This window comes from Quercus robur, chromosome 6, assembly GCF_932294415.1.
Source record: "Quercus robur chromosome 6, dhQueRobu3.1, whole genome shotgun sequence".
Taxonomy (NCBI): domain Eukaryota; kingdom Viridiplantae; phylum Streptophyta; class Magnoliopsida; order Fagales; family Fagaceae; genus Quercus; species Quercus robur.
This window is the reverse complement of record NC_065539.1, coordinates 31788971-31861059: the sequence shown is the minus strand read 5'-3', so window position 1 is coordinate 31861059 and position 72089 is coordinate 31788971. Positions and strand designations below refer to the sequence as shown.

The following is a 72089-nucleotide window of genomic DNA, read 5'->3' as shown; positions in this document are numbered from 1 at the left end:
TGAGAAATTTTGTAGTTGCTAACTTAATGGGAAAATCTAGTAACAAGTTATTTATTTATATGGGTCATATTGGGTTAAATGGGTGGGTTACTAATTAAATAGGTTGGACGGGTAACGGATAATTAATTTATATATAAATGGGTCATAAATGGATAAATGGGTAATTACACACCCAATCCATTTATGACCCAATTTGCCCATTTGCCACCCTGATTATCGGTAATCAAAACAACATTGTCTTTAAGAGCATTTCTATTCTATTCTTAAAAAAAAAAAAAGTATTTTACATCACAAAAAACCACTTCATGTATTTTACATAATAATTTTTTAAAACACTAAATACTATTCTTCATTTTTCGATAAGTTATTTTAAAATAATCTAAAATAATTTTTTTAATTGAACTAAAAAAATTAAAAAATAATTAGCACTCACTCCAACTTTACCAACGCTACCACAAAAAACACAACCACAACAATAGGAAAACAAAAATCATGAAGAAGAAGAAGAAGAAGAATTGCTTTGGCTAGTCTCCTCCGCCACTTCGTTGCAAATGGCATCTTCGCTGCAACCAAGGGCCGAATCGGCCTCCTAAACTCTACCCAGTACCCATTGCCAAATCAACCTTCTTAACACCATCACCAGAGCATCCAACCCAAATACTACATACAAACCACTACTAGAGACTCCAAACTCAATCACCATTTTACAACGATGATGACACCATGATCGATGGTAGCAGTCCTACAATGACAACAGCAACATCCAATGGCAAGGACAAAGATGAGAGAGCAGAGGAGAGAGAGAACGGGTCTAACCAGGCCAAAGGAGAGAGACTGGGAGTGAATAAAAAGAGGGAATAAAAGAAATGCATGTTGGCTACAGTATCATCTAAAAATAGATGATACTCTGTAGCAATATGTAAAGCTTTCTATAGTGATAGATGACCGGTTGGAGGTGTGGTTTTGGTTTTTTTTTTTTTTTTTTTTAGTTTGTTTATTTGCACCATGTCATCTATAATGCATTTTGCATCACCGTGCGGGAATTCTCTAACTGTTAGTGTATATTATGAGAAAAGAAAAGCAAAAAAAAAAAAAAACTATTCAATTTCTTTTTTAAGTCTTGACGTTGTGATTGAAAAATTATTGTTAATTGAGAACTATAATGTGTGTAATTGAAGCAAATTTCATAGATTGTAGGAATTTTATTATATTTGAATGTGTATATGAGTTAAAGGTTTTAAAGAGATAAGAATGAACTCTAATTCAAATGGCACATCCCCTTTTAAGAGTAATGTAGAAGGTAAGATAATAAATTCAACGCTCATTTAAAATATGTGCAAATTATTAACATGTCTCACTATTAGGCTTCGCCACTTAGTTTTATTGATATTATTATTAAAAAAAAAAAAAAAATTTGATGTGCTATGTTCTCTTCCCCACCCCAATAAAGCACCCAAAACTATAGAACGATAGAAATCTAACTCAATTGAAATCCTAAATTATTTTTAAAAATGGTTATAAGTGTTAGGAGTAGTGCCTTAAAACCCAATTGTATGACATTGTCTTTTAATAAAAAAGCTGCTTTATTTTTTTAGATTGTTTTTGCTTGAATACGGACATTATATATTATAGTCTATGAAATATATTGTATATGATTAAGCTATGATAATGAGATTCTCATACAGAATATCAAAATCACAAATTTCTTGTAAACTCATAAATCTTAGTTCGTAGTTGGTAATGAAATTGTGTATTTCATTTGCGAAGACTATAACATATCAATTTTGATGATCTATCTTGATCATGGAAGCAGAGACTTCATATTGATATATTGATGTGTCTCAAGTGTGTGAGATATACTAAACTGGATTACTATGAGATTTATTGTTCTACCAACTATTTTCAATTGAACAAATAAATCCCATGCATGTTATTTTGCATAAACTCTTAATTTTGAGGGGATGGTGAACTAAAACATTAAATTTTGGTTGCTTTGATCTATACCAGAGTGAGATCTTGTATGGTTAAAGGCTAATATGCTGGACAATCGAATGTAGTGTTGTGGGAACACATTCTCAAGATGAAATTCATAATCTCTTTTAGAGACACAAAACATCCCTTTAAGATAGATTTATGGAAATTGGTTATATGAAGTTTTAGGCCCAATCATTTGGTAATGAATTACTAAAGTTTATATTTTATGAAATTACATTTACAAAGTACTACCATAATTAATATAATAGAGCCTTGTGGTAAATCTTTAAATTAATAAAAATCCATAGTGCAACCATAATTTTTTAGTTGAATAAATTAAAAAATGGTAACTTTGAGCTTGTCAATAGTTAACAAGAGGCTCAAGGCCCATTGGAGCTATAACTTTTATTTTCCCTTTGGTCCCACTTCAAGCCACATAACTAAAGCCTAGTTGGACTGACCTAATAGCTAATCCACATATAAAAGGGATGAATTTAGTAGAGAAAACCCTAGACTACTTTGCACTATACATTTAAGTGAAGAGAGAAAATTTTCTTCCTCTCACAAGTGACATACATGACCGCAAAGAGAGGGAAAATTCAGTTTTTACCAAATCCTCTAGGAAGCATATGGCTAGGGTTTCATTCTCAAGGAAGAAAGCCTAATCTCTCGGGATTCTTGTAGTCATTGAGATGAAAATTAAGGAGTTCTCAAGATGAAGAGTTTCTGCAATTTTTTTTTTCAAGATTAGTTTTCTTAGAACCCTAATCTAAAATTCATATCGAGAATGTGTTCTTGTAGCATAGAAGCATACCTTGATTTTTTCTACTGCACATGATTGTATGAGATACATATTGATTTCCAAAATAAGTACTGTGGTGAATTATCATTGATGATCAATGTCCATAACAACTTGAGACTTCAATTTTTATAAGTCTCCCACACGATAGTTTCTAGATTGTTAATTTTGATAACCCAATCTACCATATGGCCACACACCAAACAATCTCTCTGTAATTAGGTTTGACTTGTTTATAAATAAACAAAGATTAATGAGGATTTTATCACACCAAACTTGAGTTGTTCATGAATAGATAGGTTCATTTATGATACTAGAGAGAGAGAGAGAGAGAGAGAGAGAGATAAGGGCTGATCCATGTGGTAGATAAGAATGGGTTTTCAACCAATTATAACCAGCCACCTCGTCATAAAAGGCACGTATAGCCTTAATGGTGTGAGCCTAAGAAACATTTTCCTTCCCCTGTGCAATAAATAAACCAAACATTGAAAGAGAACATTATTTCTCCCCTCTTCCCTCCATTTTGTCATACATTGTAACCAAAATCATATAGCCCAAAGACATGGCAAACAGTCAAGTCGAGTCGGGTCAATCGGGTTGCGGGTCAAATAAGATGGGTTCAAAAACGGATCATTTTAAACTGGTTGCAGGCGAGTCAAGTTGGGTTGGGTCGACTCGTATTTTCACATAAAAAAAAATAAGTGCAAAATTTGAGGGAGAATGAATAAAATCAATCAATGAAATGAATTGCACATAATACCCTTTTTTTTTGTTAAGTGGGCATCTACTATTATTAAACTATTTGTGTTACTATTATACATGTGAAGGGAAAAAAACAAACAAACCAAAAAACATAAAACTTTCTATATCCTTTCAATTCTAATATTTTTGAGCATGACTAAAATTCTTTACAATCATGATAACAAAATCTTCCATGTTAATAACTCACAATCCAAATGCTTATAATTACAAATTTACAACTTGAGAGTTGAGAGAAAGATATTGAAAACTGAAAAAATTTGTATTTTTAATCAATAGTAGGGAACAATAATCTCTACGAGTTTAGAACATAATGATATTATAAATTGATAAAATTTTAATGTATGAATCAATACTAAGGAAAAATAGTTTTTTTTTTTTTTAAAAAGAAGAGATTTTGCCCAGTTCTCAAATTAAGCTATGTAAATAGATAAGTAATCACTTTCTACAATTTTCCTCATTTGCTTTCACATACATACAAAAATGCATCAATGAATGTGTTGTAAATTGAAAAGTTGTTTTATATGAATCAATAGGAGGGGAAAATATCTCTATTTTTTTTTTTTTAAAGAACCTTTGCCCAGTTCTCAAATTTAAACTATATAAATAGAAAATCAATCATTTTCTACAATTTTCATCATTTGTTTATGTGGGACCAAAGAACTTGTGACCCCAGCCCACTTTACATTAGGGCCCAAGGCCCGAGCCGAGGCGGGATATTGTCGAGGACATACAACGAAAGTCCAAATGGCCTAGAGATATAGCCGAGGACGATTCTGTCCTCGGCATCCCAAAGCGCTCCTGGAAGAAAGGGCAAGTACGGTATAGGAACAGTTCATGGAAAAGCTAAACACCTCTACATTGATGGGGAAAGGACCCCTGAACAGTATGGCGACAAAGGACAAGGGAAGAGCTACCATTACTGCGATTAAGTACTCTGCACCTGACAGAGCAATGCTTTTCAGCTTTTACAACGACCCCCAACCACTTTGGGTATGGGCTGATAGGACAAGTATCAACCCTAGAAAGCTAAACCTACACGTGAAAGTTGGAGGGAGGCTAAAGGCTAGTATAAAAGGAGAGGCTGGGAAAAAAGGCCAAGGACCAGAGCCTCCCAGTCCGTGTCGAGGAGAAAGACTTCATGGGCAAGCACGGTTCACCCTTGTGCGATTATCATGAACACCATGACCAACCACTGTCTAGCGACCAAGGCCTAGCCTTTCAGCCCACTCTCTACAAATTTATTGTTTGAGCCTTAAACGTTCGAACCTAATAAACCAATTTGGGGTCGTTACAATTTGAGTCCTTGCAATTGGCGCCGTCTGTGGGAAGGCTTGCGCGTTGGCACAGGAGGCGGTTAGTCATGGAAGGGCCAAGCCCTTGTCAACAAGGGTCCCTTGAGAGAAATAACTGTGGAGAGGGTGCAAGTTATGCGAAAGCCCATCCATCATTTCCAGCAGCCCGCCGTTGTTGCCCTAATATAAAGTTCCACTAGGGGCTCCGCTTTGAAGCGTCAGTGGCACGGGCAGTTCTAGGGGCTTCCAACATCAAGTCAACGCCCTACACCTTGGTCGAGGGGCTAATCCTCGAAACTACTTTGAGAAAAACTATAAGTTTTGGACAGAACCAAGGTCTTGCATGGTCCTTGGACTCAAACCTATGGGGAAACCAACTACTTTGAGAGAAACTAGAAGTTTTGGACAGAACCAAGGTCTTGCATGGTCCTCGGACTCAAACCTATGGGGAAACCAACTACTTTAAGCAAAAACTATAAGTTTTGGACAGAACCAAAGTATTGCATGGTCCTCAGACTCAAACCTATGGGGAAACCAACTACTTTAAGCAAAAACTATAAGTTCTGGACAAAACCAAGGTATTGCATGGTCCTCAGACTCAAACCTATGGGGAAACCAACTACTTTAAGAAAATCTAAGTTTTGGATAGAACCAAGGTATTGCATGGTCCTCGGACTCAAACCTATGGGGAAACCAACTACTTTAAGCAAAAACTATAAGTTCTGGACAGAACCAAGGTATTGCATGGTCCTCGGACTCAAACCTATAGGGGTTATGAATATTGTCAGGAACGTGGCAAAGCATCCTAGTGCTCGGCGACCCTCTCGGATGGTTCATTTTAGGTTACCCATCCTCGAGTGATCACCCCATATGCAATACAGAGCATTCAGCGGTTATTTCAGTCAGTCTCATATGGCTAACCTACTTCAAGTCGGCATTATTGTGCCTGTCAGTTTTAATAAGTTCAAAACGATAGCTCTTTGTTAACAAGGGTTTCGGCCCTAAGTATTGTTCAAAAGAAAAGGATACCAACACATCCATTCACAAAATAATTATGGAAGAAATGAAAGAACACGCAAAATGAGATAAAGTCATCTTTTATTAGACAAAGAAGTGGTACACCGTACAATAAGGGGCTTAAACAAGCTTATACCAGAAGCTAAATACAGAAGCAAAAAGAAAAGCAAAAAGAAAAAGAATACAGGGAAATGATAAATCCTTCAAAATTTCGCCCTAGCAGCAACTAAGAGCGTCAGGATGGCACCAGTGATGGAAGAGAAGAAGAAGCAGAGGCACCTGGGTGGCACCGGTGATGGAAGAGAAGAAGAAGCGGAGGCACCTAAGTGGCCCCAGTGATGGAAGAGAGGAAGAAGCAGTTGAGCCTAACCCCCGTACCAGCTCTGACTGCAATCAAGCAGGTATCATATTAGCAACGCTCGAGAGAGAGCGGATGGTACCGACGATGAGAAACTTCAGTGCTGTCGCACCAAAAATCTGATGCAACCTCCACCTGCTTCGGATTTTGGCTGAAGGTAGAAGATGCTCCTTTCTTGCCTTGTCAAGAGGAAGAAGTGTCTTGAGTCTTTGTCTCCCTTGCCCTGATCGGGCCATCTTGAGTCTCAGGGAAACCCAATGCTTTTGGAGAGGGTGTGGTCCCTTTGCCCTCATCCCAGACTTGACCATATCACTCCCTAGGGCTCAGTCACACTGGTAACAGGGGCTATGGGCACAACTGGAAAGTTAGGGATTTGGAAGGCTTAAAGGGTCTGCGAATAAAGAAGATGACCTCCCACCGCACTTCTTATATGGGGGGTAAGCCTGGTGGCATTTACTCTGTACTAATCTCTAAGAAAAGCTACAAACGAGATAAGTCCCACCCAACTCCCAACGCTGTCTTCAACCATTGGATTTGCGTCGCCTCGTAAAGGGAATTTATTAAAGATGCGCCTCGTGCACCGAAACGACAAGAACGCGGCGTGAGTAAAGCTAAGGGAATGTCTCATAATCAGGAGCATGTCCCAAGCAAATGAAGAGGCACCGGCATTGATGAAGGACGAGACTTGGCAAGCCGTGACATAGGCCCGACGTCACCAAAACCCTCCTCTCCGTCTGAGGGGCCGGACAGCAGGATTTTAAGGGGCTATTGTGGGGCCAGAGAACTTGTGACCCTGGCCCACTTTATGTTAGGGTCCAAGGCCCGAGCCGAGGAGGGATATTGTCGAGGACATACAACGAAAGTCCAAATGGCCTAGAGATATAGCTGAGGACAATTCTGTCCTCAGCATCCCAAAGCGCTCCTGGAAGAAAGGGAAAGTATGGTATAGGAACAGTTCATGGAAAAACTAAACACCTCTGCATTGATGGGGAAAGGACCTCTGAACAGTGTGGCGACAAAGGACAAGGGAAGGGCTACCATTACTGCGATTAAGTACTCTGCGCCTGACAGAGCAATACTTTTCAGCTTTTACAACCACTCCCAACCACTTTGGGTATGGGCTGATAGGACAAGTATCAGCCTTAGAAAGCTGAACCTACACGTGGACGTTGGAGGGAGGCTAAAGGCTAGTATAAAAGGAGAGGCTGGGAAAAAAGGCCAAGGACCAGAGCCTCCCAGTCCATGTTGAGGAGAAAGACTTTATGGGTAAGCACGGTTCACCCTTGTGCGATTATCATGAACACCATGACCAACCACTATCCGGCGACCAAGGCCTAGGCTTTCAACCCACTCTCTACAAATTTATTGTTTGGGCCTTAAACGTTCGAACCCAATAAACCAATTTGAGGTCGTTACAATTTGAGTCCTTACAGTTTACACATGCAAGTGTGTATGTGAAACATTAATCTCTATGAATTGTAAGTGTGTGGGAAACATTAATCTCTATGAATTGTGCTAATTAGAATTAGTGTCAGTAACTTAGTTTTAGTATTTAATTCAACTACTTGGTATTTAATTTAATGTTAGATGTTTAGTAGTGTAAACGTTGTAGATGCTTTTGTCTTTTGTATTTTCTTCCTTTTAATTATTATTTTTTTAATAAATGGGGCATGGCCACTGCCACGGTGGCTACTAATAAATGGCTAGGTAGTGTTAGTGTAGTACTTTTGTGCCTTTATGTCTATGTACCTAGCACATTGACATATAGTCTAAATATTTTTTTAGGGGAAAAAAAATAAAAAAAGGGGTTGGGTAACTATTGAACTCTTTTCTATTTGTTTTCTTTACTGTTTTGTCACTTTGTGGCCGGGTTTGTACTAGTTAGATAGATATTACAATATTAGTTAGACAGACTTAGGCTGCGTTTGAATCGACTTCAAAGTGATTCCGGAAATGATTTTCCGGAAAATAGGTGTGTTTGGTTGGTCCGGAAAATTCTATTTTCCGGAAATTAAATCCGTTGACTGAAAAAAAAAGGCTTTGACCATGGAAATGAATTTCCGTTCCTATATTCACTTCAAATGAATTCCGGAAAAAGGGAGAGAGCGAGCGCGCGTGAGGAAGGCGAGTTCCAGTCCAGTCTGATGATTGCCGGCGAACCCAGTCGAGCTCCAGTCCGCGCCGCCGATTGCTAAGCGTCGATCGCGATCGTGCCGTGCTTCACGAGATCGCGAGATCGCCGCGTCGATCGCGATCTCGCCGCGTCAATCGCGATCTCGCCGCGTCGATCGCGATCAGCGCAGTGCTTCGCGAGATCGCGATCTCGCCGCGTCGATCGCGATCAGCGCAGTGCTTCGCGAGATCGCGATCGCGATCTCGAATCGCGATCGCGTCGTGGATCGCGATCACGCCGTGGATCGCGATCTCGCGAAGAAGGCGAGATCGCGATCGACGACGCGATCGACGGCGCGGTCGTCGGACTGAATTTGTCGTCGTGGATGATTTTTTCCTGGGTTGTGGCTTGTGTTTTTCTGAATTTGTGTTTTCCTTCTTCTTTTCCAAACACCAGAAAATATTTTCCAGAAAATTTTTTGAAGTGCAACCAAACACCATGGAAACATTTTCCTTTTCCGGAAATTAGCATTTCCGAAAAATATGTATTTTCCGGAAAACGTTTTACAGCAACCAAACACAGCCTTAGGAGCAATCTAATACACCTTGCCATGTAGTTTTTAAATATTTTTGGAGGAAAAAAAAAGGTTTAAAAATGGGTGGGTTACGGGTCGGGTCGAGTTGGCCTGCAAAAAATGGGTAGGCCGTAGGTTGGCCCATATTTAATTCAAGCAAAAAATTTTAGATTTGGACCGAACCAAAAGGAGCAAGTTCGGATCAAGTTAGCGAATTTCAGCCCATTTTGTCATGTTGAAGCTGATTTGAGTTAGAACATAGAAGGAGATAAATTAAAACTTCTGATAGAGTGGATTCCCTACCTTGGCAGACTATGGACATCTGATAGAGGAGGTCAAGATGTTGGCAGAAAGTTTTGTAGCAATTGAGTTCGGTTTTGTTCCAAGACAGTGTAATATTTTAGCCTATAAAATTGTTAGACATGTGAGATATGTTAGCGAGTATACGGTATGGATGAAGGATGTTCCTCCACGTGTAATTCATGCCATGTTGGCTTCTTAAATAAAATCACAGTATTCTTTCTCAAAAAAAAGAAAAAGAAAAAAAAGTATTTAACAGGTATGTATGTATATTGTATAGCGTCTTGGGTTGTCCTTTGGTCGATGGCTCAGTGCGCAATGTATGAACTACTTTTCTAATTCTTTCTCCATGGTTGTCCAGTCGATCGGTAGCTTATTGGGGTCCAAAGTGGATGGCCGTGGAATAGCACTGAGGCACTAAGCGACGTGCTTATTAAAAAGTCTATCTAATAGCAGGGTTCAGCTTCAGCACACACGTGTACAATCATGAATTATTTCGTACGTCCAAGCCTCAAACCCACGTCCACTCACATTTAAATAATTATCCCCATCTTTTTATTTTTTTATTATTTGAATTATCCTCATCTTTGTCATCAAGCTCTTGTTTTTGGATCCCACATGCACGGTTAGATTAGGTGTTTTCTAGGCTATTCCTGAATCTGATGGGAAAGCAAATCGACCTTCTTACTCGACTTTGTAAGAAGCAACAAAAATGGAAATATCTCTGAAAAATGGAAATATCTCTGAGGTATTGATATGGAGAACACAACGTTATAACTATAATATGGTTTTCATATATGTACCATTCTTAATTTCTTATTATAGCATCCTCTTTTTACCTTTTTTCCCAGCAAAAGTAAAGTACGGTGAGAGTTTACTTTATCTTAATTAAAAAAATAACATTTGCTTTACTGTCACAAATTCACAATAAGTTCCCCGGTTTCTCAAAAAAAGAAAAAAAAGTTCACCGTGTTTCTCGAATACAAAAAATAAAAAGTTTCACCCTATTTACCATAAGCTAAAAAAAAAAAAACCTTTCATGCTTTCGTACAAAAACAGGTGTAATATCCACATCATATAGCAATATATCACTCAACTTTTGTGTAATCTTGTGGCACAACTCAGCCTTAAACCAAATAAATTAGACGATCTTATTTCTCAATTTTGAACTTCTTGAATCTAATTAAAAGCAAAATCAAGTTAATCAACTACTCAAAAAAAAAAAAAAAAGCAAAATCACATTTTAAGAACAAAATATTAGTTGACCTTTTTTTGAAGAAATACTTGGGTATGTTTGGTATGCCAAATCAAAATAAAGTAAGAATAGGAATTGATATTAGCGGGAATAAGGATATATCAACAAATTAAGGATATATCAACAAAACTTTCACACAGATATACTTAATATCCTATAAAATCCAAGCAACTTCTAAAGAGAAAATTCTATCAGACTTTAGGAAATCAACAAGTTCAACAACATTAGATTATGCAATAATGTTAAGGAAACTTGTATTTTGACAGAATTGGAGAGCTTCATGCATAATTGTTGTTAGGAATATAAACAAATTTCCAGATCTGTGAAAGGTGAAAAACATACAAAATAATAATAATAATAATACACACAAGACAATCACACAACACAATAAATTACGTGGTTCGGCAATTTGCCTATGTCAATGAAATTGTAGTGATTTACTATTTTTAGGGAAAAATATAAGATGTGGTAGATAGTGTCTCTCTCTCTCTCTCTCTCTCAAAGCACAAACTAAACCCTAATATGAAACAATGGTATTTATATCCCGCACAATTGCTTATCCATGAGAGCTTCGACATGGACCATGAAGGCATGAACTACGTCTCAGAAAATCTCTTACGAAAATCATAATTGCACTTTTACATCGAGTTGGATCATAATTCAAATCAAACACAAAACTAGACTCCACATAACCCAATAACTGTAATATTTATCCAAAGTGCATTCAATTCTTGCTTTACCCTCTCACACGAAGTTGCCATAATTTCACTTCACCTGTGGCATTTCGGATAATCAGTCCCAAACCCACTAATTAGTTGGCAGATATTGAATGGGAAATATTAATGTTAACTCTTTAAACTGAGTCAAAAGGAGGTGGAGTCCATTTTGCTGCTACAGGTTCAAGTTTGTTCTCGTTCTTTTTATTTACTTTAGCGAACTCCAGTGCATAAGTGGAAGCCCATGACCATAATCTTGATGAAGAAGGGATTTTACTTAATTTAACGAATAATATGTAATTTAAAGATAACACTATGAGCTATAAATTATTTTTGTAATTAAATATAAATGTATGATATATTACACGGGAATAAATAATATAACAGTGTAGGGATAATAGGCCCAATAAAACATATCTATGTACGTATTGGGCCAGGGGCTCAATCCGAAAACATTAAGTAGTTCATGGACGAGTAAAGACTTTCATGAGAATCTGTGTTAGTAAGTAAAGAGGTGAAGTATGATCATGATCATCCAAAAAGGTGATCCGAGGCTGAGGTCGGAAGGTACGATCTGACATCAAAAGCAATGTTTCGGACAATTCCACTGATGAGGATAAGTATCAAGAAGGAACAGGATATAGGGAGGCTACGAAATATCTAAAGGAAAAGCTGCTACCATCGCATTAAATGCTCTGCAGCTAACTTTCTGGCCGCATTAATTAGGAAGTGATACCTGAACAGTAACTTTTAGCCTTACAACTACTACCCAAAGACTTCAGGAAGGTGTTGATGGGACAAGGATCAACACTAACAATTTGATCTGCACGTGGAAGGTGGAGATGAAATGGGAAGATAGTATAAAATGGTAGGGAGACCCTGAGAGAAGGGGATCTAGAAATTAAGAAAAAAAAACTGTAGCAATCAAGAATTGAACTTGTAATCAAACTTGAGAAAAATATATAAGGACTGATCTCCTTGGACTGTAATGATGATGATTTTTTTTAGATTAAATCAGTTTATCTTCATTTTCTTGTCATCTGAATCCACTTTACTTATTGTCTGATTCATTAAAGCCTACTTTTCCAACTCACTCTCTACAAATTCATTGTACTTGGCTTTTGGGGCTTAAGTTCATTTATCTTTTGGGCTAGAGACTCAAATTGCGTCCTTACAAACAGCATACTAAATAAATTTATATTATATATTTATGGTTGTATTTATTTTCATATATTTATTCATAATTAATTTATATTAGTTATATAGACTAATTTTTAATATTACAAATATAATCCAGAGATAAGGAAGACATTTTTTTTTTTTTTTTTTGTAAAAGATAAAAATTATATTCTAACATAATTTAGGTGTATATGTGTGTGAGTCTCCTTTTTGGAGACTTGAACTTTGGCCATTACTTTCCACCCTCCACAAGTACTTATACTTGTAAAGTAACCATCACACTAAGAGTACGCAGTGATAAAAGACATATTTTCTAAATACCAAAAGTAGTTATCCTGCATACATAAATGCAAAAAAATAAATTCAATAAATATTTTACAAGAATAATCATTTTTAGGGTCCCTTAAAAATAAGATGGGAAAAATATAGTTGTATGAGTTTTAAATAACTGTATCTAAGCTAGTAATAAAAATAAGTTAGAATTTTAATTTTCTTTATACAAGTTAAATTTTAAATTTTATGTAAGTTTGGGTTGACTTATTTATTTATTTATTTTCTCTTATTTGTTATGTACTATTTTTAAAAGTATTTTAAATAAAATAATACATTTTATAACTTTATAATATGCAAATAAATTTTAACAAATAGAATAGAAAATTTAACAAAAACATAATCTAAATCCACTGCAATGGTGAAATTATAAAATTTGCCCAACATGAAAATCTTAACCAGAATTTTAGTGAAAAAAAAGAAAAGAAAGGAAAAGCAAAGCAAAGTGCAAAAAAGTCAAACAGAGTAGTCCTACCACCAGACCAGTGGAAGATTTTAAATAAGTTTTTATTTTTTAATAAAGAGATTTTCAACGTAGAAACTGCTTTAAAAACTTCAATAAATTGGTCAAAGAAAATGGCTAAATCTAGAAGTAGAAAGGATTACACAAAAAAGAAAAAAAAGGTTCTGACACATTGCAGAGAAGAGGTTGCCATTTATATGTCGGTGGTCCTACCTCCGTCGGATCATCCACCACCCACGGAAAGCACACGGCAGTGGTGGCACGCTATTTCTCAGCCATAATTAGTCACAGTCAGTTCACTTCTTACAACAAACAAAAATCACCCCAAACTAAAACCCCACCACCCTCGTCGGTAAAGAAAATAATAAAATATAAAATAATGGGCAAATAAATATATAGAGCTTAAGTAATTAATTTTGCTATTCTTGATTTTTAAGAAATGAGATTTTGTTCCTCTAATCAAAATAATTGATACCCTTAGTCTCACTTTTCACACTTAATTACCCAATTATCAAAAAGAAAAAATTGACACTAAATTCCTAAAATAATTTTAAAAAGGGGACGAAGTTGTTTGATCATTCATGAAAAGAGTATTGTTTCTTGAAAAATTATTAAATATATTACAAACAAAGAAGTGTTTGTAGATAATTTTCTATAAATATAATTCGAGTAGATTTGAATTTGGGCCTCTCAATGTTAGGAGGTGCTATTTTATTTATTTATTAGAGAGGATAGATTTTAATTTATGACATTTTTTTTTATGATGGTTATCTTTTATCATCAAATTAAAATATTAATTTGTTTTTAGTAAGTTGAATTCTTAAATCCTTTCATTTAACTACAAAATACTTTACTAATTAAAGTAACTATAACTCATAAGAGTTGTTACTTGAGCTAAAAAAAAGTTATTCTACTACAACTACAACAAAATTTCATACTAATGGTTTTGCATCAATTAGGTGTGTTAGTCATCATAAATTAAAATATAATAAATTAGTAAGTTTTAGTTAATTCAATTTGAAATTCTTTTATTTCAATTTATAAAAAAATACATTATTTTAAAATTCATTACCAATAAATATAAGAATATTGTGATATTTTGTTGCTTGCTTTGAACAATCTTAAAAAAAAAAAAAAAAAAAAAAAAATCTGTTGACAATTGTTTGAAGAATCAAATCAGGCACAGAACGCCACTCGTTCATTTTAAAATGAAAAACGAAAAATAAAAAATGAAAAATGAGACCTCAGAGACAGGGAAGGAAAAGTGACCCCTCATTTTGATATAGACCGCCAGCTTTAATACAATACCTACCTTTTTGCAAACAATCTCTCACTCTCTTCTCTTCTCTTCTCTTTGGAAAAACACAAACAAACACAGGAGCGGAGCTAAATATTTTAGACAGAGAGAGAGAAAGAAAGAAAGAGCTATAGTTTTCTTTATCTTTAGAAAAAAGGATACAAAGAGAGAGAGAGAGAGAGAGTAATTGCCACCTGGCGATCTCAGAGTCGGAGTAGCAGGAGCTGAAGTAACAGACGGCGGATCCACTAGTTGCCACGCTACGCCAAGCGCTTTTCAAATACTCTCTCTACCATTTACCAACCAATATCAATATCAATATCTAAACCAAACTTTATTATTATTATTTATATATATATATATATATATATATATTATTATTATTACTATTACTGTAGAGAAGGAGAAGTAGGAATCCCGATAAATCGGGTCCTATTTTTATTAAAGCTTTCGGTGGGACTCGAATTCGGGATCGTAATTATTGGATCAAATCCAATTCCATTTCCAAATCAAAACCCTAGCTTAGCTTAGCTTAGATAAACTTTAAGGATTGCTTTGAAGCTTGTTGGATTGAAGTTTAAGATCTTTGCAGCTTTTACGCTTTGGTTGTTGTTTGGAGCTCAAGGAAGTTTCGCTTATTTAATTTTGTTTTCTTTTTTTTTGGAGAAGAAAATTTGGGGAACTCCATTGATTTTTTTTTGGATTCGGATTTGTGTGTATTATAGAGAGAATTAGTCGACATGGTTAGCGGGAATTTGTTTCACTGTAGAAAAAATTCATGGCCGCCCGAGGAATATATCAGCAGAACCACTTTGCAATTGGTAAGCTTCTTTGCCATTACAAAAAAAAAAAACCTTGATCTTATGTATGTTTTGAATTTTATGATCTTATATTCTCTCTTTGTTTGGTTGCTGAGAAAATGTAAGGATTGGAAGGTTTCAAATTTTTTTGGAAACGCAATATAAGAAAAATAAAAGAAATAAGTTCGCTTTTATTACTAAACAAGTTTGCTTAAACAAAATTGTTGGTTTTATCAAAGCGATTTTGTGATTTATTATTTATGTGGTTTTATCAAAATTAAGAGTTTGGTTTTAATATTCTACACTAACTAAATTTTGTTTTGTCTGCGATGCTTTTTCGCAGTTTGATTTTGATAGTGCTGCCCCTCCAGAACAAGCCTGGAGAAGGAGATTAAACAGCCATGCTAATATTCTTAAAGAATTTAGTGTCACATTTACAGAAGCAATAAAGATGGTAACAGATTGTTCTCTTTTACATTTGTTCATTGATTGAGAAGAACAGATGGAGTGCATTATGTCATCTTGTTCTTTTTTCTTTTTTTTTTTCCAAGTTGTCTCCTGCTGACTGCTTTTTGAATTTTGAATCTCAAGGTTCGGCTGGGTATACGTTTGTGGTCATATATTAGGGAAGAGGCTTCTCATGGAAGGGTAATTTTCTTGTTTTCTGTAATATAGAGGCCATTCGTTTTGTGTTCTTCCACAAGTGGTATTTATTTCACTCTCCTTATATTCAAAGTTGGATGAACTAATTAAGACATGCTTTTACATTAATTTAGAACATTAAAACATACCTCCGAGACCTGATTTTCTGCTGAAATTATGTGTGCAGAAAGCACCTATTGATCCTTTCACCCGAGAAAGTTGTAAGCCATCAGCAACTCAAGGGGTTCCGCTCGGGGGGATGGGGTATGTAGTGTATCAAGTATGATATTTCATTTCCTTGTTCTGTAATGCCTTTGATTAATCTGACAGGATCTACTGCTATAAATATCACAGAAGTGGCAGCATATCTAGAGGTTTTAGAGGCGAGTTTAGGCAATGGCAAATTATTCCTGGTATATGTGAAGCTTCTCCTGTCATGGCCAATCAATTCTCTGTAAAGCTCTGCCTCATATACTTGCTATGTGATTTCTAATTTTCAAGACAGACATGTGCCTTTTGTGTTTTGTTTATGAGCTTCTTAAATCACCTTACCATGGTTTACGGGTGTGTTTAGAATGCAATCTTAGAGAAAAATTGCATGCTGTGAACTATCAACTTGAGTATATAACCAAAATAGTTTGGAAGTTCATAGATGGTATGAATATATAATATATTGTAATATCATGGAAATTGTTAGTCGAAGTGCTTCTGTAAAAATATGGGTACTAGCGGCTTTTGTTTGGAGTTACTGGGGTAAGTTTAATGGTTGAATGAAAAGCCTTTTGTTCCGATGTCAAAAAAAGTTTTAAGTATTTCTCTGATTCCTTAAATATGGAATTCTGAATTTGTTTTATAAAAAGTTGCAGTGATGGTTATTAGAAGTTTTTGGACCTTCCCCAAAGATTTTCCCCAAAAAATTAAATATTTCAGACTAATTGAAAATTTTATACAACTATACAACTCAATGTGAAATGTATTAGAATTCGACAACTAATGCAAGAAGAATTACTGGAGGGTTTGGGGCTTGATTCTCACTTGAAAAACCAAGAATAAAAATACTAGCCATATACTTAATTAAATGAGAAAAAAAGATTTTTTACATAAATTTTTTAATATTTTAAGGGCTAACATATATGTAGAGGCTATGATGAATTTGCAGAAGGTTATGGAGTTTACAATTGACAAAAAGATGCTAAGCATGCATTCATAGAAACCCATGGGCCTCATAACTTCTCTATCATTCTGAGAGGCCTCAATATTTTCTTTTAAGTCATGACATTTTAAGAATTCTGGGGATGCCATCTTATTCTATGATTCGGAAAGAAATTTGGAAATAGAAGATCAAGGTAGTTGCTAAAGACCAAAATATAAATGGAAATAACAATAGAACAAGAGAGAAAAGAAAGAAAGAAAATACTTCAAACTGATGAGAAACCCCAATGTATTTATATTACTTGTAAAAAATTAAAAAAAAAAAAAATCCCAACTTAGCCCTCTTGTAGTGTTGAATATTCCGAAGATGGCCCTCTGAAAAAGGAAAACGAAATGGTTCTAAACTCACTTGATATTTGTAAGGCATCCGCTGAATATTGACATTAAAATAATAGGCTGATTTCTGGCTTCATCTTCCCATCTATTTTGTATCTTCTGCTTGTGCTTAATAACTCTATATATTAGTTTTGTTAATTGTTGCACCATGTTACATCTATGACAAATTGACAATGCACTTAGCCAGCCATGTAATGAGGAGAAGCTCTTTTGCTCTCTCATATTGTGGTGCTGCATAATTTATAGAGAATATGTGGATATTAATTTCTATGTCCATGTGATCTGAGAAGCTAAAGGTTGCTTTCCAATTGTTTATAGTGGACACACATGGAATTGGAACCACGAATTTACTTTTGTTTTTTACTTTGTTGTTGTGGTATTGCAGATTTTTATATCAAGAGATGGTGGAAACAAAAATTTTGCTTCTGTTTTGGCTCCAGGCCAACATGAGGGGCTGGGGTAAGAAAGCATCTTATGAATTTTAAATACTTATATGGAAGAAATAATGGATTCTTATCATCTTTATGTGTAACAAGGTATTTACTTGTTATTGCGACTTTCGGTCATAGTTTATGTAAGGGCAAACCACAATTTTGGTCCCTGTACATTTGTCACATATTCAATTTCGTCACTATACTTTTAGTTGTAATAATTTCGTCTCTATACATTTAGTTGTATCAATTTCATCCTTTGACTTCAAAATAAGGCCCCTTAACTATTAATTGCATCATCCCTTGACTTACAAAATCAATTCAATTTTATTTGTAAAAGTTGAATTGATTTTGGAAGTTGAGGGACATAACTGACACAATTAATGGTTGAAGGACAAATTGTGATGCAAGAAGCCCGGTCAATTTTATTTCCAAATTTATTATATTTTTTCCAAATTTAATTTTTGAATTTTGAACTTTCTTTTTAAATTTGAAATTTAAATTTGAATTTGATCTTAATGTTGTTAGGATTTAAAAGGATTTAATGGGATGTAATTGTGGGTTAATGTAATCCCTGAATCCTAATAAAAAGAGGCCTAGGAATAGTTTGGGACATGGCAATGGGAATTAAAAATTTAATGATTAGAGAATGTTTTTCAGTCACTGGGCGGTGATTCCAAGCATCCTTAGGTGATGAAGCCTAAGGTTTTTAGGCAAATTCTAGGCGGTGAAGCTTTGAGTTTATCCTGTTTTATCTTCTTTTCTTTTATATCTATTTTTTTTTTGCCCCTGTACTGCATCAAATTGTCACAATTAAATGTATAGGGACAAAATTGAAACTACCACCCTCTGTTAGAGGATGAAAAGTGTAGTTTGGCATTTATGTAAATTTACATGCTTCTGTTACACCTGCAACAACAAATTAAAATCACACTTGCACATCTAATGTCTTTGATTCAATTCTCCTAAGTTGAACCCATGCACAGGGTTTGTGGGTGATTTTGTGCATCCCTAGGGAATATTGGTTTTTGAGTCAAATGGGTCAGCAATAACCTAACATAATTCTTACCAAAAAAAATAATTTAGACTCATGAGTTCAGATATTATGTCAAATAGGGGGTCTATGTGCTCCTATTGGCATGAAAGGGCAGTCTTGGAACCCTCTCCTAAGCCGGAGAGTGAAATATTGTAGATGGATGTTCTGTGGTAATCTAAGTTGCCCGTGCATTGGCAGATTTCAATAACGAGTATTAATGATCGTTGACTTCTAATGGAGATGTTATTAAAAGTTATGCCTCTGCTACAAGAATTCTGGATGATTCTTTCTTGGAGTTCAAGTCTAAGAGTGACTTTTGTGGTTATTTATTTTGTGACTCAATGTGGGAAGACTAGATGATTTCATTCAGTAGTTCTTTGTCTAAGTTTGAGGTTTAAAAGTCAAAGTTAGATAGGTAGAGATTGTTCCCTTAATTTTGCATTCATGCTGTGACAGGAAAGCTGGTGATCAGGGTATATCATCATGGGGCTGGAATCTGAGTGGCCAGCATTCTACATACCATGCTCTGTTTCCTAGGGCATGGACAATATATGATGGTAACATTCCACACTGTTATTTCTGTTTACCGTTTGTACATCGATTTCATCTTGGATTCATGTTTTAGTTAACATACCCCTACTCTTTTAGGTGAACCGGACCCAGAGCTGAAAATATCTTGTCGACAAATATCACCCTTCATACCACATAATTATAGAGAGAGCAGTCTTCCTACTGCTGTTTTTGTTTACACGGTATGTTCAAATAACTTCTCTTGTCAGATACTGTTCAATGATATAGATCCTAGATCCCTAACCTCATATATAGGCAAGAGTTAACTTCTAGCATCTAATATTGCAGGTGCTTGAAGTTTTAGTAATTCAATTGATGTATGTTCAGTCATTAGAAAGCATGGGCATATCGTTATCTCTCAAGACATATATCTCATATAACTTTTGTCACATCAAAACAATATGTAGCTTTATCAACTAAGAAGCTCTGTTGATAAAAAGTTTTTACTACCAACTTTAGTTTTTTGTCATTTAATAATTTGATATAGCTGGTCCTTTTCCATGTATACCTTTTGGATGGACCAATTCAATTACTGGTTTTCATTTCTTGACTTGGAAACGGTATCCATGCTATTAGTGTGGTTACTGATGTTGAGTAGCTGAATTTGCTTTAATCAGATGAGTTTTTCAAGGAGTGAAACTCATTGGAATTGATTCATGTATGCCTCAACCATAGACACCATTAATTCAAGGCTGGTTCTTATTTCTTAAGTATGCAAATATGCCCCGTTTCAAAAATTCAAACTCAAATTTGCTTTGTGGAGTTCAGCATGTTGCATCTGTCTGAATGTTGTGGGCGTTAAACCTTTAAGAATTAAATTTGACTGTGTTACTCTTCTCAGCAAACTGTATAGAAACCCATCCATACATTCTGTGGTCTGATGACATTTTCTAATTATTTAAGGAATATTTCAATTTTATGCATTTTCTGATATCTAATTTTGAGATGATTTTTTATTATCTAGCTTTTGAGACTGTTACTTCTTTCTGTTGTAGTTAGTTAACACTGGCCGGGAAAGGGCTAAAGTCAGCCTTCTCTTTTCATGGGCGGTAAGATTTGTTTCTTGCTATCAAAGTTATATTACCCTTATTACAAGCAATTGAAAGATATAGCATGGGTCCTTGGTTATTCAGTCCTTGTTTCCTCTTGTGCAGAATTCAATTGGTGGAGTCTCACAATTGTCAGGAGATCATGTGAATGAACCATTTATGTAAGTGCATATGCTACATTTTCTTTGTTTCCTTTATGTGACCCTTTATATTTGTATATAAATTAACTCTCTTTTTCCTTTTTGATAGTGGCGAAGATGGAGTCTCTGGTGTACTTCTTCATCACAAGCAAGTCATCAAACCTTAATAGCTATATATGATGGTTGGTTTGCATATTTTCTCTTGATGATTTCCTTGCACTTTTAGGAAAAGTGATGAAGAAGTATTTGAAAGAACACCCCCCCCTCCCCTTCTGAAAAATAAAAAAGGACATCGCTCCCACCCAAAGGAAAAATAAAAACAAGCACAAGGGAAGTCCTTAACCTTCTGTTTTAGTTTTTCAATGACAAACCATCCAAAGAGATTGAAAAACTGAAGGTAAGGAAGACAAACAATTTTTAAGCATTTAGACTCGAGACTTAAAAGCATTTTGAAGTCACTGAAACATTTATATAACTCGTTCAGAAGAAGCTTGAAAAGGTTTTGTTTAGGTAATAAATAAATTTAAGATTAGGTAAATTATAAATGGGATGTTTGTGTCTTTGGGATTCTATAACACACTGACCTTTTGTTATCAAAACTTAGGTATAGTCAATATTTTCTGTGCTATCATTGTTTCAGTTCATGCCAGAAAAAAAAAAGGATGGTGGCCAAGGAATTTTGTTTATTTATTTATTCATTAAGTGGGGTCAGGGGTGAGTTTAAGAGGAGGAAATGGGAACTTCCTCTGATTTCTTGGAATGAAGACCAGAGTGTTAAATACTGGGGTATATATGCTGGATCTTGTTGAAAAATTCACTTGCGAGTTTGTAAGAACTGAAGTTCATACATGCCTGTTCTCTACAATACCTAATCAAGAGGGGGAAAAAAATGTATTTATGATGGTGGGAAAACATGCACAGCCAATCTGAACCCAGGGAACCTGCAAAAATAAAGGTCAAGGAGTCCATCGGGGGGGGGGGTGGGTTGGTGAGCCTCCGATGATTAAGTCAATAATCAATCACAGGGAAGGAGGAAGTAAAGTATCTCAAAGTTATTATGTTTTTTGTACCTATTGTGTGATGTAGAGCCCTTTCTTATAATACTTGAAGGAGGCCCCTCATTGGCTGCCTCATTAGGTGTCTTCCTTTAATTTATCCACTAATTAAGCATAACCCTCATAGGATGGAATTTTACTTTCAGCAGGATCCTACTAGATCCGTTATTTCCTAACCATGGTGATTTTTGGTATATCAATTGCCCCCTATTCCCAACCCAGACTGGTTCAGCTCTGGTCTGGCATTGGGAATTTAATCAGCTCAAAGAGCTAGGCCAAGTTAAGGTGTTGAAAGGTACCTCAGTGCTGAAGAGTACTAAGGCCTTGAAGAGCAGGCTGAGCTAAGGTGCTGAAGCAGTAATTTGGCATCCCAGTAGATCTGTTATTCCCTAACTTGGGTGATTTTTGGTATATCAATATATATATGGATAAAGAACATGAGGTCTGCAGCCATGGTCTCTATAATTGAAATATGAAGGGAAAATAACATAAACAGTGTGTTAGAATATAGGACAAGTAAATAAATTCTTCATTTTCTAATAACTTAAGTTTTTGGGATAATGGTAATTTTTCAGGGTGAAAAATAGATATTATATTAACAACCTAATTCAGATTCATGCAAGCATTTTAAGACATCAGAGATGAATCAGCATAATTAGAAAATATGTGTTTATTAAATTATGATACCTAGCGTGAGCCTTACTGAATGAAAAGGCATTTTACCATAAAACAAAGCAGGGGATTGAGGTCTGTGAATTAGGCAAATGTGTACTAGCATGAGCCTTACTGAATGAAAAGGCATTTTACCATAAAACAAAGCAGGGGATTGAAGTCTGTGAATTAGGCAGATTTGTATTTTACTGTGCCTTTCTCATGGAACAAACCCGATGGAATTGTGGCTTAATATATTTTGCCACTTTGGTGTCCTAGACACTCTTTTCTCTGAAGCAAATCACAAAGTGATTGTTACCTAAAATTTTGTTAACACCTCTCTAAAAGCGATCACAAATTCAAGGCATATGCTAATACTTCATTCTTGGTTCAATCGCCTTTAACACTGTTTTCCGTATCAAACATGATTTCTTGAACAGGGTATGGCATTTCAGACATGTATTTTTTGTGATATTGGATGTGTGGAATAAATGTGGATCCGTATGTAAAGTATTTTGATATGTGTAATGCTACAGACACAAATTATTTTATAACTTTTTTACAAACTGCTGATGTGGCTTTAGTATTTTCCAAATGGTTATTACAAGTAAAAATGTGATGTTAGTGATGGGCCCATATTAGAACTAGTAAGAATTTGCCACATTAGGAGTTTGTAAAAATGTTGTAAAATAGTTTGTGTCTGTAGCATTATTTTTTTGATATATTTAGCGATTTTGGCAGACATTCGTTGGAGTAAACAATTAAAATTAAAATTTCGAAATGTAGGAAATGTGAATTAGTTGATCATATATGGTGATATCAACCATACTAACCTAGTCTCATGGAAGTAGTTTGTTTTGAATGTAAAAAATATCGACCTTAAATATCTTTAGAGTGGAAAGGGTTAAAGAGTGAGCATGAGTGAGATAGTTTCTTGGAAAGTTACACATATATAGTGGGTTTGAACCCATGTTTTCACCCTCCACCTACACTTGTGAGAGTTGGAAGTGCCATTTGAGCCAGGGCTAATTAGCTTCTGCCCTCCTATTGTTCTTATTATTTTCTTTTTGCTAATGTTAGAAGCTTGCATCAAGGATCAATACTAAATCCATATCTCTTTGCACTAGTGATGGATGAGCTCACTAAATCGATCCAAGAGGAAGTGCTTTGGTGTATGCTATTTGTAGATGATATTGTTTTAGCAGATGAAACTAGAAGTAGAGTTAATGGCAGTTTAGAAATTTGGTGAGACACTTTAGAATCTAAAGGTTTTCGATTAAGTAGGGTTAAGACAAAGTACATGGGATGTATATTTAGTAAAAGTAGAAACATAATTAAAGGAGTAGTAAGACTTGATGGTCAAGAGATGCTAAAGAGCGACAATTTTCAATATCTTTGGTCAATATAATTCATAAAGATGGAGATATTGAAGAGAATGTGAATCATAGGATACGAGCAAAGTGGATGAAGTGGAGAAGTGTATCAAGAGTGTTGTGCTATCGTAGGATACCTCATAAGTTAAAGGAAAAATTTTGTAAGATATGACCAGCTCTATGGTACCAAATATTAGGCTGTTACGGAGCATCATATTATTAAAATGGGTGTAGTTGAAATGAGAGTGCTAAGATGGATAAGTGGAAATATAAGGAAAGATAAGATTTGAAATGAGGAAATTTGCTTAAAGATAGTGGTAGCCCCTATTGATGAAAAGATAAGGGAGAGTCACTTAAGATGGTGAGGTCATGTTCAAAGGATAACAACTAATGCACTAGCAAAAAAGAGTAAGTTGATCCAAGTTGAGAGAACTAAAAAGGTAGAAAAAGAACAAAACTCACATTAGTAGAAATAATAAAAAAGAGCATGTCAATTAAGGGAGTAACAGAGAGTATGACTTTAGATAGAGTAGAATGGAGAAAAAAAATACCTGACTCTAACTAATTTGTCGAGGATCCATAACTGACCCCAAAATTTTGGCACTAAGGCTTTGTTGTTGTGATGTTGGAAACTCAAAGCCTCCTGCACTGTTTATGCAATACAATATAAATCCATATTTATTTGTATTACTTCTACTTAACTACTCCATTATGTAAAATAGTCTTTCAAAATTCACAATTTTTAAGATAAAGTAACTAGCATATTGCCTGTGAGTTTTAATTAGAAGAGGGTAAAAAAGAAAAGAGAATAGAAAACTGAAGGAAAAAACTAAAACATGCCTTAAACTTGGCTGTTAGTAGTGTTGACTGTAATGTGCATTTAAAAAGGATTCATGGTGCCATCTAGGAAATGGGCATATTGGATGGTTGGAAATGGATCAAGGAGGTTGTTTTATTCCTTATTCAAAAAAATATATTTTTAATGTTTTTCATTTCTGTTTTTTAGTTCTTACTCAAAAAATGTTTCATTTTGCATGTCTGTAGACGTATTTTCACTTGTGTCTATTTTTCAAAATTTTCTTTCTGCTCATTCAGTACACCTGAGGAAAAACTTTATTCAGGTGGAAGATTTGGAAGTTAGTTTCTTTCCAGTCATTCATAACTGAGTAGTCTTTTCGCTTTTTCTAATGAAATTTTGAAGAAACTGACTGGATCTTAGTTGTTTCTAAGGATTATGTAAATTTTGCAGGACTGCAAAAGGGAACCCTCCTGTTACTTTTGCAATAGCTGCATGTGAAACTCAGAACGTAAGTGTGACTGTTCTTCCATGTTTTGGGCTGTCTGAAGGAAGTCGCGTTACGGCAAAGGACATGTGGGGTAGAATGGTTAAGGTAATTATTTCTCCTTTTTTAGGTTGCTCTCTTCTTTTTGCCTTCTATGGCAAGCAGTCACCTATAGTCTGGAGAAATTTTGCTGTTTAAAGCTTCAAACTGGATATTTAGTGGCCACACTTCACTAATTTTGAATTTTGTATGTGTAGAGCTTCTGAGTTTATAAATTTGTGTAAATTACAGTGTCATTGCAATTTTGCAAGTTTGCAATCAAGTATTGACAATAAGACTTTGTTCCTGACCATAATTAGCTCTAATTCTTGACTGTATCTCTAGGATGGGCAATTTGATCGAGAGAACTTCAATTCTGGACCAAGCATTCCCTCTTCGCCTGGAGAGACAGCCTGCGCTGCAGTTTCTGCCTCTGCATGGGTGGAACCTCATGGGAAGTGCACTGTTGCCTTTGCTCTTGCATGGTCATCTCCAAAAGTAAAATTTTTGAAGGGCAGCTCATACCATAGGTAGATTTATGCTCTCCTTTTTCTTGTCCATATGTGCATGATTGAGCATTTAATAAGTTACAAAAACCAATCATGTTCGAAATCCTTGATAGCTTAAAATCAAGAATTTTGGACTTTGTTCTCTGTTACACTCGGTATCATGATTGAAAATTGTGCCATTGCTTGTTTATTTGACAATGTGTGTCATGGTAGTTGTTTCCTAAGCTTATTTTTTCTTTTATTGTGTTGTTTTTTATTTTCTTTTTTTGGTTGCAGGAGGTACACAAAATTTTATGGCACATCTGAAAGGGCTGCCCAGGACTTGGTGCATGATGCTCTAACTAGTATGTATTTTTTGGTTGCATCTTTTCTTTCTTTCTTCTTTCTTATTTTATTTTTATGTCAAGGTCAGTGTTCCAAATACTTGGACATGAAGTGCTGTGTAGTTTATTTCTATATACTAAGCTTCTGGAATGTTGTAGTTTGTAATTATTGTTTTTTGTTTTCCTTTTTATAAGCTTCAAAATGGCTGTGTTTTAGCAGTTCCAAGTTATGTATTGCATGTCATAACAGTATATATATTTTTGAAATCTTGAACAGATTATAAGCGGTGGGAAGAGGATATAGAGATTTGGCAAAATCCTATCCTGAATGATCCAAGGCTACCAGAGTGGTAATACACTAATACTTAGTTAAACTATTATCATTTCCTACAAAATGGTTCGCTTCGTCTAATTAAATTTGTGAAAGGCTTAACAAGGCCTTTCCGGAGAAGCTCTTTTAATGTCTTAGATGTTGGACTTTCAAATCTTTAAAAGTTTTGCAGAATTCATGACTTCATTGCTGACATCATACTGAAAGGCTTGCCTTATGTATGCGTTTCGTTCCTCACATTTATATGCACATTGAAAAACTTGTGTGGCTTGGCTATGACTCTATGGGGAAACCCTTCATGGTGCATCCTAATCACCCTTGGCATCAAGCCTGTTCTAAATGTCCCAGTTGTTCACATTCATCAGTACCATTGGGTTGAGCTTTTATGGCTAGCAAAATCTTATATTCCAGTGATTAGCTAAAGTGACTGATTTGGCACCTATGCTATTTTTTTTTGCTATATATATATATATTATAAATATTTTGTCTTTCATGTTAGGTATATAATGCTACGTCCAATATTTGCAGGTATAAGTTCACATTATTTAATGAGCTGTACTTCCTTGTTGCCGGCGGAACAGTTTGGATTGGTACTCATCTATGCTATTATTTTACATCTTGATATTTTACGAGTAAAAACTGGTTTCCAAGGAAGGATTATATTGCCAATATCATTTTCTTCTGGTTTCACTTGTCATAAAGGTGAGAAATAACATTAAGACTGATTTGATATTTTTGTGCAGATTCTGAATCATCAACTTCAAACATGAGAAATGATCAGCATCAATTGGTAGAAGTGGAAAACACAGATGTCAAAGTGACTGATGCCAAGGGGGATGGCAGACAAGATGCAGTTATTGAGCATGCTACAGATAGTTCTGGAGTGAAAGACAAAGATGAAGCAGTGATTGCAAATTGTTCCAGCAAAAATGAGTCTGTGGTTGCTCTGAAAAAGAGATACACCAACTGCTCTTTGCATCCCTTCAAAATGCTGGACCCGCAAAATGAAAATGATGACGTTGGAAGGTTTTTGTACTTGGAAGGAGTGGAATACATCATGTGGTGCACATATGATGTGCACTTCTATGCTTCATTTGCACTTCTTGAGCTGTTTCCCAAGATTGAACTCAATATACAGCGTGATTTTGCGAAAGCTGTCTTATCTGAGGATGGAAGAAAAGTAAAGTTTCTGGCAGAGGGAAATTGTGGAATTCGTAAGGTTAGAGGAGCTGTTCCACATGATCTGGGAACACATGATCCATGGAATGAGATGAATGCATATAATATTCATGATACAAGCAAATGGAAGGATCTGAATCCGAAGTTTGTGCTTCAGGTGTATAGAGACTTTGCTGCAACAGGGGATATGTCATTTGGAGTTGATGTTTGGCCTGCTGTTCGTACTGCCATGGAATACATGGAACAGTTTGATAAGGACAATGATGGTCTCATTGAGAATGATGGGTTCCCTGATCAAACATATGATGCTTGGACAGTTCATGGTGTGAGTGCTTACTGTGGATGCTTGTGGCTTTCTGCACTCCAAGCTGCAGCTGCAATGGCCTTTGAACTCGGGGACCGAAGTTTTGCTGAAAAGTGCAAGAGAAACTTTTTGAGGGCCAAACAATCATTTGAGGAAAAATTATGGAATGGTTCTTATTTTAACTATGATAGTGGGTCAAGTAGCAATAGTAAATCTATACAAGCTGATCAACTGGCAGGGCAATGGTATACAGCATCCTCAGGCTTGCCTTCACTCTTTGATGATTTCAAAATCAAAAGTGCTCTCATGAAAATCTATGATTACAATGTAATGAAAGTTAAAGGAGGCAGAATGGGTGCTGTAAATGGGATGCATCCCAATGGAAAGGTGGACGAGTCTTGCATGCAGTCACGTGAAATATGGTCCGGTGTCACCTATGGCGTGGCAGCTACAATGATCCTAGCTGGAATGGAGGAGGAGGCCTTTACAACTGCTGAAGGTATTTTTATTGCGGGATGGTCAGAAGAAGGATACGGGTAAGTTCCATGCATATGCATTAATCATTTATAATGTTGATTTGACACCCAGTTTAAAACCCTAATCAAATATATTAATATTTTCATTGGTCACTATAGGAATGATACAAGTCACAATAACTGATCAATTTAATGGGATCCAAAATATTTAAAACTGTGGTGTGTTACCGACTTACCATAGCTAGAGATGGATATTTTTTTGGTAGCTGTGTATATCTTACAATGCAGTGCAGCAATCAGTTCTTTAATGCCAACTTTAGGACTGTTTTGGAACTTTTTTGAATTAGGTCAGCCTTGGTCCTCAAATAATGACTAGCCCATTGTATGTGAAAACCCAGTGTTATGTTTGCTTAGAAATTGATCATCCAATGTTTGACATGAGAAACTGAAACAAATTTTTGTGACGTAGTCAAAGCCCAACCTGGTTAAACTATACTTAGCTGAATGTCTTGTGTCCTTTTCCAAACAGCCGTTTGAAATTCTCACATAATTAAATGCTACCTGTCTACATTACCATTTAGAGCAGTTATCAATGACAATAGTGGGCGGGGTAAGGAGGCAGTGTAAGATTTGGTTTGATGGTAAAGAATGTGTTTGTCAGAGTTAATTATGGTACTACCTGGTAAAGACAAATTGGAATTACAAGGGAGTATCTTATCTTCTATCATATGTATATTTTTATTTAATTTGACATTCACTTTTTGCCAAATACAGATATTGGTTCCAGACTCCAGAGGGATGGACAATTGATGGGCACTTCCGATCTCTTATATACATGAGGCCACTCTCAATTTGGGGTATGCAATATGCGTTATCACTGCCCAAGGCAATTCTTGAGGCCCCTAAGATCAATGTAATGGACAGAATTGACATATCTCCTGGTAGTGGAAAATCCTCTCATAACGAAACTGGTGTTAGAAAGATAGCAAAGAAAGCAAGTTGCCTTGGAAATTCTGTGTTTCACTGTGCTTGCTAATTGTAGCATGTAAGTTCCATCATCAATGTAAAGAATTGTTTATTAAATCTTTGCTTTTTATTTATAATTTTAATTGCTTCCTCAAACCCGAGGGCAGTAGTAGAGGTACACTGGATGAGGTTTTGAGAAGGGAACCAGGCTGCCAATTCACATAGATGATATACATAGGTCTTTCCTTTTATTTATTTTTATTTTATAGTCAATAGGGAAGTCTTAGTCATTTAAACAAGCCTGTGCTACTAATCTTTTGAAGATCCGGTGTCTTGTAGCGGTATAGTCTGAATAGTGAATACTGAAATTTAGGTATTTATAATCAGAAGCTAAAGCAGAATGATCAATGAAGATAAAGCAGCCGTATTGTGAGGTATATCCAGTATGCAATCCATGTGTGCATGTGAAATTTTGGGATATTATCATTAGCAGGAGTCCCTTCCAGCCTTGTGGCTCAGCGGTTAGCCCTGTTCTGTCCATGGAACAACTTGGACTTGAATTCCTCTATCCCACCTGTAGTAAGCCAGAACATAAAGAAATAAAAAGAAAAATTACATTTTAAATTCTGTCATTTTAAGGTTTACAAATTAAATTCTAGTGTTTCAACAAGTAACAAATTAAACCCCCAATCCATTTATTTATTTATGGGTCCTGTTAATGGTTGTTTTTAGGGCATTTATTAATGAACAATGTTTAACAAGTTTTGATATTATTTTTATGGAAAATATAAAAAAAAAAAAAAAAACTATCAAAACATTTTTGTTGTTTTTTTAAGGAAAAAAAAATTTTCTAAAAAAATTCCCCATATTTATTTCTAAATAACTCTGGTCCATTTAAGCATAATAACATTGTGTTTGGGGTTTAAAATGGACCAAGAGTATAATTTTCTCCCACCATAGAGGAATTATAAATATTTTCGGCTGGTTTGCATTCTAGAGTATAAATAATTTTCAACTCAAATGCCATGTTTGTTCAACCCGAGGGTCAAGAAAAGTTGGCAACAAAAACTAATAAAATCAGGTTAGGTATGCTCTTTTCATCAACTGGTCATACGTAAATGTTCATAAAAATTGATTCATCAGAGAATATATAAGGGATGACATTCGTTGGTTAAATACAGAAAATATGCACACCAAAAAAGGAAAAAAAACGGGTTTCTTATATTTTTCTTATGCATGGTCGAAGCTCTACTAGATTTCCACTACAAAAATAACATGAAACCTTCTACTGAATTTCACACCGAGATCTCACAATCGAGAGTAAAAGCTTAAATATATTATGATCTATCACCACGAGATGATGGACTGCATTATTCTTGTTGAGTTTCAAGAATAATTAGATCTTGATATCGTTGCTCTCCCGTATTCTATTGTTAGCTCACCGGAATTTTTTTTTTTTTTTAGAGTTTCAACTTATGCGTCTGCTGTTAATAATAGTTCTTTATCAAACTAAGACACCAATAAGTTTTTAGTGTAGGCGGAAATTGAACTCCAAATCTCTTATTTAATTATCAGAGATTTTACTAGTTGAGCTAACTGGAACCTCATAGCTCTTAAAACTCTATAGGGGCGTTTTGTTCACTGTAATGTGACAAACATTACAACAACATTATCATAATGTTAATATTATGATGTTTGGTTCATTTAAGCATTCTTAAAAAATGAAAAAGAAGATATTAAACCAACTTGAAAATAATTGATGAAAATCACTAACTTATGACAAATCAAAATATATGAATTCTAAATTTTTTTAGGGTCATGTTAATGAGTGCCTTTATGGCAATTGTTAATAAACTATATTAGGAAAGTTTTGACAGCACTTTTATAGAAAATATAAAAAGCTGTCAACAAAATTAATTACTTTATCATTTTCCCATAAAATATTTTTAATAATAGCTCATAAACCAATGATCTTAGGGCATTCTCTAATATTTCCCATTTTTTATTATGAAATTTGTTAAACACTAACTGATGAGTCCAAAAAATTTATTAAGGTCGTCCATTAATATGGACGACCTTACATCATTAGTAGACCATCATGGAAAAAGATGTAACCGCTCAAGCGCATTCAACACATTAATGACGACCGTTACTCATCAACCTTAATCTTCCATTAAGATAGAGACAATTACACACATGGAAATAATTACCTGCAATTGTGTACATGAAGACATTTATGAGCACAACAACTACCCAAGCTACCTATAAAAGGGGATAATCTGTCCATTTGTTGAGGTACGTCAAAAAGACTACAAAATGCTATTTATATACAAAATATATGGGTGGATACTGACTCAAGTATCAGAGACTCCCCCATCGGGGCTCGTCTCAGTAGTCTCTTTGACCAGCTTCATTTCTCTTGTAGATCTCAGAAGCCTGTCAAAAGCTCTAGATTGGATGAGTGACCCAATTGACGATTTTTGGTTTCATCAGTTTGGCGACGTCTGTGGGGATCTTAACTAGTCATCTAGCTCTTCTTGCAACTAAAGGGTCTCTTAGTCCAAAATTTCAAGATCTTCTCCATGAAACCCCTTTTATCGTTCTCTTTCAGGGGTTGTTATTTTTCCTTATGCGGGAAGAAATTTAAGAAATAAGGATTATAAAGAATCCAACAAAGGTTGAGGAGAATTGCCAATTTGAGCGGCAGTAACCTTAGCCACAGTGTTCCCTAAAAAAAGGTTAAAATCGAAGTTTTAAGTCCAAGGGAAGGAAACACAAAGTACATACCAAGAGATAAGAGAAAAGAAATGGCCAAAAATGCCTTTCATGCAAGGTCATTTCTCTAGTTGTCGTTGAGAAGCGATTGTGCCTTTCAAGTTCAAACGGCGACAAATCCCCTTAGTCGTCGTCAAGAAGCAAGTGCCCCATCAAGGGGAGCACTAGATGACCTTCGTCCAATGGATGACCTTCGTACTTGAGGACAAAATATAGCACTTTTCATCACCAAATTTCTAGAAGCAACCTGGACAAATCACAACAGCGTGACCCAATTCTTGGGTCTTCAGGTCAGATGAGTTATTTTCATCTCATTATTTGCAAACAGAATTTAAATTTATTTCATGCTACACTACTCTTAAAAGACACATGTGGGTTAAGGAAATAAGAAATAACAAAATAAATTACTATAACACTTTTCCATCCTTGAATGCAAAACATTAGACAATAATTATAATTCCCAAGTTCCACGTTAAGCATTGATGGAAAATGTCATATGGTAATCAATTTGAGATATAAAGTCTAGAAATATTTCAAGAAAAAATATACTAACTTTAAAATAGCATTGATTGATGAATTTAAAATTCCAATTTTGGGTGTTAAAGTCTGATTTGAACAGCTATACAACCGTGAGGCTTTATAGTTATAGCCTACACACGTTCAAAAATTAAAGGGATTTGTTACTGGAAAATTTTATGGCCTTGATATCCTAATTACGGCTTTTTATATCACTACTTTTCTTTCCTAATGCATCTTGATAAGATTGCAAATAAGGAAGTCAAATATTATTGCGCAAGATAATGTATCACAACTTTCAACATTTAAGAAAAACGGAGTCGAAACTTTTTGTTATCTTACCAAAGTTATATCATAATTTTAGACATTAAAGAGGCTAAGGTCAAATTTTACTGTCTTACCAAATTTAGAAATGCTAAATTTGGATGTAAGTGAAAGTTCAATAAGCCCGGCCAAACCTACTGATTAGAGTTACATAGCTGGAAGCTAAGAAATGAGAATAATGAAAATTCTGATTTTTTGCTACGCATGTTTTTTGTGAAAACTATCATGTTAAGCTTAAAAAATCCAAAATAAAGAAAGCTCTGGAGATAAAATACAAGGATGGCATATTCGGCCTTGCAAAAATAATAATTTTCAAAGTGAATGCAAGGTGGGTCTAACTCAGGCTGTCAACCTTAGATGGTCTTTGAGACTTGGAGCATGAAAATTGTTCCATTTATACACAAATCCACCACATGGTTTCATGAAAACTTTAGTGGTCTCTATATGTTTGAGCATCATACTTTCACAAATTGAGCCATTATTTTAGTGCTCAGTATGAATTAAATTACATTTTCTTTATGTTATGCACATACATATTTGTGTTATACAAACACGCTAAGGTATACTATGTTAAAGACTATGTTATGGATGCATCAACCGCCTATTAGCTACAACAAATTTTACACATTTGTAGTTATTAATATTTGTGAATTTCTTACTTGACAATGCTGCTCCAAATCTAACACTTTGTGCAGTAAAAGTACTAGACTATTCACTAGTGTAACTAGACTAGTTTGAATGTACCTATATTCTTAAGCCTATAAGCTTTAGAATGAGAACTTGTCAAAAAGAAATAGCCAAGGAAGAGATCAAAAACACCTAAGTGGAAAAGGGGAATACAACCAAAGGTTGTGAAAATTCCTTTGACATAAAAAATGGCGAGTCAAGCTCGTTGAAAAGAAATTAGCTTAGATGGGTACCAAAAGTACCACACACATATCTAAATCACTCGCCATGTGAGCAAATTGGTTCCAAGCCAAGCATGCTTGTTCTGGGGTCCTTGCAAAGGTGGGCTTGGATATTCAATTTATAGAAAAAGCCCTCAAGGCAAAGAGGTTCAATCCATGAAAGGCCATTCCTCTAGTCGTCAACAAACAGGAACTGCACCTTTCATGTTTGACGGGGGGCAACAATGTGGCCTAGTTCTTGCACCTACAAAAAAAGCAAAAATGATCTAGGCCTCAAACATGTTAAACCTACCAAAAGAGATCTAAAAAGAGAGAGAGCCCATCAAGAAGACAACAACAATGAAAAAAATCAAGGTATGTACAAAATAGTATCGAGATATAAGGTCTTTTATCAAGGTAACTCATTTCTTTCTTTCTTTATTGGAACTAAATACATATCAAGCTTGCATGATTATTTACAAATATGTAGAACATGTTGAAAATAATGCTATAAAATTGTTACAATTATCACAGCTAATATGGCCATATTATTGGTAGCATCTGTTTCATTATTATGAATATGAGAAAATCGATTGAGTCTCTTAAACTTGAAATGCTAAATAATTATGTTCACAATATAGTCATGAGTTTAAAATCTTCTCAGTTCACATAAAAAAAGCTTAGTTTTTGGGTTCATAGAAGCGGTCTTGTGGCAACTCTCCCTTCTCCAAAGAACAGGCACAATAGATTTGGAAGCCAATTCGAATCATCTTGACGAAATTTGGCCAAAATTTTGCCATGCTACCGTGGGTCGGTGATCTTGGATATGGTTCATTTTGTCGAGGACTTGAAACTAGTGCTTATTGATTCAGCCAAAAAGAACCTTGGTTTAGAAGAGGAATCAAGAGCAAAGGTAAATTCACTCAAAGAAAAAGTCAAGGATACAAACAAAAGGCCATGGATGTAGTCCACATGGCTCATCCCACTGTTCCGCCCATTAACTATTTCCACTTAGGTATGTCTAACCGCTTGACTCTTTCTATAGTGGTTTTCTACTTGATAAAATGACGTTTTGTCCTATATCTTAAAGTCCTTAGGACATAAAAGAAAAAGGGAAACGGTCAGGAGTTATAATCATCAACTTGTTCTCAACCAAAAGAGAGAACCAAATTCTATATGCACACTTTGGTGATGCAAAAGGTAGCACATTTATTTATTTCTTTTATTTGTGTGCACCTAATTAGAAATGCGAATGATTATCTTATTAAAATCGAGTACAAACCAATCTTGCATAAATAATCAATAAATAAAAAAGGTATATAGTTTTTGGGTTTGCAAAATTCGTGAAATTTTCAGAAAACCCATTAAATGCATAAAGCACAACAATTGTGATGAATGTTATACCTGAATATTTAAGATTATCAATATTCTTGGAATAATGACGATTAGAATTAATTGTCAAAAAGTCTTGTTTTGAATGAATTAAATGGGAAGCAACAAGAGGAAACGTATTATAGTATGTTAATTATTCTCTTGATAATGTTTATGTACTATGATTAGCAACTGTGTAACTCTTACCCCCTAGTATTTACAACTAACTATTCGCATGAAATATTGTAGTCACAAAGCTTATTTTTGTAAATGTCTTAAGGTATCATGCAAAATGTATGTACTACTAGACGAATTACAAAAGAGGTAATGCTATAGGATTACAAGAGAATATTAGGTCCAATCAAAATATTAGCACAATAAGAAAAATATCCAACTAGGTCATTGGTAGCTCATTATTCATGTATGAATTGTTCTAAAATTCTTGTTTAAACAAATTTGGCAAGCGCATGTACTACTTACTGTAGAAGCATGACCTCAAGAAGGTCCAACATGGTCTCAAGGAGGCCTAAAGCTACAAAATTTCCAAAAAAGCTACAAGACTGATCTGCATGATTGTTAGTCCACTCAAGAAGTAATCGTCCCAAAAATTCAATGATAAATTCTTCGTGCAAGAGTAAAATCGTTCAACGGTAAATTCTTTGTGCAAGAATTAAATCGTCCAAAGAAATTATGATAAAATTTTTCATATAAGAATAAAATCATTTAATGATAAAATTCTTCATGCAAGAGTAAAATCGTTCAATGATAAATTCTTCATGCAAGAGTATAAGTGTTCAAACGATAAATTCTTCATGCAAGAGTAAAATCATTCAATGGTAAATTCTTTGTGCAAGAATTAAATCGTCCAAAGTAATAATGATAAAATTCTTCATCCAAGAGTAAAATCATTTAACGATAAACTCCTAATGCAAGAGTAAAATTGTTCAACGATAAATTCTTCGTGCAAGAGTAAAATTGTTTAACGGTAAATTCTTTGGGCAAGAATTAAATCCTCCAAAGCAATAACGATAAAATTCTTCATATAAGAATAAAATCATTTAACGATAAAATCTTCATGCAAGAGTAAAATCGGTCAACTATAAAATTCTTCATACAAGAATAATATCATAATTCAACGGTAAATTCTTTGTGCAAGAATTAAATCGTCCAAAGCAATAACGATAAAATTCGTCATACAAGAATGATATCATTCAATGATACATTCTTCATGCAAGAATTAAATCGTCCAAAGCAACAAAGATAAAATTCTACATACAAGAATAAAATCATTCAACGATAAATTCTTCATACAAAAATAAAATTGTCCAAATAGCAATGATAAATTCTTCACGCAAGAATAAAATCATTTAAAGCAATAAAACCTTTTATACATGGATAAGTCAAAACTAAAAAGTTACTTATTCAAACAAAAGACAAAGTCCCAATCAAAGGCGAAATGCCCACTAAAGGCGATCCAAATAGTTGCCAAGGAAATAATTCCGATGGCAAGAGATCGTCCAAAGAAATAATCGATCCAAGTGATAGCCATCTTTAGTACAAGGCGATCTAGATGGTTGCCAAGGAAATAATTTTGATGGCAAGGGATTGTCCAAAGAAATAATCGATCCAAGTGATTGTCATCTTCAATAGGGTGCATCTAGAATAATTGTCCAAAGAAATCACCTTGCTCTTCAGTAGTGATCAACAATGGTCGTCCAAAGAAATTAGCTTTCGCTTCAGCAGTGATCACAAATGGCCGTCCAAAGAAATCACCTTGCTCTTCAGTAGTGATCAAAAATGGTTGTCCAAAAAAAAAAAAAATAGCTTACTCACAAGATCAAGCAATGATCTTTCGAACATCCAAAAAGACCTTCAAAAGGCAGACACTAAGAAGTCTAAAACTAAACAAGTCAAGAAAATTCCCCAAGTCTGACCAACACAAAATCAGACTTGGGAATGGAGGGGCAACTAATGAGTCCAGAAAAATCATTAAGGTCGTCCATTAATATGGACACCTTACATCATTAGTAGGCCATCATGGAAAAAGATATAACCGCTCAAGCACATTTAACACATTAATGACGACCGTTACTCATCAACCTTAAACTCCCATTAAGATAGAAACCGTTACACACAGGGAAATAATTACCTGCAATTGTGTACATGAAGACATTAATGAGCACAACAACTACCTAAGCTACCAATAAAAAGGGACAATTTGTCCATTTGTTGAGGTACGTCAAAAAGACTACAAAATGCTATCTATATACAAAATATATGGACGGATACTGACTTAAGTATCGGAGGCTCCCCCACTGGGCCTCACCCTAGTGGTCTCTTGGACCAGCTTTATTTCTCTTGCAGATCTCAAAAGCCTGTCAAAAGCTCTAGATTGGACGAGTGACTCAACTGATGATTTTTGGTTTCATCACTAACGTTTGGGCTTACAAACCCAATTCGAAAGAAGGCAATTTGATCTTAGATATGATTTTCTAGGCCCTAGAATCTGGAAAATCTTAGCCCTAAGGGGGTGTTTTTGTCTTTTTAACTCATCATGTCTTTTGGTTTCGGTTTTTTGTTTTTTGTTGTTTTTTTTGTTTTTGTTTCTGTTTTAATACATTATTGATTTTTAAGCCTAAAGAAGTTGTAATTGCTACTCCCACGGACTGACTCCCACTCTTCCTCGTCAATTGAAATCAAATTTGGACTCTTTACCCCACTTCCCGCCCTTTTTTTTTAAGAAAAAAAATTTTATATAAGACATAAATTCTACTCTAACCTAATCTAGTTGTATATGTGTGTAAAACTTTCTTCTAGAGGCTTGAACCCCGGTCCTTACCTTCCTCTCCCTCTCACTCCCACTCCACAAGAACTTTGTACTTATAGAATGACTATCACGCCAAGGATGCACGGTGGTCAAATTTGAACTCTTTTCCTAATAACTCTTCAAAAGCTCTCTCTCTCTCTCTCAGATTTGGACTCTACCGTGTTAATCCTCTTAAAATTTTTATCTCATTTTTCTCTCATATCACCATTTAACTCTTCAGAGCTTCTTCTCAGCTACCAAACTGCCACTCATAATTCCTCAGCTACTTCTCAGATCTTCTCAATCCTCTTGCTTGCAAAAACTGGGTTGAAAGACAATAGGTTGGCAGAGTACATGTTTGTGTCGACAGAAAGAAAGCCAAGCATAGCATAGGCCCAATTATTGATGTGCAAGCTAAGAATACTAGTTGTACTACAGGCCAATTAACCATAGTCTATTGTACTATATTGGATCATTATAACTATGAATTGAGATTATAATGAAGATATAATGGATTATAAAGCACAAGTGCAAGGCTTTCTTTTCGTGCTACACAACCACGTAAATCTTGTGTTCTCTCTCAACTCTCTTTCTTCATATTTTCCTAAAATATAACATCGTATCAGAGCTACAATTTTGATTTCTATCCTTACAGTACTTTCGAGAGCCGTCCTTTTCCATCTCAATGTTCTTCCGTTGTGTTCGTCCTCTTCTGCATCCCTTAACTGTTGCCAAGCCAAAAGTTTCTAACGTAGCCCTACCGTCGTTAGAAGCCGCATCGTTGTAATTGTGAGCAGCATCATCGCTTCAAGAAAAAGAGAAAGATATAATGGATTATAAAGCACAAGTGCAAGGCATTGAGAAGGTTTTGGGAGATTAATTTGGGCCTGGAACTAATGTAGAGTAAAACTTCGGCCTGCCATAATCATGGGTCCAACTATCTAATGGGTATGAGTAATTTTGAGTAATTTTAAAGGTCACAATCATGGGCTCATGCCATCTAAAATTTTTAAGAATCTATCTTGTGTAATCTCCTTGAACGTGTTAAGGCTTTTTCATAAGTAGCCTTATCCGAGTTTAAACCTAAAACTATTATAGTTCAAAATAACGTACCTGACCAGGGCAACCTTTTTTGTCGGGGTAGTAATTTTGATCAATCACAATTGGATTTTGGATATCCATCATAACAGCATGTTGGAAAAGAATGTTCCTAGTAAACCCATTGCTAGGTTTTCCCAAGACTTAATCGTCATTCCATTTTGAGTATTGGTAAAATTAACTATTTTGTACACGAAGCTCTTGTTGGCCCTTGCCTAGACTCCCAATAATGCACCAACCAGTTACACCCATGACCAATTTAGCTTCATTATAATATAGTTGTTACAATAACATAATATTTTAATTTATCAATAAATAAATAAAATTTCTTTACTTGATCTCATGCCCAGGTCCACATGCAACATTCTCAATCCACAAGTTAGTGTTACTGGGGCCAATTGAGAAGCAATCATCACTAGTCTTGATCTTGGAGTTGAGAATTGTGACACTTGAAGATAATTGGATGTGAATGCCATCAATGTTTGGGTTGTTTCCAGTTGTGGCGACCCTGATACCTTGCATTTTCACATTGTGGTAGCCATTAACATTCTCATAAGTTTTTAAGCATGTTTACTAATATCACAAGGCTCGAGATTTAATTAGACAATAATAAGATTGACATTAAAGGAGTCCAAATCTTCTGTCCTACTTTTTTTGCTCGGCTTTATTCTTCACAAATAAAAACATGACACGTGTAACCTAATTAATTAAATTCTAATTTTATTCCTTTAATATTTCAGTTACCCAAAATAAATTAAAAACCTGGCACACCCCATCACACCACCAGTCCACCAACTTCCTTCGCCAACGCCACTAGCAAGAGGCGGCCAATGCCATCGAATCATCGATACTTCCATTCACGACTAACCATTGACTAGATGAATGAACTCTTCCACTTCATCCCTCCCAAACCAACCCACCACCAACCTTCACCGGCGCCACTAACAAGAGGCTACTGAAGCCATCAACACAATCACCTCCTTGAAGAATCCATCGCCTCCTTGACGAACCCATCTCTCTTCTACCCCACCACTGATTTCAACCAAAGAACATATACTCAAATCAAACTTTTGGTTGAAACAACAATCCTATCAAAAAGCAAAACCATCAACACTTTTTTAAAATTAAATGAGATTATTGTAGGTTGATCTGAATAGTCATAACAAATCCTTAAATAACTCTTCAATATAAAGGTAATGATGGTGGTGGGTGGGTTTGAGAGGGATGAAATGGAAGAGAGATAGATTCGTCAAAGGTGGTGGTTGGCCATGAATGGTAGCGTTTATGGTGTCAGCGGTCTCTTGCTAGTGGCGCTAGCGAAGATAGGTGGTGGACCAGTGGTGGTGAAGGTTAGTGGAGGATCGGTGGTGGTGATGAGGTGTACTGGGTTTTTAATTTATGGTAAAACTTAGGTATAGTACTTTAAGTTCCCCTCTTAAATTTAAGCCACATGTCTAATATAAACTACTCAACAAACAAGTGTTAAAGCATAAAGCTCCGTCTCTTGGCTTTTTATTTTATCTATACTACTGTTTAAGGTGCTTTCTCTGTTTGAGGTCCTCATTTTTGTGGTTCAAAAATACCCCTACACTTGGACAAAAATGGAGGACAATTTAGTAAAATTACATTTATAACTTAATAACTTATCACACTTTTTTTTTTTTTGTTAAATAACTTCCCACTCCACTAAACCACTACCAAATACCAATTACCAAAGTCAAAATTTTCTAGCATTACCAAAACACGGTTACTCTCCTTCTCTTTGTTTGTTTGTTTGTTTGTTTTTTTTTTTTTTTTTTTTTTTTTTTTTTTTTTTCTTACCTTCTTAAAAATAAATAAAAATAACGTTATTCACTTATTCTGTAGTTAAATTAGATCACGTTAAGTTAGCTTTTAAAGTTCATTTAGAGTAAAAAAAAACTAAAAAAAAAAACTTATCCTCATCCCATCATCCCATGTAGTTTTTATTTTTTATTTTAATTTTAATGAGATTATCTCATTTCATGCAATTAAAATAATACTTTTTTTTTTTTTGAGTAAAGATTAATAATTTGCATTTATTATAATTTGGAAATGTATATATTTTTATTTTTCAAACAAATAAAAATGATTAACTTTAGAGATAAGTAGTAACTGTAATTTCTTTTTTGAATGTGTGTTTGAAAGTGGTGTAGTGATATAGAGAAAAGTTTGGGTAGGATAATAAGATGAACGTGAAGGAAAAGAGGCTAAATTTTAAGAGTTCTTAGTTTTTTAGTTTTTGTTTTTTAAATTGAGGATGTTTTACTTTTATTCGGATGAAAAAAGGAATGAAAAATGCTAAATATTTCCTTGAAGTTACCCAATTATATATTTTTTCTTTATTTTAAAAAAGGTTCGAAAGACTGTCCTCACTTTGTCACATTGAGTAAAAAATGAATTCTTATTCGAAGCATTTATTTTTTTGCCAAAACATCCAGTTACAACTTTTTTTAAAGAAAAAATCCAGTTACAACTTAAAAGAATAACTACCACTCTTTTCAATTATCTTTTGTTTCTAATCCAAACCTTAGATTCAAAGAACCAAGGTTAAGTCACAAAATATATATCTTCATCTTTCTTCCTCTCTCAATTTCTCCCTAAAGAATTTTGAAGAACAATATCAATACAACACAATAATTTTTTTTAGGTTTTTTTTTTTTTTTTTTTCATCATTTCATAAATAAAATCTTCACTTTTCATATTATTTTTACTTTTAATTATTTACTTCAATCATCGCTACTATTGTTACAATCTGTCTTGTACTCATCACATTTATCTTTTATTTTGTAGTCCATTTTATAGCAAGCATGGTTTTATTTTACCTTCGTTTAATTATTTATTTTTTTTTTATATTTATTTCATTTTTATTTGGTGGGAAAGTTCTAAATTTTAGTTTTTGGTTTCCGATAAGGGTGTGATGAGATTTATGCATTTGCAGGTGAAATAATTTTTTTCATATAAATCTCATTACACCTCTACGTATTTTCGCGATTGAAAAATGTAGCATCTCTAAATTATGATGAATAAAAATGATTAAACTTAAAAATTGTTACAGATACTTTTTTTTCCCCCTTTGTTTGCGCACAAGAACGGTAATATAGGAAGGATCATGGAAGTTTTTGAAAATGAAAATGGATCATGGGCAACATTTGTGTGTTTGCTTTTTTAATTGAGTTTATAATGTAGGGTTTTGCTTTGATGGATTTATTTTTCCACATTGACCTTTGTTGACCATGTAAGTCTTGAAATTATATATATATTTTTAAGTTTTGCTTATTTGTTCTTACAAATGTTGACAACCTTGGTAGACTTCTATTTTTAATTTCACGTGTGCAAGTGTTAATTATTATCTGGGTGTTATTCCATTTGCTTCAATCTGATCGAAGTGGCAAAAATTATAGTTGCAATTTTTTTTAAATATTGTTGAAGTGCTCATGACTTTTTTCTTTTTAAAAAATCAGATTTGTTCGATGATGGCAAATGCTAGAAAACTAGTACATTCCATTTGGGGATTCTAAATGTTGTGGAAGTTAAGGAGAGGTTAAATTATTGTGGGTCTTATGGATAGACTCTAGCCAGTCCATTCAGTTTGTATACGTTCTTTGTTTTATAAATACAAAGCCTAACTTTTATCTTTAAAAAAAAAAAAAAATATATATATATATATATATATATATATATTGTTGGTTCGGTTATGTTTGTATTTTTATGCAGTAAATTAAGAGTGAATATTGTTTTTGGATTTCAAGTGGGTTTCATTTTGATAGCAACAAGTTATGGAGTGTGTGATTGAATATATATGAAATTGAAGTTTTATTAGAGATGGAAAATGTTCTGTTATGGCATAAAGTCAACTTATAATGGTGATTTTTTTTTGGGATAATTACAGCAAACCCACCTAGGGTTTGGCCCGTTTTCACTTTACCTACCCGTGGTTTAAAACTTTACACTTTGCCCACTTGAAGTTAGTCCCATTAGCCTTCCGTAACCCACCTCTCCGTTTGCCATTAAAAAAACACATTTTTTGGCAAAAACAAATATAACAAGAATCAAAAAGCTAAGATTTTTCATTACTCATGAACTTCAAGAACACAAAGTGGAGGAACAACACACCAATCAAATGGCTCAATGAAATTACAATATCAACAATTTCACAACAACATAGAAGTTCACATAACAAAGATAAAAAAGTGAGAGTTTTTTATTGCTTAAGAAACCCATCTCTTTCATTATACCCAATCTCCAAAACCCATCTCTTTCTTCTTCTTCTTCAAGAACCCACAAAGAAAAAAACCCAGAAAACCCAGTAATGCTTCCTTTCAGATTAAGCGTTGTTGTTTTGTTTCTTCTCGTGTCGCTTCTTTTGCCGTCGTTTTGTCTCTGTATTCGGTCGTTTCTGACGAGACCGAACGATGGCAAAGATGGGCTTGAGCTTGATGGGTTGTCGCGGTTTGCTGAAGCGCTAGACTACCGTAATGGAAAAGAGTGCCCGTCGATGGATTGTTGGAAATGGATTTAGATCAGGGGAAGCTATTCATAGGTGGGATTTCATGGGAGACCACTGAGGAAACTGGTAGACCAAGAGGCACATGAATTGGGGAAACTGTAAAGCTTGGCTTTAAATCTTTTGGAATTAGTTTTATTTTTATTTTTATTTTTTGAGTAAAACCAGCCGTTACTTAATCAGTTTTGCCTGGACTATCCTACTGGCTTAACTGATAATGATATCAAATGTGTATGCAAAACAAGTTGTTGACATACTGACTCGGGGAACTTAAAAATGGTGCAAAGAAATGGGTTACGCAGGTTGAGTTCTAATCGAATGCTCCTTTTTGGGTCTTTTTTGTTTGTTTGTTTTCTTATTGGGTTATTGTGGTTCTGCTTCAATAATGCTTGTTTGTATGGAATTTTGAGTTTTTGGGTATTTTGGAAATCTTATGTTCTTGTTGCGAAATTGTGGTTCTGTTTAATTTATGCTGCCACTGATGTTTGTTCTTGGGATTTTGTTGTTTTTGAGTTTAATCGTGATGGGGGTAATGTGGTTTCTCATTTTATTTTGTTCAATAATATTGTTTTTGAACTCAAATTATCCCGTGGTTTGCTATTCCTTCACTATGTTCTTATAGAAGTTCTTAAGCAATCAAAACAAACAACTTTTTGATTCTTGTTATATTTGTTTTTGCCAAAAAAATGTGTTTTTTTAATGGCAAACGGAAAGGTGGGTTACGGAAGGCTAACGGGACTAACTTCAGGTGGGCAAAGTGTAAAGTTTTAAACCACGGGTAGATAAAGTGAAAACGGGCCAAACCCCAGGTGGGTTTGCTGTAATTATCCCTTTTTATTTTTTATTTTTTATTTTTTATGTTATGTGATGCTTGCAGATATGATTGCTTTATCGGCATCAAGGGCATAGTGTCAAGAATCGCCCTAATAAGAACGATATGATCGTGGCATGGATGAGAAGTTCGGCTATAATTGTGGGGAAATTGGGCATTCATTTGCTTAATGCCCCTCATCATTTTGTGCTGTTATTCATCTTATGGGTTACTTTGTATCATTTCAAGTTTCTCTATTTCTTCTTATCAAAAAATGTTTTGTTGTTTCTCTTTGGATTATGTATTCACACAGTCAATTTAGATCTATTATTTTAGTTACCATCGCATACTTTTGGCGTGATGGTCACTCCATAAGTATAAGTGCTTGTGCGGTATGGGAGGTAAAGGCCGAGATTCAAGTCTCCAGGAGAGAGCTTCACATACATATACACTTAGATTATGTTATAATAGAATTTCTATATTGTATAAAAAAAATATTTACTTTTATGTCACTTTATTAATCCTTTTATAAGAAAAATAGTAGTCCTTAATTGATATGGTTTTGGGATTTGTTGTAGATGAGACGTTTGGACTTTGGAGTTGTACCTCTAAATCTTGATCTTTTTTTATGGTAAATAATTAAATAAATATAAATCTTGATCTTTTAAACTTAACATTCTTTACTGACAAATGATGTCCACATTATTCACTTCTACATTGTTTACAATGGGAAAAACAAATCCAAGCATTGATATATTTTGGTGTATCCAATAGAAACATCTAGAGTTTAAAGCTTATTGCATGCGCTTCGCATGTGCTCTAAGGATCTTTTGACTTTTATGCATTTGTCCAATTATATTATGCATTTGTGAAAAATATAAAGTATTTGCATTTGAAAAAGAAAAAAGAAAAAAGAAAAGCCTTTAAGGAATAAATGTAACTAGTCGGCTCTTCTATTTTTTTGGGTAAAGGTTAATAATTTGCATCTATTATAATTTGGAATTACTATATTTTCCAATTACAAAAAACCTAGGGGTGATGAGTATTATGCATTTGTAAGTGAAATAATTTTTTCATCACACCCCTAGGTTTTTTGCGATTGGAAAATATAGCAATTTCAAATTATAATTGATGTAAATTATTAACTTTTATCTAGAAAAAATAGAAGAGCCTCTAAGCATGCGCTTGAGCGCATGCTCAGAGGCTAATTTTATTTTAACTAGCCTGTAACAGAGAACCAAATAATTTCAGTTTCAGATTTGCCCCACTGACTTCTTCCACTAAGTCTCCTCCTTCAAAGACATGATCAGGTTTTTTTGTGTCTTTTAAAAAAAATATATTTCTTTAGCTTTTTCTTCAAATCCTCTCTTCTTAATTACTTACCCAGCAGTGGCAATCCACACTTTCTTTCCAAAAAAGTTTCATTATTGATTAACAACATATCATAGTAAATAAGGGGCAAGGCCATGGATCGATAAGGTGAGCCCAAATTGACGGAACCACAATGAGAGAGAGAGTGATTGAGAGTTGTTCCTTTCAGCTAACCACCACAAATCCCTTCACAACCGCCATGCCCTGCCATCTCCTTCATTCTCTTAGGCTGGTTCTCTCTAAAAGTATGGAGTTTCATGTGGGTAAAAACCACTCTGCCTCCCCACATGGTGGCCAAAATCAATGTGAGGAGTGGTTGTGAAGAGACTTGCCAGAAATTTGTTGAGTTTCAGTCAAAATTTTTGTTTGAAATCTGTGTGTTTCTTGGGAAAATGAGGGTGAAAGTGTTTGAAGTTATCTAGTTTTCTAGCATGTGAGGGAAAAGATGAGAGAAGGAAGGGGGGGGGGGGGGGTGGGGAAAGACAGCTATTCCTCATAACACCATTTGCTGGGTTGTATATTTTAAACACATGGCTGAAATTTAAGATGAAAACTTAAGTTACTGCACCTAAGTTTTACCCTTTAATTTATTTTGATTAACTAAAATATTAAAGGAATAAAATTAGAATTTAATTAATTAGGTTACACATGTCAAGTTTTTATCTGTGGAGCATGGAGTCGAGTAGTAAAAATGAGACAAAAAATTCGAACTCGCATTAAAGGTATAGATTAAAGATTAATTATATGTAGATGCACAATATTATATAGTCTACTCCAAAACATGGAATTATTCACAAGTATCGTCAATACGATTTCCTTAGAAGTGAGCTTGTCATGGCATTAGTAAAAGGAAGTTAGTTTAATTTGACAAAAATGAAAAATCTCCTCCCAAACCAAGAAGAGCAAAAACAGGAGTGAGAGACCTCGACAAAAGCGTTCCTCAAAAAAGAGATTTGGGTACCTTTTAGGACACCTCTCTTTTTGGGTAAGTGGTATGGAGTCACCACTTATTTGTTTTATACAAAAAATAAGAAAAAATAAATACATGACTGAATTGTTCTCTTCATTGATTGAATAAAAATTACATATTTGGAAAATTGAAAAGTTACATAGTTTTGGGTCCTAGTTACAATCTACCAAAAATACACGGCCTTTTGTCCTACTTGCATTCTACCCAAAATAAACAAAGATAAGGCTAAATCTAGTTAACCAAAGATCTAAATCCGGAGGCTAGGTTATGGAATGGGAAGGTGTTAGACACCCATTTCGCCCACACAGAGTCTGGTCTTCTAGACTCTTGTGACCAATGTACTTTTTTTATACATGTCATGAATGATATGTTGAACATGTGAAATAAAAATTAAACCACACAAATTTATTTATGAATGAAATCTCTTCTTTTGTTTAAGAAAATTCAAATATGTTTTGGTGATTAAGAAAATTGATTTTGATTTGTCAAAATACCAGATCTGTTTTGTGGGATGTAGAAAAAAGTGGTTTTTGATGATAAAAATTCAGATATGTTTTTATTACATAAAATAAAATCGTTTAATTTGAAAAACATCAGATCTGTTTTAAAGAACTAAAAAAATGGTTTTTGATAATAGAAAAATCAGATCTATTTTTATGATGAAATAAAAAGGGTTTTTTGACAATAGAAAAACCAGATCTATTTTTTATATGTTTTAAAAAAATGAAAAAGATTTTTATTTATTTATTATTAAGAAAAGACTTTCACTCATAATATGAATTTATGCAATCATGAATTAAAACAAATACAAACACAGTAATACATGATCACTTTCTTTATTTCAAAAATTTGCATGTATTAAAAAAAATCAGATTGGTATCTTAAGAAAGATATAAATCAGTTTTGATTTGAGAAAAATTTAGATCTGCATCTCATAAAAATGCAGATCCGTTTTTGTTTGAAGAAAAACTCAGATCTACATTTAAGAAAGATTCAGATCTGCATCTAAGAAAGAAGCAGATCCATTTTATTTGAAGAAAAATTCAAATATGCATTTAAAAAAGATGCGGATCCGTTTTATTTGAAGAAAAATAGCTGACTACATGCAGATCTTTAAAATTAAGAAACAGATTATATCAACAATAAAGAAATCAAGAACATGTTTATAAAAACCAGATTATGAATATTTGAAACAATTAAACATACATCATCATGATAAGAAAAGCATAAAAATAAGAGGGTTTAGAAAACAACCTCTTGCATGAGTACTCTTCTACTTGAGAGGATGTTTTAGGGTTTAAAAAAACTTGTTCAGGTCTCTTTGAAACCTAAAAACCCTAATTCTTCTAGCAAATCTCAGACAGGATCAATTAATCTCAGCAATTTGTGAGTTCATCATGATAAGAAAAGCATAAAAATAAGAGGGTTTAGAAAACAACCTCTTGCATGAGTACTCTTCTACTTGAGAGGATGTTTTAGGGTTTAAAAAAACTTGTTCAGGTCTTTTTGAAACCTAAAAACCCTAATTCTTCTAGCAAATCTCAGACAGGATCAATTAATCTCAGCAATTTGTGAGTCTCCAAAACGTATGCCTCTTAGAGTGTAAAAAAAAGGTGCTGAATTATAAGGTTCAATATCTATTTATAGAGGCCAGAAGACTCTCAAAAATAGGCACGGACGATTAGGGTTTGAATTCGGACGCATCCTTTTGCAAAAAGGTCGAAAATGGTGTGCCTTATCATCACTCGAAGGTCGTTGGGCCAAAGCCCACATCATGGAAATTCGGCACTCCAAAAGTGCCGAATTGGCCTTTGGACTCCGAACGTTCTTTCATGTTTGTGTGCCGTTTGGACTCCTCCTCTAGGGTTTTTTGGCCGGTCCTTGTACCTAGACGCGTTTTCATTCTCCGTCTATGATTTTTCATCTCTTTTTTGGATAATTCAGGCTATTTAAGAACAATTATCTTGTAAATAAATACCTTAAAATAAATCTTGATAAAGTTCAGATTATCTACAATTTTAATGTTATCCAATCATTATTTTATTCCTATGCATGCAATCCTATTTTAAACACTAATTATCAACCAATCACAAAATTATCTAATTAATTTTAATTGTTTAACCAATTAGAATTAATTTAAATTGATCATATGTGGTCAATTCTACCTAGACACAATGCATGTTGACCGTGGAAACTTGATCATGCGATATCTTTCGATTCGATAGTCCGATTTGAAAACTAGAAACATCGTTGCGACCGTTAGAATCTCAAGATCATTTTTATGATATGCAATGAATGAATTGATGCATGTAATGCAAAGACAAGTTGGTGCATGTAATACAAGAACAAATTGATGCATGTAATGCAATTATGATTTTTGGGATACATGGATTGGTCACTCAAGTCATTCTCCTTGATTAAATCATGGGTGCAAAATTGGGTGTCTACAACAGGTAATAGGTTATTTATTTATTTATTTTTAACCAAACCAAAAGTAAAAGCACGCCACTTTCTACCAGTAAATCCCATCCACTCCCAGTTTAACGAGAAATTATAGAGTCTTCTGGTGGACCACGTCACTTGTCCACCATTCCACTAAAAAACTTCCACTTGTTTAAAATTGCTTAGTCAGTAATTAATTTCTATTTAAAAAAAATTTCTAACTAACAATTTTAAACAAGTGGAAGTTATTTAGTGGAATGGTGGACCACATCACTTGTCCACCATGTGGATCTTATAATTTCTTCAGTTTAACTACCTATAAAATGGAGTGATTTGTTTTATTAATGAATAAATTTGAGGAATTAAGATAATTATAATGGACAAATCCAACCCAAATGGTGATTACATTTCAAAATTTTATTTTCTTTGGCTCTATCTAAGCAAGCAAAATAAATAGTAATGCCCATGCCACCGTAAAAACCATTTATCTTCTTCCCAAAAACAAACTCTTTTTAACCAATTGCATGGCAATTAGACACAGTATCTAATGTGAAACTGATTAGTGTGCATTTAGATGTAGTTTTTTGTTAAAATTTTATTTGTATAGTTTTTGAAGGTCCATTAAAGTATAATTATACCTAGAAAATGTTGAACTTTAAAAAAATGAATAAACTAAAAAGTTACAAGAAAAGACTGATCGAGGATAATAAACACATTGATTAACTCCGAATATACAAACTCCTTAGTCAAATTGAACTACAAATTCACCAAAAAATAGCTAAGAAGGAAATTTAGTCATGATAAATAAAAAACCGTGGCTCCCGCAGGACAACTATTGCCAGAGGCTTTGCAAGCCCTCAAGACAGTGCCTTGGGCATCAAGAATTCCACCAGATATGGTAACCCCATCAACATGCTCAAACATAAGCCAGTTATGCTGTATTTCCAAGGACCTTATAGTCCATTAAACACTACTTGCCTGAGATAGAACCTCCCAACTGGCACATAAATCATGGCAGGATTTGTGAAGCCACAAGCTTTTGTCCATGCACTAACAAAAGCCTGAGTTGAGTCTGTACTTTTACCATCTGCTTTGGCTCCCAAACTCATCATATTGTATGCCATAGGAGAGGCTAGCACTAAGGAAATGAACATAGAGAGAAACATGAGAGAAGTAAGGAGATACATATCTCGGGGAGATGGAAATCTTATTCGGATTTCAGAGAGTGGACTGGCTTCTGGGTAGCCTCCATGGCGAGGCCAAGATCAAGGTAGTTTAATGCCAAACTAAGGCTAGTTCCCCATTAGCAACACAACCAACCACTTTTTTGGACCTCCCATTGTGAGATAAGCCCAACCCAAAATATAAATAAATTAGGGGTCCTAGCCTAACAGCCCAAGGTTATAGGGATCAAACCACCACAAATACAAATCAGGAAACAGCTACCTGTGTCCAAAGCCAAAATCAGTAGCACACAAGGACAAATACTGCGCCAATTAACAAAGAATATTTAAATACATGACTATCCCAAGTATTATAGACAACCAGAGGCTCCCATTATAATGAGTACTTACATTGTACATATTTACAATTTGTGGTCTAGGACAACTGTTGGGGTACTTATATTCATTTACACGTAGTCTTATTCATCTATACAAAAGTACCCCAAGCATTACAGAGCTAAACCACAGAGTAATCTTTTATTTAACTACAATCATTTACAAATTTTACAATCTCTGATCTACCACAAATTCACAACCTGTTTTATGTACATCCATGCTCCAAGCATCCTATAAACCTTGTGACTGCAGTTATTCTGTGAACCAACTACAATAGCTATTACCATCACTAGCATATTGGCAACCTCTTAACACACAAGCCAGCATTGTTGATGGTTGACTTCCTCAACCACATGTTCCCCAGGATCCAATTACGATGATGTTTACAATCATTTACAAATTTGCAAGTTCTTGATACAGAAGAGATTCACAACCTTCCTTTGTACAAGAATGCCCCAAGCACTACAGACCTCCTTAACCATGATCATCACGGAAATGAGCAAATGCAGTAATTTACATTTATAAGATCTCTAATCTACCACAAGCCAACAACCCATCCTTGTACAAACATGCCCCAACAATTACAGCACTGCGGAGCTATATGTCACCTCTTATCCAACCACAATGAGAACTTACACACTTAAAAACTTAGTCATTACAAGTATAGAGATGAAATATTGAGCACATATCTCAGAATATATCATTTCCACCGTGTCTGAAGATCATGGCTCTTTAGAATGATAGTATTGGGCCTGGGAGAATTATCTCCCTCACTCAGACTCTCCAAAGAATTGATCTCCCATCCACCTTCTCTCCAGTAGGTAGAATAGGCTTGTGGGATGTGAGCAACTTTCCAATAATCACTACCTTTTTCGCCTGGACGAAGTGTCTGGATAAATTCTTCAGGCATGTCAAAGAATTCTAGAACTTTTAACTTGGTCAGGTATTCAATGCCTTCCGGCACCCTCTTCAGCAATTTACACCGCTGGATAATTAACTTTTCAACACAAGGCATTGCTCCCACCTCCACTTTCATGCATCTAAGTTCACTGAATTTATCAAGTCCTAGAACCTTAAGCTTCTTAAAGCCCCCCATCCTAAACGACAACACGTCTCCCTCAAAAACCTGAAGCAATTCAAGATGTACAAGATTGGGCAAATGTTGAAGAAATTCAAGTGGATCATCCTTTAATCTACTCCATTTCAAATACAATCTGACCAGGCCATGAAGTGATGGTAACCAATGAGGTAATGTCTCCAAACGTCCTCTCAAGTACAATCGTTGAATCAATAGAGGTGGAGAAGAAAGGTGCTGCAAATCAAGGATCTCTTCCTTCCCTATTGAAGTAATAGACAAGGCATGTAGGTTGGTCAGCCTTTTAAGGGAGGAACACAGAGATTTTCCGTCTTCTTTCCTCAACTTCAAAATGCCTAACCTCCTTAGTTGATTCAGTTTCCCCAGTTCTGTCATTATAGTGCTACCACCTCCATTTGCCTCTATGAAACACAGCTTTTGTAGGGATCGCAAATGTCCAATGCTTTCCTGGACCTGAAAACCATATCTAGAGTGGAAATATTCATAAGATTCAAGTTTGAAATGATATACAAGGAGATGGCGTAGTCGCTGGAGCTTCAAGATCTCAACAGGCAGTTCAGTGACACGGGAATGCTTGAGATCCAAAGTCTCCAGATTCTGAAGCTTCCCTATAAAGCTTGGAATGATTTTAACTTTGGTACCCCTCAAGCTTAAATATTTCAAATAATACAGGTTCACAATATCAATTGGAAACTTCTTCAAACGTGCATTTTGCATATCTAGCACATGTAGCAGCCTAAAGCCATGAGGAAAAATTGTATGCATGAATAGTTTTTCTGGCACCCCAAACATGAACAAAGAACGTAGTTGAGAAACAGATATGTTTTCCTGTAAATTTTGCAATGTGTTATGTATTGATAGGCGTCGAACCTTATCGTACCACACCACATTCTGATCTTTAGCAATTACAGTGAATTTCTGATCTCTTGACTTTGACACGATAATTTCCCGCAGCAGGTCATGGACATGATACATTTTGACCCTTCCATCACTTGTTGTGTCTGCCACTTGCAATAGGCCTCTATTCAAGAGTTCATTGAGGTAGTCCTCTGCAACTTCTTCTGGTGTTTTCCCTTCTTTGGCTTCAATGAATCCCTCTGCTATCCATAATCGAATTAGTCTCATACGCTCAATTAGATAATCCTCAGGAAAGATGCTCAAGTACAGGAAACATGATTTTAGGTAGTAGGGCAGATCATTAAAACTGAGAGAAAGTACTTTCTTCAAATCTTTCAATTTGTCATTGCCATCAATTTCAGCTCCGAAACTACGGCAAACCATATCCCACTCATCAATCCTACGCTTGTCTTTTGTAGCCAAAACACCACTAATTGCCACAATTGCAAGGGGCAGTCCTTCACACTTTTTTAAAATATTTTTACAGATTTCCTCCAAATAAGTAGGGCATGCATTCCCTTGGAAGGTCTTCCTACAGAAAAGATCCCAAGACTCCTTTGGAGCCAAGGGCTTCAAGTTAAAGACCTCACCTACAGATTCTGTGACTGAGGTGGAAGCAACATCAGTATTACGTGTAGTGAGAATTACTCGGCTGCCATAATTATTGTTAGGCAAGGCATATTTGACAGCATCCCATTCATGCAAGCGCCATACATCATCTAAAACTATCAAGTACCTTCTTTTCTGAAGCAAGTCCTTGATTATTCTTCTCAACCGATTATTGTTCATGCTATCCAATCCTTCTGGAACTGGTCTGCTGACTACTCGGAAGATTTCTCGAATCATGTCTTTGAGGAGTTCTTCTATCTTGAATGATTGAGAAACAGTGATCCAAGCGCGTATTTTGAAATGTTTCTTCACTTCTGCATCATCATAGACTTGCTTTGCCAAGGTTGTTTTACCCATTCCTCCCATTGCAGCAACAGGAACTACTTCACGACCACAACCACCCTTCATCAGATCCTGCACCAGCTTCTGCTTAGGCTCATCAATCCCCACTAAATCTATCTTGTCTATAAGAAGGGCGTCACCTCTACGGTCTTGCCATGTATTGCTTGCACTTGTGGAGCCTGAACCTTGTTCAGCTTTATTCATTTTATGAAGCAGCCTCTCATAACCTTTGCAAACATTTGTAATTCTGGAGTTAATGCCTTGTAATTCAGAAACAATCCTAGAACGAGCTTTTCTGTTCTTAATGCAACAAGATAATCTACTGAGCGAACCATAGAATCCATCTCCATGATCATGTACTTGAAGAAGTGTGAATTCATCAAGAGCATCTTCAGTGTCATAAGCAATCTCTCGCACTTGCTTGATCCATACTTTGAGTTCTTCATCACTTTCTTCAAATGCATCTGCAACCTTCAGGAAGGCCCATAAGTGTTCTAATTCTCCTCTAAGATACAAAACTTCTTCCCGACCCCCCCCAAGGAGTTGTATCTCATACACAACAAAGCGTGAAAGCTTGTCAAGCAGAAAGGCCACTGCACTCTCTGCCATTCTTTCTCTTTGATCGCCTTAGGCCCTCTGAAATTCTGATGACATTACAACTCTCAACTTTTTTTCTGAACTCCACAGGCTATGGCCATACGCTTCTGCAATTTTTCACAATGTTTACGAATACATAGTTAATTTCCAAGGAAGTTGCCTCCTATAAGTTTAAGTTACAGTGATTAAAATTCTTCATTAGAGAGAAAAGAACAAGATATTTTGCCAGAATATAAGAAGGAAAATGTTCAGTAACAATATTGTTCCAAGAATTCCAAGGAAGTTATTTATTTATTTTGATAATGAAATTTTATTGAAAAGAACTGAAAAAAAACATGCTAGCCTCCCTGTACACAGGCAGTGTACTAAAGGAGGACAGGAATCAACAGAAAGTATATAAATCTAAAAATTCTACAAGTGAAGATAAGGAATAGCTGCTCATCACAGCCATCCAATCATACAAAGAACCCCAAAAAAAATGCTGCAATATTGAGTGTTCCTCCCCTTCAAAAGTAGGTTGATTCCACTCTCTCCAAATTGTACACATGAGATACAGTGTGATTGCCTCCCAAATATCTGCAGACCTGTGATGCTCTAAACCCCCTTTCCAACACGCAAACAACTCTGATACCCGGATACAATCTGATTTTAAGTAAATAGAAAATTGAACTCTCTCAAAATTAAATTAAGCTCACCATGAAGGGAAAATCCAAAGGGATGCATAATTTCACCACCCAATGGAAATCACCAAGGACTCAAGGGTAAAAAACCAAGGAAAATTTTGCTAAATAGCATCTAACTAAAGTTATTTAGTTATGTAGAATCTTTTTGAAACTCGAGTTCCAAAAAGATGCTACATAACAAAATAACTATGGGTTGGTGCTTTTTTCCTAAATTATTCCTAAAATTATGCTATTTGGCAAAAAATGCCAACAAACTCACCACTCAATGGAATTCACCCAAAGAGATACAGAGAATAGATCACAAGAATTCTTAATAATCACACACTCATAGGTAGCGTTTGGATTGGGCTGAAACGCAGTGCGTCTGCATTTCAGCCCTTTTTTTTTATTATTATTTTTTTTAAAGCCGGTTTTGTTGACTTTTAGTGCATGAACAGTGTATCCGTGTATTATTCACGGACCCACAAATTTTACTTTTCAGCAACTTTTTCATTAAAAATGGGTCCCACGACACTATTTACACATTTAAAAATTATTTTGCTACAGTGTTTTCAGTTTCAGTTTTCAGTTTCAGCAAAAATAAGCTCAATCCAAACAGACCCATAATCTGATTTCTCAGTCTAGTCAACTACATATAGTGCTTAGAACATCCCTGTAAGCAAGGGAGAATTAAATTAGTACATAGTTTCCCATACATAGAAAATAAGAATGCAAACAAATGGTCTAATACTTCCCACAAACTTCAACTTTCAAGATTGACTAATTAAAGGCATTAGGACTAACAATATTTGACTAAATAAATGTTGTAGGACCAGCCTTAATGGGCCTTGACTAGTAGCACCAGATTTGGATAATTGAGTTGGATTTGGGCCTCCAAGATTCCTGTATTTGGACTTGTAAGACGAGGGCTGTTGGGTCCGTTTGTTCTTTATTAGACACGCCAGCAACAAACTCCCTTGGTTGGAAAATACTCGCCTACTTGTTGTTCGCACCATAGAATGGAGAGAAGTTTGCTACATTGAAAGTTGTTGAAACTCCATAGTGATCAAGCAAATCAGCTCTAGCTTGAGTTTAGTGTACTTTCCTTGATCTATTGGATTTCCAATCATTCCTTTCCATCCCTTTATTTTCAATAATACATGTGGAACCAACATGCTACTTACCAAACTTTTCTCTCTCTCTCTCATGATAAACCTTGCTGAACGAATTCTGATTTGTAATTTGTTTTGCCATAGTACTGTACATGAAGCCAATGTCACAAATAAATCAGCATATTCATCCATTGATCCTAGATTTTGTTTCCCTTTTAATTCACATGGCACAAAAGCTTCACTTATCTCAATTGGTGGGCCAAAATCAAAATCAAGTTTATCATTAGGAGAGTATTTTTCAACCCCAAGAAAATCAACATATGGATTTTACTCCTCAAGAGATAATGCTACAACAATGAATCTCTCTTTTGTAAAATCAACAGCCTTTTGTATTTGAACAAAGAAAGACTCTCATCTTCCAAGACTTGTTTGCACAATCTGCAATCTTCATCAGGATACTTGCCATATATTGGTGGAGAATTCCAATCCTCAGTAACATCTTCTTTAGAACATTTTTCACTACATTCAAACATGTTTTGAATTCAACAATCCATCAACCTCACAACAGGAGATGAATAGAGTTTTTTGGAACAACAAAGATAACTTGGATAAATCCACAAGAAAGACTTGCTCTGATACCAATTTGATACTGGGATACAATATGATTTGAAATAATTAGAAAATTGAACTCTCAAAATTAAATTAAGCTCACCACCAAGGGAAAATTGAACTCTCTTTCAAACGGTAGGATTCCTTTATTTGGGATTGTAAGACAACAAGGGTTGTTGGGTTTGTTGGTTCTTTATTAGAAACTCCTGTATTAAACTCCACCACATGCTTTGGCATCACCCAAGAGATTGCAAACAAATAAGATGAAAGACCATAACCTACTCACTTATGTCCAATGGTTAAATAGATGATCCACAAACTCGGCACTATTCTTGCACAAACAACATTTATTGACAACAAAAATATTCCTTTTTCTCAAATATTCAAAGTAAGGATCTTTTCCCATGATAGCATCCCAAATGAAAAAGGCCATTTTTAGGAACTTTCACCATTCAAATGTTTCTCCAAGGAAAGGAATGCACACCTCCATTTGTGAGAGCTCTATAATACAACTGAACCTCAAAGAAGCCACTTCTCGTAGGCACCCAACACATCCGATCTTCCACATGCCGATCAATCTTTTGGGAATAGAAAAGATTAAATAAAGCATGCAAATTCCCCAGCCCCAATCATGAAGAGGGATCTAGTAAAAATGACATCCCACTACATATCCCCATTTTGCCAACTTAAAAGATCCACCACATTAGCATCTTTACTTTGAGCAATTTGGAACAAACCGGGGGAATGCTTGTGTAAGTTGGACGTGGAAAAAGCTTTTGATCATGTATCTTGGGATTTTCTTTTGTATATGTTCAGAGGTGTGGGTTTTCAAAAAGATGGAGGAAGTGGATTATGTTTTATATTTCTACAATATGTTTTTCCATTCTGATAAGTGGCAGCCAAACTGATTTTTTTGGGAGTTTTAGAGTTCTTCGTCAAGGAGACCCTCTTTCTCCGATGTTATTTGGCATTGTGATGGAGGCTTTGAGTTATTTGTTGGTTGTAGCAGTAAATGAAGGGCTTCTATTGGGCTTCTCAGTAAATACCACAGCTAATAGGCCTTTAATGGAGTCTCATCTTTTATTTGCAGATGATACCTTAATTTTTTGTGATGCTGACTTGTGTCAGATTGAAAAATTGAGGGATATTCTCTTGCTATTTGAGTTTGTTTCAAGCCTGAAGATTAATTTAGGGAAATTTGAGTTGGTACCTGTGGGGGAAGTGAGCAACATGGGGGATTTAGTGGTTGTGTTGGGATGTAGATAATCTTCGCTTCCACTGAAATATTTTGGTCTTCCCTTGGGTGCTAAATTAAAGGAGGGGTCGATTTGGAACCCTATTCTTGAGAAGTTGCAAAATAGATTAGTGGTTTGGAAACACCTTTATTTATCTAAGAGGGGGAAGCTCACTCTCATTAAAAGCACACTCTCAAGTTTGCCAACTTATTTACTCTCCCTATTCCCTATCCCGGTGGAGGTGGCCAGTTGCATTGAAAAAATATAGAGGGACTTTTTATGAGTGGGATTAGTGAGAGACAAAAATCACATTTAGTTAAGTGGGCTATGTTTTGTGAACCAGTTTGTTATGGAGGGCTAGGTATAAGGAACCTAAGAAGATTTAATCAAGTTTTGTTAGGGAAATTACTTTGGAGATATGGGACGGAGAGGGAGTCTCTATAGAGGGAGTTCTCTCTTAGTACACCACCAGTGTACTGGTTTTTTTTTTTTTTAATACAATTTTTCGTTACTTAAAAAAAAAAAAAAAAAAAAAAAAGCCTCCCCACACCACAAGTCATCCCAAAACCAAGAACATTATCCATTCCCCACCTCAAACCAAATAGATCAAGAAAAGCGCTCCCACCCATTTCTAATATACTTCTAAAGAGACACACCATGAGAGTCATTGAAACTCATCCACCCCTATCACTTCCATATTTAAAACCTATGATCACTGCAATAAAGACTCTTTCCAAAGCAAACTTCCAAAGCCATTTCCCCAGTAATGTTGTGTAAAACCAAATATGATGCAGGGAAGTGTGTAGGATATATTGTTTGGATTTGGTTAGCAATGTGAGTTTTAAATATGAAAATGATAAATTTATGATAAGTATGTGGATTAGATAAGTTGGTAAATGGAAATGCTTTTAATAATATAACAGTAGCAGGTTGAGTGAAATCAGCTTGTTTAACGTTTAGTCAATTGCAACAATTTTCTGTGCCAGAAAGATTTCATTTTCATACTATCTTTAGATGGGCAAGAACTGTACTCATGCAGAAAGAGTAGCGTTGATAACTCCTAAATGAAGTTTGCAAATGGGCAACACTGCTCTGATTAAGCCATTACCAACACCAATGAGCTTCGCCAATGGGAGCTTTCTTCCTCATGGATGAGAGAAAATGACCAAGACAAGTACTGATGGGCTTAGGTGTCCATAGGTCGGTCTAGGCCAGGTTTGTGCCTAACTCGCAACTGAGCCAACCAAATTGGGTGGAGATTTTTCAAGCCCGCCGCCGACTAGTGAAGGAGTCAGGGGAGAGGAGATCTGGCCAAAACTTGGATCTGGCCGAAAATCTGGCCGTGTCTGGCAAGATCTTGCGGGATCTACATAAGATCTTGATGGATCTTGCCGTATCTAGATAGATCTCGACAACATCTCACTAGATCTAGTGAGATCTGACAGGGAATTCATCTGATAGCGGAAAATGGCAGCCTTTTGGTGGTGGAATCAATTGGGTCGGTTGAAATCAAGTTTTGATGCAACAACCCGCCAACCAACCCCCCGAAATTAGGTTTTGGACATTGTAAACTGCCCTGACCATCATAGGAGTCGGATCGGGCGGTTTTCAAATTGGGCTAGTCGGTTTGGGCGGGTGGGCTGAGTCCACGGGTGGTCTTAATAGCCTTTAAAGCTAGTGAGCTTTGCTAGACTACAGATTGTGGACGATATTAGAGCGAGAGAGAGGAGTGGAGACCATCATAGATTTGCCAAGTGTGAGTAGATTTTTTTTTTTTCCTTTTCTCCTGTGTCACTAAAGGTATACACGAGTCGATTTTGGGCTCAACTTGGACTCGACCGACTCAGGTTGGTGGAAGAAGATGAGTCAGATCAAGCTCGGGAGGAAAATTGGTCTGTTAGGTTGAAACCGATGAGGGAGCAACGGTGGGCAGGGTAGATCTTCACTGGATCTGAGCAAAATATCGTCAAATTTGAGCAGATCTAAGCAAACATGCCCAGATATAAGTGAAGGAGTAGATTTGAGTAGAGTAGATCTTCGTCGGATTTGAGAGGATATGAGCAAACATGCCTAGATTTGAGCAAAGGAGAGCCAAATGTGGCTGGATCTGAGCGAAGGATGCCCTAATTGTTGCTGGATCTAGGTATATTTGGCCTCATTTTAAGTTTTTATCGGTTGAGTTGAGTGGCTTAGCTTTTAGAGGAGGAAACCCGCCACTCAACTTGCTGGAGTCAGTTTTTGAGGGCTGAGACCTACCGTCGACCATCGGAGGTGTCAGATCAGGTTGCCACAAGTTGGTTCCAGTCAGTTGGGTTAGGTGGCCAGGTTGCTTGATCAGCCCTATGTGTCACGATCGCGCCCTACCCGCAACCGTAATTGATATATATATACATACACACACACATACATATATTAGTGTACATCAAATACATTTGTATGTATAGTTGTTAGTATCGTATGATACACGATATATATTGTATCATGTTCAAAAAGTTTCTTATCGTAAAGGTGGTAATCTGATGTGGAAGAAAAAATCCACGTGAAACTCGAGTGTCTAGTCTTAGAGACTCGAATTTCAAAAAGAAGAAGAAGAAGATCTAGAGAATAGGGAGAACTGCAGGAACTCGAGTCTCTAAGACTAAGGTAATCTGATGTGGAAGAAAAAATCCACGTGGAACTCAAGTCTTCTTCTTCTTTGGATCTTCTCTATAGAACTTGAGTCTGAGAGACTCAAGTTCCATGTGGATAAATTGTTCCATGTTAGCTGTATGCTAGCACTGGAACTTGAGTCTTAAAGGCTCAAGTTTTGTCATCGAATTCAAGTCTTAGAGACTTGAGATGCTAGTTTATAGAATAGTATCAAAAACTTAACAACTAACGAAATTGTTAGAAAATTGATATTAAATGCCAAAAAAAAACACCCCTATGGACGTAGGCTCTTCGGCCGAACCACTTAATTCTCTTTGTGTTCTTTCTCTTATTTGTTTCTAGTCTGCTTCCGCTCTACAATTTTCTTACATCTACTTTATTTCTCTACTACAATTTTATATTTCATCTTTCATTTCAACGTCTACCAAACTTTAATGTGATTGATTTTAATTCCTAACAAACTTGAGTGGTGATGGCCAAATCCAATGGGTAATGGATATCCTACCCTATCCGACCCAAAATTTTTAGGTATTACCCGATATGTCATGGGTAAAGCTAATCGAGTCGGGTTTGTGTAAAATCCCAAATATTTCGGGTCAGGTATGATTATTACCCGAATCCAATCCATTAAAAAAATAAAGGAAGAAGAAGAAAAAGAAAAAAAGGGGAGGAGGATAAGCACAATGATACCTTTTACCTTATCTTAGCCTCTTTAGTCTTTACCTAAACCCGTTTTTGTGCCTCCTTGTGATCATATCTAAAGACTAAAGTAAAAGGAGAAATGACAGATAAAAACAATCGGAGAACAAAGATTTGGGATGAATTCTCTAGTAGCTAGTGATTGGTTTGCTATTCATATTTGTACAAGCAGGTTTTACAATAGAAAGGTTTTTGAATACAAAAGTCAACTACAAGTTAATCTTGGAAAGGTAAATAAGTCAGTGCATAATTTTGTCCTTGATTTTGGGCTAGACTTGAGCTATTGCAGGAGAAATTATTAGGTCCATTAGGAGGATTGCTGACGTGGTCCTCCCCGACTTCTCAACCAATAAAATGCTGTTCTTTATGCAAATGTGACATCATCTAGTAATTTTTATTTTTTATTTCTTGTACTGATTAGGAAGCTCACACATACATTTGCATAGATGACATCATCTCATTGGTCAAAAAGGACCACATCAGCCATCCTCCCGATGTAAATAATAATTTCTCCTATTGCAGTTTGTAGTGCATTTCTTTTGGCTAGAATGAAGGTGATAAATGATCATGGTTGGTGGTTGCTTCTTTAGTAGATATCACAGTCAATCTAGTAGTGAATATAATTTTTTGGATAAATAATTTGATGCTTTTATTTGAATACTGTTATCAATTTATACAAAAGGATAAGAGCATCTTCTATAGATGAGCTAAAACCAAAATTCTCTAAAAAAATCTCTATTTTAAAGAGTAAATCCTAAAAAAGCAATTCCAATAATCTCTCCATAGTTCAAAAAGTGTTTTGCTAATGAACAGTCACTTTCTTTGTCTAGACTCTAGAGTGTTACTGTTCATCAACAAAAGAATTTATTTGAATAAAATATTCAACCCCATCTCTCTCTCTCTCTCTCTCTCAGGTAAAAATGTTGAAACAAGTACATAAAAAAACAAATAAAAATGATTATTTTAAATGAAATAGAGAAAGGATAAAGAGTATATTAAAAAGTGCATTTGAAAAAATAGGTAAGGTAAATATAAAAATTACTGTTTATTTTTCAAACGATATAAAAATATGGAGAATATGCTCTAATCACAATTCTAGGAACCACTTTCCTACTAAAACTCAATGATTAATTAAACTATTTGGTGTACTCCTAAAATTACTATAAATACCATTTTTTTTCTCCATTAATTAAAGTATTAAACTGTTGTAGCAAGATTAGACATTTATCGAATAGAGAAGTTTTTTTTCTTTTCTTTTTGGTCTGTTTTTTTTTTTTTTTTTTTGAGCAAAGAGTCGATAGAAATTTTATTAAATAATAATCTGAGAGTGGTACAAGTATAACTAGATAAAACAACATCTAGTAGAGTGGGGAACATTAACATCAACGAAAACAACCCCGTGATGTCCCAAAAGAGAGCAAAACACCTGACTGCATACATAAAGAGGGTACTAGTCATTCCTATACCCGTTACGCTGCATTTAGGCGTTGGTCTGTTTAAAATTCCATAACTGAAAGGCAAAAAAAAAAAAAAAAAAAAAAGCCAAAGAAATCAAGTATAGGTTGGGTATGGATATTCATGGGTAAACAAATCGGGTAACAATTGGGTCATGGTAAAATAATCGGATTGGGTATGAGTATACCCGACTCATACCCGATTCATGGCCATCCCTAAACTTGAGGAATAACACGTTAGTTTTTAATTTGATCACTACATCCAAAAGATTAAAAGCAACTCTTTAAACTTTATAGACTAAAAGAATCGAACATATTTTTAAGCTAAAGATATATATATATATATATATATATATATATATTTTTTTTTTTTTGGATGAAGCTAAAGATATATATTGGTTGCATAGAAAATGACGTTTTGAATTTTTGATGAGAAAAAAAAAAAAAAAAATCGCTAAAGAAAGGTACGCTGTGTTTGGGTGCTGAGCAAACGAAACGAAACGAGAACATAGAAAAATAAAAAAAAAATAAATAAAAGGTACGGTAGGCAGTTGCTATAAACTGAGAGAGTTGTCGGGAACCAAACTTACTTGGTATAAAGGAGTAGGTAGAAATAGAATCGACGAGCAGTGGAGGCTCAACCTCAACAGCGATACGATGTAGTCACTAGTCACAAGGTTTAGTTGAATGGAATTGGAGGGAAAACTGGGAACTTGATTAGAACACCAAGCTCTAAAATAAAAAAGCAGGACTACCGATGAGGAAATGGAACCCACGGTGGAGCCGCCATTTGAAGCTTCTTGAAGGTTTTTTTTTTTTTTTTTTTTTTTTTTTTTTTGGGTTTTTTTTTGGTTGGGTTGTTTAGTGGTAATTGAAAAGAGTGCGAAACTGAGAAATGGAAGGAGCAAGAGAGGAGGTCCTGGGTGTAGTAGATATAAAGTTCACGATGGTATAATATAAGTATATAACGACATCATGACATGATAGTTTTCTCAAAAAAAAAAAAAAACAAAAACAAAAACAAAACAAAACGTCATGATAGTGCCTATCATTTTTTTTTTTTTTGTACGTGTAGACTTCTAATAACACTTGCTACAAAAAGTCAAAAAAAATAAAAATAAAATTGTGTGGTGACAACACTACATGTACATGTATGGAGAGATACTACAAATTTTGTTACATATATTTACAAATATGTGCTACCAATTATTAAAAAAAAAAAATCAGATATTATTTATCCATGATTATGTTAAAATTTGGGTTTATTTAGGAATAGCTTATCTAACTTTTTACTGAAATTTTTTTATTGAAAGTGTGCTAAAAGTTGTGTATGGCATAATTTGGGTTTGTTTAGGAATAGTTTATCTAACTTCTTACTGAAATTCTTTTGCTGAAAGTGTGCTAAAAGTTGCATTTGGCATAGGCTTAAAAAGCCAACTTTTTTTACTATTTAACTTATTTTTGCTACTATTCATGGGTCTTATTGCACTTTTTGGTACTATTAATGAGTCCCACTGTACTATTTCAGTTAGCTTTTAGCTTTATCTACAGTATTTTCAACAAAAAGTTTTCAATTTCAGCTAAATAAGTTGTTTCCAAACGGACACAAAGTATACTTATACCTTGAAAAAGTGAGAAAAGACGAGAAAATGTAAGGTTTTAAAAAACTGTACATAAAAGCTAAAATCTTAAAAGCTAAAGGTTAAAATTGATGTCAAACTTGTTAGTATATAGCTTAGTCTAACTTAGCCCATCGGGCTTAGCCTAGTATACTGTACTTGTAGTATACTTATATTACTTGCACTTCACACATACTTAACTTATATAAGACTCTTTATTATACAGTGTTATTTACACAAAATATACATCAATATACAGACTGTTCAGTCTTTCTCTCTCTCACTTTATATTCTTGACAAAACTCACCCTTTTTCAATCACATTTTGATAAATAGGTAAAATTATAACTATTGATGTGTCCAATTATAAGTAATAGAAAATAAATGGATACATATAAAAATCAATTATAACTTTACAAATAATGCTTAAAAGTCAATAAAATAATGTTTAGTATTTGGTGTGTATTTGGATACCGCTTATTTTGTTGAAAACTGAAAATATTATAGCAAAATAATTTTTAAATGTGTGAATAGTATCGTGGGATCCATTTTTAATTAAAATTTTGTTGAAAAAAGAAGTTTGTAGGTCTCGTGAACAGTGCACGAGACCTACTGAAAAAGCTGAAAAAAAAAAAGGGCAGACGAAGACGCGTGAACGTGGAACACAATCCAAACAGAGCTCAAAAAGTCACTTGAGCCTATTGTTTGTTACACGTGTAGAAAAGTGCACGAGATCTACTGAAAAAGTTAGGAAAAAAAAAAAGAAAAAAAAAAAAGGCAGACTCAGACTCGAGAATGTGGAACGCAGTCCAAACGGAGCTCAAAATGTCACTTGAGCCTATAGTTTGTTACACGTGTAGAACAATGCACGAGACCGATTGAAAAAACTAAAAAAAAAAAGAAGCGAACGCATACGCGTGAACGTGGAAGACAATCCAAATGGAGCTCAAAAAGTCACTTGAGCCTCTTGTTTGTTACACGTGTAGACTTCTAGTAGCACTTGGTACAAAAAGTAAAAAAAAATAATAATAATAAATTGTGGTGATGTAAATTCCTCTAGTCCCTATGTCAAGAATGTGGAATGCTGTTAGCGTGACTTCTTGTGCAAGAAAATGAGATACAATAATATAGAGAAAATGACATGCGCGAAAATGGTTGGTACTATCTTCACCATGACTAATAAATAGTACTATCTTCCTCCAATAATAATAATTAATAAATGTCTTACACCATTACTGTTGTTGACATGTAACTGCTGGGATAGTAATTTAGGAAACAAAGAAACATACTTATATTGCACTCTATCTATCTATATTTTGTATTCAGTCTTCTACGGAACTAATTAAAATATATAAAGGCTAATCTGAAGTTTATTGCTGGTTCAAAATGTCAAAGCTCGTATATTATAACATCGCGTAAGTAATATTTCAGCCATGAGCTCACACCCAACTAATTTTATTCTGGGATACTTAGAGGTTGTTTGGTATTGTTGTTTAAACAACAATTTTTAATTATTTATTTATTTATTGATTAAACATCACAATACGTATTTTCACAACACTTTTTATTTCACATGTATTTTCCCAATACTTAAACAACATTACTAAAAATCTTTTACCAAATGGACCCTTAAGATTTCTTAGATTCCAAAATAACAGGAAAATCAGCTCTCGAGTCTTGACATCAATCCCTAGGGATACTTTTATTCTTTTCCAAATTCCAAAATAACATGAAAAATTAGTTCTTTAAGTCTTGGCATCAATGAATAAGGTCATTTATATCAACTTGTGCAAATATTTCTGTTTATTTTAATATGAGAATCCATTTTTTCTATTTTACCTTATTACTTTTTTAAAAACATCCACGTCATATTATTTATTTTAAACTCTATTTTATTAAAATATCAAAAAAAAATATTTAATTGTTTCTCTCTTTACACACCACCTTGATTTTGAAACCTAAATTGTTCAAAGAACCATAAAAAAAAGAGGTTCAAGATTTTTGAGATCAAATAAAATTCTACAAAGATTAAATAACCGTGATGATGTCATAATTAATTAATAATTAACTAAAATATAAATGATATACATATATATATATATGTGTGTGTGTGTGTGTGTGTTGTCAATGATATTTTTATTTTTTTACAACTTATATAAGAAAGTTTATAAAAATAATAAAGCATAAAAAAATTAAAAGAAAATTAATTTTTAAGTATAAGAATATGAATATATTTGAAAGAATTTTAATTATAATTCTTTTAATACATTCCCCCTTTTGAGATGGTTGATATAAGAAAAGATTGTCAATATTAAGTATAATATAAATAAACAGTAATGAAAGTTTCTTTACATTATTCGTATGGGATTCTTTTAAGTTTACTTCATATATATTATATTCTCCACAAGGAGCATCAACAGGTAGGACTATGCACCAACTGACCCTCACCATAGCAACCGAATCTCATCGTAGCGGCCGAACCGAGCTTTGGGCCAATAGAAGAAGCCGGCGTTGGCAAGCAGAGCACGTTGGACCTTCCAACGCCAGTGCAATAAGACCATTGGATCAAGTTTTCAAAACCAACAGTCACCGATCGACGAATCCTAATATGTGTGTGTGTATGGACTAAAACGACGCCATTTCATTAAGATGTTAAAAAAAAAAAAAAGCCAATAAAACGCCAACGTTATAGTGTGCGTTTGGCTACAGCTTAAAAAGTCAGCTTATTTTACTATTCAGCTTATTTTTGCTACTATTCATGGACCCCACTACACTTTTTGATGCTATTTATAGGTCCTACCATACTATTTTAGCTAACTTTTACTTTCATCTACAATACTTTCAGTAAATAGTTTTCAATTTCAGCAAAATAAGCGGATCCCAAACAGACCCATAGTCTAGGTTTTATGTAGTATAAATACTATCTTTTCTCTCTCAATAGCCTCAAAACTCTCTCTCTCCCTCACAGTGCTTTTCGCCCTCTCAAGCCTCACCCTTAGCACAGTAGCACCAAAGCTGCTAGCTCACTGCAACACCGTTAGAGAGTCGGTAACTGGTAAGTTAATCTCACTCTCAGTCTCTAGTCTACTTTCATAGCTTTATTTCGCCTTTCTTTAAGTGGCACTGAGTGCTGACATTTTTTTTCCTTTCACAACATTTCAATTTAAGGGAGACTTAGAGAGTTCTCACTCTTCAATCCTTCACTAAAAGCAGAGGTAATCACTATTTACTAATGACCATTGTATATAGATTTTATTTTTATTTTTGATTTTTGAAGGATTTTGAATTTGAGCTACTACCTAAATGCTTAACTACTTATTGGACATTGGATTTTATTTGTTTCGTTTTAGCAGTAGGTTTTGCTTTTGATCATGAATAATATGTTGAACAAGTTGCTTGCTAAATAATTAGAGTTTGAGCTTGTCTGTATACTTTGACAGCTTGCTAAGTAATAAAAAATTTTGTATTTACTTGAAATCTTGAAACAGGTTGATGTATTGATATTAGGCTTGAAATCCCAATTTAAAATTTAAAAAATATATTAGTTTTTTTTAATATTTCAAACCGACCAAACCGATGACCACAAAAATAGCACCACTATAGGTCAGAAAATCGACCCTAGGCAGTGTGCATTGGTACCAATTATAAGAAACTCGATCCCTATCAGTTCGGTAATAAATTTGGGAAAACACCGCACCGACCGAACCACACACACTCCTACTAGGCATGCTCCTTCTATGTTTTCGATAAGTTCTCTTTACATAGTTTGAAGTGACCAGCCAAAAAGAATACTCTCTATATTTTCTTGTTTCATGTTGAATCTACTGCGAAACTTTTTAACATGCTTCACATGTGAAAACTTCATAATACAAGTTATTTTTTCCATGGTAACCTCTTCCCAAGAATTTGCTTTGTAGCACCAAGGTCTTCATTGCAAACTATTTTGACAACTGTTCCTTTAATTTATTTATCTCTTGCACTTTTGGCAATGAAATTAGCATATAACCCACATACAAAAGAAAAATAATATAGCTATTATAAGTTTCATAATTTGTACCCCCTTTGTGACACATTAGTATGTCGATTCCTTCTTGTAAAGATGGGGTGCACAATACTTAATCTCTTTGAAAGCAATTTTAGACTTGAAGCCAGCTGGAGCCTGGGAGAATGCAAAGCCTCTTAAAAAAGAGATGGATGAGTCACCACATGGTTATAGATCTAGGAACCAAAACATGACTCCATAAAAGTTTACCGACCAGACAAGGTTTGGAGTTAGGGTATAGAATGGAAAGAGGTTAACCACCCTAGGCCTACATAGCTGTAGCGGTCCTTCATATATCATTGCTCAACTGGATGGAAAGTAAGCTTATCCTAAAGGCTCAAAAGGTGTGCACTTGTATCTAAGACCTAAGTGTAAGTCTAAATGTCATGTGAGATAAGCAAGCGAAAGCAAATACAACATATGATCATGGAAGCATAGACATGCAAAGGATTAAGCAACTCATAGCATCAAGCATTGACATATAGTCCTATGATGGACCACCCACTAATTAAGACTTTTTTAGTGCATGATTGTTAGCATTGTATAATGTGTGATACGTACAACTATACAACAAAAACACAACTTTTTATGTCACAACATTTTTAATTGAAACAATTAGTTAGATTGATTAAATTTTATTTTAATGAAATAATTTATCAGTTTGTGACAAATAAACCTTTTATATATATATATATAGGAGACACACACAAAAAAAAAAAAAAAAAAAAACCAATTCAAGATATGATTTGCCTTTTCACAACTATAATTTTGTAAAAATTTAGGATATTCTTCTCATTTTAGTTGTAATTTGTTGAAATTATTGGACGTGCGTGGTCGAGAATTATTTTAATCATATAATCAACTACCTATTAATAGGGATTTAAGATGTCTTATTAATTTTCATATTATTAATTAATCAACAACAATGAGAGAGAGAGAGAGAGAGAGAATCTGCATGTTGGCCTGAACTCTTGCAAAACCATCATTCATCTAGATAGAAGTAGAACACGTGATCAGACTTGTTGTCAGGTCTACCTAAGGGGTAATAATTGGATATTATACAGCTTTATCTTACTTGAATCATTGGTCATTTTAGTTAATTTACGAGGAGATTCATGTGAGTGGACTAGAGCAACAGTTTTGCACTAGTCCATTCCATCGTTTGAACTTTGAACTGAGCAATGCACAACTAAAGGGCCATGAGATGACTCATTTGATGTCTTCATTATCCTGGTTCGTATATCTTTTCTAAAGTGACGCCTTAAATGTACCAATCATGAATCAACTATCAAAGGGTAGAGCTTCGAGCTTCTAGAAAAGCATACAGTAAGCATATACTTTTTTTTGACGATAGGATTTCAAGCTCAACTCTCAAGTTTTTACGAGAAATTAATATAATAAGTCATTCCAAAGATGAAGCCCATTCTTGACTGTATGTAGAGACTAGAGAGCATGATAATTTTTTTTAAGAAAAAAAAGAAAAGAAAAATTAATAATAATAAGGAAAGAAAGAAAGAGGAAAGTCCTCAGAGTTGTCTTGTTAGATTCTTGCCCATGATACCGTGTCCCTGATAAATCCTAAGGTCATTGCCCATGACACAATGCCCTTGTAAATCCCAAGGTCATGCCGAAGGAATATACCGTTGGATTCTAACCAAAATTACTCTCTCTCTCAAAAAAAAAAAAAAAAAAAAAAGCTAATATATTAATCACATATAATAATACAAATATTTACTTGAAAAATCTTTCTTTTTTGGAGTGGAAAGGAATGGGACAAATTTAAATAAATCTACTTATCTACTATTATAATATCAATTACAATTCTTTATTAGGTTTATTACTAACTTGTTAGCCAAAAAACAGTTTATTCCTAACTAACTTGAGATCCATACCAAATAAAATAATAGTGATTGTAACTTGTATCACCAAGAAAAGCTCCTCCCTATAAAAAAAAAAAAATCCCAAATTTATCTTCATGTCTCACAAAAAAAAAAAAAATCTTAATTTCTTTGCTTTCACACATTATTTTTCTCTCATTGGTGGCAAGTGCTGATTGCACTCTCCTCTCTAATTAGTAGTTTTTGTCCCCCAGCTCCCCTTGGCCATCTTCTTTTCTTTTTCTTTTTCTTTTTGTTCTAGGCGCATTCTCCCTTCTTTTCTTTCTTCATAATATTAATCCAAATTTCATAAATTCTCTTTAATTTGTGTGATTTACAAAATCTTTGTAAAGAAAACTCAAATCTTGGTTTCTCTCTCCCCTTGCAATACATCCCAAGTGAATTTTTTCCCCCTCTCTCTCTCTCTCTCTCTTGATTTTATCCATATTATGAATTTTCTCCTCTACCCACAAGGGAGGACCCTTGACCAAAGTCATCAAATCCTTTGTAGTGCTCTTTATTCATATAATTCAATTTTTTTTTTCTTTAGTGAACAAGGAATAGACTTTACTTTTGGAATATTTTTTTTTTCACATAAAAAAATCCAAAAAATAATCAAATTAATTTTCATTTTTTAACTAAGAGAGTGTTTGGATTGCGTCTGCATTTTCATGCAGACACATTTTTGCCCCCCCTTTTTTTTTTTTTTTTTTTTTTTTTTTTAAATCAGCGCCTATTGCACTGTTCATGAGACATGAACAGTGCAAATAGACAAATGAATAGTGTTTTGGTGTGAACAATAATCTAAAAATTATTATTTTTATTATTTTCAGTTTTCAGTAAAATAAATTATATCCAAATTTATACTAAAAAACTCAATCATCTTATTATATCACAATTGAAATTTGAGGTAATTTCTAAACACATGCTTTTTGAGTCCAAAAAATAGTTGTACCTATCGATTTTTAAACGCGAGTGAAGTTGATTTATACAACTTGTTTAATAAATGAGTGTGGATATGTACATTGAACTTTTCACAGTAGATCATATCAAGGAAACTACCCAATTTGTCTTATTCTTTCCACTTGTAGGCAAGAAAACGAATGTCCGGGAAAAGTCCAAAATAAGGAAATAGTTGAGAATTTGAGATGTCATCATCATCTTCTTAGGTTTTTTTTATTTATTTAAATTATTTAATTAAAAAATTGTTCAGATATCTTCAAGAAAGTGCCAAGCAGTCTTTTTTCTAAACTCAAAATCTGAATTTTCATGCTTCTGTGGCTTTTAACACGTTGTTGATTAATCCGAAATCCATTTATATTTATCAACTGTGGCTTCAGTTTCTTCCAGACGTCAAAACAATGTCCGTTAGGTTCTCCTCCTCAGCCAATTTACAAAGTTAACTTTGATGGAGCTGTGCTTAATGATGACAGAAAGGCCGGTGTTGGGGTGATCCGAAATAATTTGGGACAGGCTATGACTTCTATGACAGAGAAATGTAATCTCCCCACATCAGTTGAAGAAGTTGAGGCTATGGCAGCGGTCAGGGCAGTTGGTTTTGCTCAAGAACTGGGGTTTTCATCTATTGTTCTTGAGGAGATTCAAAGATAATTATGAATTCCATAAAAAATGATGTACCTTCTTTTGCTTCTTATGGTCATTTGATTGAAGAGACTAAACTTTTAACAGAATCCTTTGTTGTTTTTAGTGTTTCTCATGTTAAAAGATAAGAGAATTCTGTAGATCACAATTTTACTAGATATACTAGACATATAAAGAGTGATCTTTCAAATCTTAATGTTGTAACCTTCGTCGATTTGGCTATTTAGTTGTCAATAAAGTTACATTGCTTTTTTCAAAAAAAAAAAAAAAAACAAACAATCAAACAAACTAGTATGCCATTCACAATCCTCACTATGTCCATGGATCAACCTTTAAGAAAATTTGATAAAATTGTAATCTAGATATATAATAATAAGTAAAGTAGAGAGAAAATCCAATT

At 34.7% G+C, this 72089-nt stretch overlaps 2 protein-coding genes and 2 pseudogenes across 2 annotated transcripts; 2 read left to right on the top strand and 2 right to left on the bottom strand.

Moving 5' to 3' along the window:
- Window positions 1-58, top strand: part of LOC126690088 (COMPASS-like H3K4 histone methylase component WDR5B) — a 5744-nt pseudogene extending 5686 nt beyond the window's left edge.
- A 14364-nt stretch (window positions 59-14422) lies between these two features.
- LOC126688440 (uncharacterized) lies at window positions 14423-29385 on the top strand. Its single transcript, XM_050383138.1, has 18 exons — window positions 14423-15250; window positions 15573-15683; window positions 15821-15877; window positions 16059-16135; window positions 16226-16325; window positions 17805-17878; window positions 19343-19443; window positions 19535-19638; window positions 20452-20505; window positions 20611-20666; window positions 20755-20793; window positions 24974-25115; window positions 25392-25576; window positions 25832-25899; window positions 26156-26228; window positions 26738-26799; window positions 26953-28228; window positions 28943-29385. The coding sequence occupies exons 1-18, from the start codon at window positions 15170-15172 to the stop codon at window positions 29202-29204; spliced, it is 2922 nt and encodes a 973-aa protein (XP_050239095.1). The 5' UTR covers window positions 14423-15169; the 3' UTR covers window positions 29205-29385.
- Window positions 29386-29649: 264 nt separating this feature from the next.
- On the bottom strand, window positions 29650-50154 carry LOC126690087 (polygalacturonase-like; annotated as a pseudogene).
- A 410-nt stretch (window positions 50155-50564) lies between these two features.
- LOC126688439 (disease resistance protein RPM1-like) lies at window positions 50565-63459 on the bottom strand. The gene is made up of 2 exons (XM_050383137.1): window positions 63141-63459; window positions 50565-54237 (listed from the first exon to the last, which is right to left on the bottom strand). Exon 2 carries the CDS (start codon window positions 54140-54142, stop codon window positions 51290-51292), a length of 2853 nt encoding a protein of 950 aa, XP_050239094.1. The 5' UTR covers window positions 54143-54237; window positions 63141-63459; the 3' UTR covers window positions 50565-51289.
- Window positions 63460-72089: the final 8630 nt, after the last annotated feature.

Coding starts and splice junctions, on each gene's coding strand:
- LOC126688440 (XM_050383138.1), top strand. CDS start 15,170: ATGGTTAGCGGGAATTTGTTTCACTGTAGAAAAAATTCATGGCCGCCC. Junction 15,684..15,820: donor TTACAGAAGCAATAAAGATG/GTAACAGATTGT, acceptor TTGAATCTCAAG/GTTCGGCTGGGTATACGTTT. Junction 16,136..16,225: donor GTTCCGCTCGGGGGGATGGG/GTATGTAGTGTA, acceptor TAAATATCACAG/AAGTGGCAGCATATCTAGAG.
- LOC126688439 (XM_050383137.1), bottom strand. CDS start 54,142: ATGGCAGAGAGTGCAGTGGCCTTTCTGCTTGACAAGCTTTCACGCTTT.